This window comes from Lepisosteus platostomus, chromosome 19 (assembly GCF_059453375.1).
Source record: "Lepisosteus platostomus isolate fLepPlt1 chromosome 19, fLepPlt1.hap1, whole genome shotgun sequence".
NCBI lineage: Eukaryota > Metazoa > Chordata > Actinopteri > Semionotiformes > Lepisosteidae > Lepisosteus > Lepisosteus platostomus.
This window is the reverse complement of record NC_142629.1, coordinates 7,388,108-7,460,196: the sequence shown is the minus strand read 5'-3', so window position 1 is coordinate 7,460,196 and position 72,089 is coordinate 7,388,108. Positions and strand designations below refer to the sequence as shown.

The 72,089-nt window shown below is 39.3% G+C and overlaps 1 protein-coding gene across 3 annotated transcripts; it reads left to right on the top strand.

Annotated features, from left to right (window-relative positions):
* Positions 1-27,512: 27,512 nt before the first annotated feature.
* rnf216 (ring finger protein 216) lies at positions 27,513-69,599 on the top strand. Of its 3 annotated transcripts, none has more exons than XM_088612788.1 (17): positions 27,513-27,602; positions 30,317-30,441; positions 30,899-31,044; positions 31,309-32,061; positions 32,458-32,534; positions 32,869-32,974; positions 33,673-33,834; positions 34,182-34,296; positions 34,629-34,768; positions 35,115-35,165; positions 35,570-35,707; positions 36,609-36,757; positions 37,346-37,424; positions 61,462-61,559; positions 62,624-62,846; positions 66,727-66,796; positions 67,150-69,599. In XM_088612788.1, exons 2-17 carry the CDS (start codon positions 30,375-30,377, stop codon positions 67,461-67,463), a joined length of 2,688 nt encoding a protein of 895 aa, XP_088468914.1. In that variant the 5' UTR covers positions 27,513-27,602; positions 30,317-30,374; the 3' UTR covers positions 67,464-69,599. The 3 variants fall into 3 exon arrangements, with proteins under 3 accessions (XP_088468914.1, XP_088468913.1, XP_088468915.1); XM_088612787.1 differs by having other exon boundaries at positions 27,519-27,602; positions 30,313-30,441; XM_088612789.1 differs by lacking the exon at positions 27,513-27,602 and adding an exon at positions 27,633-27,839.
* Positions 69,600-72,089: the final 2,490 nt, after the last annotated feature.

Here is a 72,089-nt window from a genome sequence, read left to right as displayed (position 1 = left end):
AACCCCTCAAAAGTGTTAAGTAAACTAGAGTCTTGTTTATTATTTCAAAAGCACTTTCTTAAATATTCATTTTTTTTGTTTTAATCTTCCAACGCATCTCAAAAATCATAGAATTAGTAAATGTTTTAGTTATTTAAGAAAATAATGATTTTCAGTTTCAATAAACAAAGGTACAGTATTATGGAAAAAAAGTGTGATTCCCAGAAACATATTGGGAACTTTACAAACAGAAAAGATGGGACAGAGCAAACTTAGAGCCACATCCCATTTACTTGTATATATTTGGATTTATTTCTGCTGGACAGTTACTTTCTAGGAGCACAGTGATTAGACCTGCTATAGAAGGCAGCAGCTGTTATTTTGGTTCTGGTGCAATTGAGAACATTTTTAGTAAAGAGTTGAATTTAAGAACCCAAGTTAATTTATTTTTACTCAGAGCTGCATATTAACCAGAAGGTAAAATACTGTAGTAAGCTGCTTTCAGTTCATGACAATTGATGCTTCATGTTTACACATCAGCGTGTCAGTTTCATATACGAAGGAACAAGTAAAAGTTTGTTCCATGCTGAAAAGAGAAGAAAAGAAACACGTTTCGGTTGTGGAGCCTTCTTCGGGTGTGGATTTCATCTGAAATTTGACACCTTTTCCTTTGACTCTGATATCACCCAGACTAACAATCAGAGACTTCTACAATAATTTTCAAGGACACCTGAAGAAGGCTCCACAGCCAAAACGTTGTGTTTCCTTTCTTCTCTTTTCAGCACGGAACAAACTTTTACTTGTTCCTTTGAAGCCTAGACATGCTGACGCAGCTACCTACTTGAAGTACTTCATATACAGTATGAGGGTCCAATCAGTGATCCTACCTTAGGGTTATTCTACAACAGGAATGCAGGACTTTTTGAACAGTCCATCCATTTTCTAACCGCTTCATCCAATTCAGGGTCTCCTGGGAGCTGGAGCCTGTCCCAGCAAGCAGCGGGTACAAGGCAGGGTCACAGGGCAACAGACACAGACACAGTGTCTACAAAAAAACACACACACACACTCACACCAGGGTCAATTATCCCAGAAGCAGGCAAGCCTACCAGTACGTCTTCATACTGTGAGAGGAAACCAGAGCACGTAGAGGAAACCCATGTGAACACAGGACGAACATACAAACTCCATACAATAGCACCCAAGGTTCAGAACTGAACCCAGGGCACCAGCCCTGCAGGGCAATGCTAACCACTGCACCACCAGTACAATGTTATAGAACTTCTATAATCCTTTCTGATATCCAGGTTTGCCTTTTTATTGGATAGTCTAAAAGGTTTTTTAGGATTTTTTTATCAAGTAGGATTATTTAAATGGGATAATTAAAGTAGGCTGTTTACTAAATTTTATTAAAATCATGCAAGGGTTACATTGTAGCATTTTTTAGTTGATCTAATATTTGTATAACAATACTATATTCAGGTTTACCTTTTTAATTGGCTTCTAGTAAGATTTTCTCAGAATAGGGTCTGTTTTTTCTCCGGTTCTTATTAGGTCATGACTATTGGATGGGACAGGCGTGTTTATATAAGTAATTGCCAGCCGGTAGTTGAGTTGGTAGACAGGAAGAGTTTACTGCTGATTTGAGTTTTGGAGGTGGAAGTGTAATTTGGATTATAATCTCCACCTGGTGACAAGCCAGACATTTCAATGTGGGTCATTCAGACCTACTTAGAAAACACCTCAAATATAATTTAATGGTCCATTTTAGGAAAATATATTTTCTACCCTATAGAAATACCCTATTTGTCTCTCAGCTGTCGATATATTATCCCAGTACAACTTCCAAGCATGTGTATCGTTGTCATGCAGATGACAAGTTCCAGACGTTCTGCTGGTGAGCAAGTTATTTCATCTTGGAATTTCTGGAACTGGGCCATGACAGTCTGAAAATGATTCTGGAGACAGGTTAGGAAATTTGAAGGTTCTAGGCTGGAATGGTGACTCTTTGTGTTCCAGTCTCTGTTGGTTTCCCAATTTCTCTGGACTAGTCTGACTGTTGAAGCAGGATGTCTAATTCTCTGGATCATTTCATTGAGAGACAGGCAGGCTTCAATCATGCTGATAGCAACTAGGCAACCTTCATTGCTTGGCATGGCTATTTATACAGCTTCTTAAATCGTTTTGTTCATTTTAACTTGACTCAGATTCCAATTCAAACATCACCTGGTGTTGTTCTGCTCACTAAATTAAATGTATACAGTATGTAGTGTACAGATAATTATTGCTTTGTAACTACTGCATTTTCATTGAACATCAGTCTTGTGGGAAAAGATGCTGAGTTTATTAAAGAAATACCTATGAACATACCATTGGTATGTTCTTTTAACTTTTTAAGAGCTATTTTATTCAGTGAACCTTGGCTTATTATAGGAAGCATAAAACAGACTGGAGTTGTCATTTTACAATACAGTGGAAGTTTAGCATTAACCTTAACCAACCATACAGTATCCACGAAACAGAACTATACATACTAAATTTTTACTTCCAAAAGTAATTACTATTTCATAAGTATGAACTCTTTGGCATTTGACATACCCAGTTACATATTGTTATTGTTGAAATTAAAAGTAGTCAATAAAATAAGAAATATACAGCATATTTTAACCCTTTTTTAGACTAATACTCAAAAGCAAACTACAGACTGCAGAAATACTGATACAGTATACAGTACACGTGAACTGATCCATTTATATTTTTAACATTTAATTCAAAGTTTAATTCTCAATGTGGCAATCCAATCCTAGACTGATGTACAGTAGGAATCGTAGTCCATGGAGTAGCTCAAAGTCCAAAACAAACAGAGATGCAATCAGTTCGTCAACACCAATGTCACGTTCCAAAAGACAGGGTCGGGAAGGCAATCCAGAAGTCCGAAAAAAACAGGAAGCAGATAAGATAAGAGAACTTTATTGGCCATATACAATTTCTTGTATAAGGAATTTGTCTTTTCACATACCCCAACTTGCTCTCCGTGAGACACACAGACAGGGAGAGAAGCTTGGGGTCAGTGTGCAGGGTCAGCCATTTATACGGCGCCCCTGGAGTAGTTGGGGTTAAGGGGCTTGCTCAACGGCCCAACGGAGTAGGATTCCTCTGCCAGCCACGGGATACGAACTGGCAACCTTCCAGCCAATGATGCAGATCCTTAACCACAGAGCCACCGCTCCGCCCCCAAAAAACTCATGCCATGAGCTGGATTCGAACCCCGACCTCCAGCATGCGAGTCATACACCAAAGCCATTATACGAACGCGCAGTTCCAAGGTGTTTCCCAATAGGTATAACCTAATACTGAGCAAAGGTAGATGTAGACAGCTAGGTTTAAATGGAGTGAAGGGGAGGCGTGGTCATGAATTAACAAGGCCTGGTTAACCCACGCCTGCCCAGAGTAGGTGAAACAAGCCGTGAGAGTGTAGGTGCCCTCCGGTGGCTGGATGTCGGTACTGTAACAACAATCACATTGTAGCCTGGTCTCATCAGCTATAACAAACTAAGCAAGGCTACCTCTAAGGAAAACCAGGCTGCTGAGTTGGTGGACCAGTAGGTGGCGCTCTGCCCTCTGGAATGGAATGTCCATGACCAGCCCTCCAGTACTCTGCTGAGGCATCATACTTGGGATGAGTTATTAAATTGAGGTCTTGTCTAATTGCTCATTAGAAATCCCAAGGTACTGTTTATGGCTAAGTTCCACTCTGTATTTGTACAATCTGGCCAATGCTAAAGTTCTCCCATAATTAAACTGGTGAGGCAGTTTCTAAATTCTCGGCCTAATCTACTGGGTATGAGAGATGTTAACATATCCAAAGTGGCACATGAAAAGGGGTCCCCTTCCTATATGTAAAGTGGCTTGAAATCCTTTTGCATAAAAAGTGCTGTAGAATATCAACTAATTCCTGTATGTATTATTAAATGTATTATTTGTTTAAAGAGTAGATTTTATGCATGTGAAGGAAAAAAAACAGGCACATTGGATATTTTCCAGGTTTGGCAATTACATACACAGCAGAGTTCTTTTTTGACCTTCAGTATAAAAACAAAAACAATTTTTAATTTGTCATGTTTGCTCTCTCCACAATGCGATACCAACATGACAAGCAGGCACCTGCTTGATAAATAGCATAAGAGGATATCAGGCATGTGCTGCAATATTCAAATAGAACACCACTGGGTCTGGGTGGACGGGAACAAAGCAACAGAAATGCCAATATGTTGCTCTTCTTTTCAGATGTTTTTTTGTTTTATTCCCATAATACTGTACAGACAACATAAATAAAACGTCAGTTTACCTACTGGGAAGTCTTTTTTCACATATACTGGAGAAAGGAGGCAGTAAAAGGCATTATCTGTACATTTTCATTACATTCTGTACAATATGAAGAACTGTATCTCCCTTATAATAGAGCAAAACCCATGAACATGAACAGGTTTTTAATATACAGTATAAATGCTGTTGTATCTATGATAGCCTCCAACATTATTAAAGTAATAATTGCATTCTGGGCGATTTGTTTTCCCCAGGTGTTTGAAGATTCATGTAATTTTGCAAATTAAATCATATTGACAAATATTTCGCCTTGAGTGCGCAATCTTATAATTGTCGTTTATTAAATGTGGTACTGGGATGTAGTGGTTCATTGACCCATCAGTAGAAGGTTCAGCCAGCATGGCTGAACCCAATATTCTGAGAACTCAGCAGGAAAGAGTAGGCGAGTCCAGATTCTCAAGTTGTGCTATTCAGATATTGCTTTTGGACATCTATTATACAATTCTTCACTAATGCTTTTACAATGCAATTAAGTGCCAGTAAATGAACACAGATATCTTGGCGTCCTTTGTGCTAAATAAAACTGCCTGGCTGGCCTCACAGCAACTTTGATTACATTGTTTTATGTCTCACTGTTTTGTTTTCCTATGAGAAGTATATATTGCCAGCGATGTTTATTTAAAATGAGTATGAAAAGTAGCAACTTACTTACAGTTCTTTAACGCTTACAGATTGTATTTCTTCAGTGTGATGTCTCTGTTATTGCTGCTAGATGTCCAGCTACACAGGAGGTTTAAAAATGTATGCATATGGAGAAGCCTGGGGCTGCTGTTTTACCCAAGACCCTCAGATAAAATGCTGATTGGGAGGTAATGACTGTGAGCAGGATTTTGAGGATACCGCTAATATTTACTGATGCTCTGTACTTTCCTAAATCACAGCATACCTCCCAAGCTGCCTCTTTGATGTACAAATCTTGTCTGAGGCCCGGAGGATCCCCGTATTTGGCTGATTAAAGCAGACGAGAGAGAGAGAGAAGCAGAATTGAATCCACATATTCTCATCATGGCACATGGGGAATTTCACTAGCCAAAGAAGGTGCTGGCTTTGTGATTAGGTGTGATTGCTTTCAGATATGGTTCATTCCAGTTAATATATGGAACTGGATAGCAGCCTTAAGCCTCACTCCCAGACCTACAGACTTCCATTACAGCAAATGCGGATTTTCTGGTTTTATTCTGTAATACTTTCGATATTTTTCATCTGTTAAATATAGGACTGTAGTCCATTAAAGTTTGACTTTAGTAACTAAAGCTAAAGGAAAATGCACAACTATACTACACTCTCAGCTGAGACTGACAATTTACACTACAACCTTGTCTTGGAAGTCCATTTGACCTGGACAAATGTCTTTGTATAGCATCAGGAGTAGGCCTGTCTGGCCCTTGAGTGCTGGGCTTCTGTAGGATGTAGAGACACTTGTGTAAATTGATTTTTCACCTATAACTGGTGATAATGAGAGAGACTTTAATTCCCAAAAGCTTTAAATACTATAAGTAAGCCTTTCTTCCTCTCACTTGTCTTTTGCCTCCTTGGGTAACTCCTCAGTCTCCAGGGGAGTCCCATCCCCTGTGTCCTGTGGCCAAGTAGGTTGTGTTCCTAGCCAAGAGGGTTAAGTCTCACCATGTCTCAGCACTCAGTAAACATTTCCAATGCATGTCATACTTGGATACTTTAATACCTGGATGTTCTTATTCCTTGTGATGTTCAATTAAGTCATTGACATCTGGGATGTTATGAAAACCCTGGCTCTTAAGTATCATACTCTGGTCATCTACTCATACATTACAAGCTGGAAACTGAGAAAACATTCTCAAGTTTCAATAGCAGAGATTCTATTCATAATAATTGCTCTTCTAAATCACATCTCTGTGTTATATATGTCCAGAGCAGTACACAGATAAAAGGTAGATAGAAAATTGTATTTATTTGAGACCATTAATGCAGTGTTATCCACAGTTAGGGTACATTTACTTCTTTCTCAAGAGGCCTTCAAAAGGGCTGCAGCTACATATCACAGCATCCTGTAAAATTGCTATCAGATTCTCACCATGGTGAGAGGAATACATATCGGATGCAGAAATTAGGATGACGCAAGTTTCAAGTCCACTGTTTGCTTTTGAAAATTACCACAAAAATTACTTTTCAAAGTAATAACTCACAACCAAAGAAATACAATATAAGTGCAAGTGATCATTGGCAAAACAGAGTTAGAGCAGCAGCTACATTTCAACAAATGAGAATCTCTGATGAGAAATGAGAAATGTAGACTGTAGCTCTTTAATTGTTTTTGTTTAAGTAATATATATGGCTGTCACACTAGTTTACTGATCAACACTGTTGTAGGCTAATATCAAATCTTCTATTAAATGTATCTTTTGCTGATACACTTAATATTTTTTGCAGGAAGTGTTTTGATGGAAAGTGACTTTGCTGAAAGAATTTTCAGTGAAAGGTTTTTGCTGCTCCCTTTTTCAGCAAGAAAATAGGGCTGACATTCTTGCCAAAAAGCTGTAAATCAGAACTTTCGATGAGCAATGCAAGTTAACTGACAGCATAAAGAATACTTTAAATAATGGTATGACCAGAATTATAGGATGGAACTCAACTACAAAATGACGGTCTTAGCTAGCACACCTGTTGGACCTCTGACACATTACAAAACTGTATACAATAACCTACAATTTTAGTTCTCTGCTTGAGTTGTATATTAGCTCTTAGTCACTGTTTTGTGTGTTTTATTGCCAGATTTGAATTACTTACTGATGAAATAGTCCATCTTTCAAATTAACCTTAGGGACTAATTATGCTCAATGGGTGTGCTAGCGTGAGAGCAAAGTGAGCTAAAAGTTTCATTAGCCTACTTTATGTGCACAGAAGACTTTTCGCCAGAAACCTGTGCAATTACTTTAACAATGGCAGCATTTGGTAATAATCATTTTGTGAGAGAAATGTTATATACTTGGCAGAACTACCCTCAAGAAGGAAAAGAGAGTGGGTAAAGAGATTGAAAATATACTGTGATAATCATACTGTAGCACTATCTCACCCAATTTGACAGTCAAGGATGTTCAGAGTTAATCGGGAAGCAATGACATATTTCTATAGAACTTTCATCGACAGCGTGGTCACCTTCTCAATAAGAGTGTGGTATGGCAATACTGCACAAAAGAGGAAAGAGTCATACAAGCAGCATCCAAAATCATCGGATGCAATATTCCATCTAGTGCCACTATTTACGATGGAGAGCAAAGAAGTTGTCTGCAGACACCTTTCATCCCGCCAGCACCCTTTTAAACTTCATCCTTCAAGGAAGAGGTTTCAAAGCATCAAATGTAGTACTGCCTGGTTCCGAAATGGCACCTACAGTATTTGGCGGCCATTAGGCACCTCAGCATGTAGATCTTGGATGTCACAAGTACAGTTCTTTTGGGGAATGAATATAAATACAGTATATAGTAAGTGGAATGGACTTTTGATTGATTGAATATGTACTGTGTAAGTGTAATGTGTGTTTTCTTGTTTTTATCTGGGCTGTACTGGGGCAAATTCCAATCAGCTTTGTTGACATCGCAATAAAGTATGGAACAGTGAGTAGCAGGTTTAAAACACTTGACACTTTGCAGTCTGTCACACTTTGAACTGCAATGGCAACCCAAAATCCTTTAAAACTCTCTGCTGGATTTTTCTCATCAATTTTTCTTAATGTACTTCTTTTGCATGCTTTCACCTTAAGAAAAGCTCAAGTTAGTGTCTCGCCACTTTGCTTCAGAGCCTGAGCTGTCATTGCTTGTATTGAATGTCTTTCATCCGTGAACTTTTTGAGCATTCAAGCTCTAAATGTAAAGTATTCACTTTAGAAAATTTTGTATTGCAAGAAAGTGGGACATCGCTTTGCAAGTGCTGTACAGTGGGTACACCCCCCTTTCAAAATTTGTTAAAACATTAAAACATTAAAACATTCTGAAAATTAATTAATATTACAACAGTAAAATACCTTGTTTGGTTAAGTGAAAACCCCCTTACAATTAAGTATCCCATGGAGCACAGTCAAGACCATCATTCATCATTTAGAAGTGGAAAGCATATGGCACCACCCAGACCTTGCCTAGATCAGGCCATCCCTCCAAACTGGATGACCGAGCAAGAAGAAGACTGATCAGTGAGGCTACTAAGAGGCCAGTGGCAACTTTGAAGGACCTACAGGCCTTTATGGCAAAGACTGGTCATTGTCTGTTGTGACAACAATATCACAAGTGCTTCACAAAACCTGTATGACCTGTATGGGAGGGTAGCAAGAAAAAAGCCACTCCTTAAAAATACCAAAGTCTCAAGTCTCCTTTATGTTTTGCTAAAAAGCACCTTAAAGGTGCTGTGGTCAGATGAGACCAAAATCGAACTTTTTGGCCAGAATGCAAAATGGTTAGTCTGGCGAAAACCCAATACATCTTACCATCCAAAGAACACCATTCCTACAGTAAAGCACGGTGGTGGTAGCATCCTGTTGTGGGGTGTTTCTCTTCAACAAGGACTGGGGCACTTGTGATGATAAGGGAAGATGGATGGTGCAAAATACAGGTAAATTCATGAAGAAAACCTGCAACCCTCAGCCAGGATGTTGAAAATGGGAAGATGGTTCACCTTTCAACATGACAATGACCCAAAGCACCCCGCTAAAGCAACTGTACAGTGGCTAAAGGACAAGAAGGTGAATGTCCTTGAGTGGCCTAGTCAGAGGCCCGACCATCGATTCTCATCGAAAATCTTTGGAATGACTTGAAGAGGGCTGCCCATCAACGGTCACCACTCAGTTTGACTGAGCTTGAACAATTCTGTAAGGAGAATTGGGCAAATATTCCTTCCTCTAGGTGTGAAACGTTGGTAGAGATGTATCCAAACAGACTCAAGGCTGTAATTCAAGCTAAAGGTTTTTCCACCAACTATTAACTCTTATCTTGTTCTCTTATCCAACCCAGTTATTCTACTGTTTTTAGAAATTTTTCTTTCTTTTTTCACTTGGATGTTGCAAGGTACAATTTGTAAATACAAGTGAAAAAAGTCTGATTTTTATTTGTCCTCTTTTTGGGGTTTAGGGCAACAAAAGGTGTACATTTTTAAAGACGACATTCTGTTGCTGTAATGTTTACCTATCTGGCCTTCTTCATCTATAAATTTATAAAAGGGGAGCTAATATTTCTCTATCTTTTCACGTCCAAATATGAACCTTCTCCTCTGTGGCAAAAAGCAGACATTGCTCAGCCACACTACTGCCTCTGACTGCCCGTTCTATCCTGTTGCATAATTACACTCCACAATGGCTACCACTCTCTTTTTATTGACGTTAACAGTACAAGCTCTTTTCTTATTGGCTTTCTTTGGTTCCCTCTGATCTTCAGAATTCATAGTCTCAAACTGCTTTTTTTAAACCATCTTCTCTGTGCATGCACTCCCATGATGCAATCACCATTCATCATTAAAGAGCCAAAATCAGCAAAGTGCAAAGCCTATAGTACATTCACAGTCATCCATCATCCTCATCTTGGTCATGTGAAATGGTGCATAAATATGATACATCAAACATTAAATAAGGACTCATCCCCATCTGCCAGTTCAGATACTCTAAGATCTCTGTACATTACTCTATGTGCTAAAAAGCCCTGAGAAAGTTATGAAACTTTCCAAACTCCTTAGATACACAGCCTAGAACTGCTTAGAACCAGCAGAAACAACAGGAAAGAAATCCCTGTAATTGTGGATTGAGTGATCTGGATTTCTATAAAGAAACGTGAAGAAACCCCTGTCATTGATCATTCAGGGTTTGTTAGGGGAATAGTGCTTTTATTAAAATTGAAGGCACAAGCAACAAAGACATTTCACATATTAATTTTGCATTGATTTTAGTTCATATCAGTCCACCCTTTAAAAGAGTTAAAATCAATTGCAATACATACTGTTACGGAAAATAGAGAATACCAAATATGACTGAGCGGGTAATTGAACAATTAAAATAAATAATTATAACCCCCCAACTTGTAAAGATTTTGCCAAAAATATATCCAGCTGGTGGATATAATTAAAAGTGCCTGAGTTTTTTGTTCGCTGGTAAAAAGGGTAATAAGTCAGGCACACTGGGCTTAACAAATATTTATTAATAATGGCAATACACACCCTAAACAACATGCGACATAGGAGATATGCTCTTTACAAACAAGGCATTCACGGAGGCCTAACACCAGACTGCTACCAACAAGACCACTGCCTCCTCCACCTAACAGAATATGACAAAGAGTTAAATCTCTCTATACTGTCACGATTGTAGTCCCTCCTCCTTAAGGGCGCTCCGGCTCTTTTCACTTTGGACTTAATTCTGTGCACCTGCCCCTTGTTCCAGCCTCCTTCCCGTCCCCCTTAAAAGCCAGACACTCGGTCAGTTCCGGGCTCTGCATCTGATTTCCATATCGTGCGAGCCCGGGTCCTGATGCGTCTGGCTCCGTCACGTTTCTAAGTCTCAGTTCCTGTTTCTGTTCCCCCTGCCGGTTCCGACCCGGTTCCTGGTTTTAATCCTTCGTCGTGGATGGATCACCTGGCCATGGACTTTTGCCCGTTTCTTGGATTCCCCGTCTGGATTACCTTTGGATAGTTTGCCTCGGCCACACCTCCCCCGTGCACCAGCGCACTTTGGACACGCCCCCCTGTTTTCATCCCTGTATTCCTGCATTACCTTTTTCTCCAGTGTTTCCTCCCTACTTCGGATTGTGTCGTCCGCATAGGGTCCGGAAAGAACTGTTCGTTACATATACTGTACAGTATATAAATCTGGATGCTACAAAATGAATGGAAAACCTATTTCCCTATTCCAAATATGCATCTACTATCTACAAGAGTGCAGTTTTCAACCCAGGAATTCTTTTTAAATGGCAAGCTCTCTTAACAAGGTTAAAATACTTAACTAGAATCTGGTCTTTACAGATGATCTGGACAAGGAGCTCTCATCTGACAGGCTTTCGTCCCTTTCCTGTTCTTCTTTCCTCTCTTCTCCTTCTCTCCTCTTATCTCCTTTCTCTCTGTGTTCTCCTTCTTGTTTGTCTACCTGCCTTTTTTGTGATGTGTTCTTGGAATGTTGATGACACTTCATCATTTTCCCCTAACCTAATTAACCAAGGCAAGCCAGAGATTCCTTTGATCAGTGTGTCTCAGACCCCACTCAGTAAACACCCCAGTTCCTTTCATGCTTTGACGTTCCCAAGATCTATAAATGATGACACTATCCAGGTGTTTAATTATTGTCTCTAGATCCCTAAGACTTCATAGTCACTTCCAATAACACAACCAAAAACAATATATACACCTGTACACGTTCAAACATACACATTTAGTAACATAACAATTCCCGACTGTCAGGTCAATCAAGTATTCATAAATATTGTCAACTGTTGTACAGTTCTGTAAATCATTCTGTGGCAAAGTGTTGCAAAGGGGGCCATAACAAACAAAATGTCAAAGCTTTATTATCATCTCTTAAGGGAAAACTTGTTTTTGCAGCAGAGTCCAACACTCTGCTCAAGAAGGTCAGGACAAACAATTTTTCAGGAACATATCCTGTGTCAATAATTTCCATTATATATTACCCTTGCACCCTGGGGCACAGAGTCATCTCCCAGATGGGAGTAGTGTAAATGCACAGAGGAGGAGACGTGCCACATCCCCTTGAAGAGGGCGTTTAGATCGATCTGATTTACGTCCAGTGATTATGCTACTTCTGTTCCCTGTTTTCACAAGCCTATTACAAATTGCAGTGCTGCTGTTGCAAAACTGAAGATAATACAATGCTTCAATAAAAGATTTTCACCACTTTTCTATAATTCCTCTGTCCAGCTGAAAGAAGCTAAGATTTCATGCAAAACGACTTTGTCGGCCTTTTTTAGAAATGGTCTCACAAAATGTGTCCAATCTTTTATCTAAAACCAGTCCCAAATACTTGTTATCATTGACAACCTGACAACCAACAGTCTGGCTGTTTATTAGAGCGCACTAGAGAAGGTCTGCAAAGCATTTAACTCAACAGAACATGAAGTTTACAAATGAGAGGAGGCCATGTGACCTACCTAGCTTGTGTACTTGTTAGTAGTTAAGTGATCCAAGGGTCTCATGCAGCTGTTTTGTTTTATTAATTCAATGTATTATCTTCAATAAGTCCTCTGGTTTGTCAATGGCATTTTTAAATTTTGAGAGGAATTTGAATATTTTGAATACTTGCATCAGATCACCTCTTAGTCCACAATACGTTTATCACCTCATTATCTGTAGCTTTTGGAAAAGGGATCGCTTTCTTCCAGAGAGAAGGAATGATGTGAAAAATTTAAAGGCATCTGAAAAAAATATCACTCTGCCACATACATTATCTAGTCCTGCACTTTTTCTGACATAGATCCTCCTAAACTGCCTGCACTCTTATAATGTGTCAGTCTTAATAAACTCCTCAGATTCAGCAAAGTCAGCATTGTTATCTGTGATGGTTTAAGCAGTAATTCAAAATGAGTATAGGACACATTGAGGTAATTTACCAAGTGCTGCCCTTTAATACTGGTAAAATATTAGTGTTAGTAGTTCAGGTGGGTAGCTGCGTCAGCATGCGTAGGCTGCAAAGGAACAAGTAATAGGTTTATTCCATGCTGAAAAGAGAAGAAAGAAATATTAGTGTTGCCCTTTTGAATCACATCAGAAATGATTAAAGCTATGCATCCCTAGTGTCATCTTTATCCTTTATAGGTTTTGTTTCTCCTTGTACTGATCTTTAGCTTTCCTGATCTCCCTTTTTGCCTCTTCCTGCACTGCACTCCTGACCTCTGCATCCCCCTGAGGAAAAAAAAGATGCTTTTAAATAAGGCTCAAGATTTCCCACGGCTTGTTAGGAAGAAAAGCCTTTTAAATGTTTTGTAGGAATAAGAGTCCACACAGAAAGAAATACAATCAGACAGTACATTAACAAATTCATGAATATCCTCTGTCATTTCTTTAAACACATCCCATTGTGTGCAGTCAAAACAACTCTGTAACAGTTCAGTAGCTACACATTAGCTTTAGGGTGAATGGAAACCTGAAGAAGCTCCTGAGGGAGATAAAGGGGATGCAGAGAAATACTGAATAGTTCAGTGTCAGACATATACACACTCTGACTAACAATAATGTTTTGGCACTGAAGGCTGTTTACCAGTAGACAGACCCCTCCTCCATGGCGGTTGCCTCTGACTTCCTTGTCTCTATCCAGCTGGTGTAATGAAAACCCAGCATGGCTTTAACATATCTTCTTTGTATCATTTTGTCCTCCTTCTTGTCAGAGCATTAAACAAACCTAAACTTATAAACTTGTCGCCCGGGCAAAACAAACATTGACAAAGAGATGCCACAGGTCTCTACAGACCAGGACCAGAATATTGATTGATTAATTGTATGATTGATCGAAGATAGTCTATATTAGTGAGATAAGTCAGATAAGTCACACTCTGTATGCTTTTGATTAAGCTCAGAAATAATGGAACATTATATTTCTTTAAAATGCATATTATCTAATAACTGTTTCCTTTCCTTTTGGACCTATGAGTTACATCACATATTGTATATGATAGGCAATGTTTGAAAATGAAAATCTACTTATCTATCTCCTAAGCACTTAATACAAGGATGTAGGGCCTATCTTGGCATGCAACAGGCATGAGGCAGCCATATCGCCCTGCATCTCACAACTGGCAACCCACTGAAGCTAAGCAGGTGTGAGTCTGGTTGGTACCTGGCTGGGAGACCTCCTGGGGAAAAACTAAGGTTGCTGCTGGAAGAGGTGTTAGTGGGACCAGCAGGGGGTGCTCACCCTGCAGTCCATGTGGGTCCTAATGCCCCAGTATAGTGACGGAGACACTATACTGTAAACAGGTGCCATCCTTCGATGACTCTCTGTGGTCATTAAAACTCCCAGGGTGTTTCTTGAAAAGAGTAAAGGTATTAACCCTGGCGCCCTGGCCAAATTTCCCATAGGCCTTTACCAATCATGGCCTCCTACTAATCCCCATTTATGAACTGGCCTCGTTACTCTGTTCTCCTCCCCACTGAGAGCTGATGTGTGGGGAGCGTTCTTGTGCACTATGGCTGCCGTCGCATCATCCAGGTGGGGCTGCACATTGGTGGTGGTGGAGGGGATCTTTACATTACCTGTAAAGTGCTTTGAGTGGAGTGTCCAGAAAAGTGCTATATAAGTGTAAGCAATTATTATTATTACACTGTGGAAGGGATTCCAGTCCATCACAGGACAGACTCAAACACAGAGAAGAAGCACCTGGAGGAAATCCACATGAACACAGGAAGAACATACTGTACAAATTGGCCAACTTCATACAGACAGCACCCCAGGAACTGAACCCAGGCCGCCAATATTATAAGACAGTATTGCAATGCTAATCACTGCGCCTCCGCGCCTCCCTTGTTTGAATTCTTAAAATGTTAGAACTTGGTAAATGCAAATAAAAATGCTAGGCGGATCTTGGACGTGAGCTTTTTTCCCTTAATGTTAATACCATTTATTTTCCCATAAGTCCCTTTTCCTTTGATCTGTCATTGGCGCAACCACGAATTAATCATACCCTGGTAAAATATTCAGCAGATCCCTGAAAGCTGCCAGTGTTCCAATAATTTGACCCCTGAGGTACAGATACGGTAAGCCTGAGTGAAAATTGAGGTTTAATTATTCAGTGGCGAGGAAAAGAAATAACTAAGTAACTAAAATACATACTGTACTATAGTCTAGAAAACAATATACAGTCTTTTTTGGGCAGTTGTATGTGTTCAATGTTTCCAATTAATAAAGGTTTGGGTTGCTTTAATGAAAAATGCAGTCTTATTGTATTGTTACAATGAGAATAATTACAGCATTAGAGAAATAAGTTTTAAAATTTTTACAAGCTTTCGGATTTATTTCTTCAGGGATGTATGAAGTGTTTTGTCCCTATTCCTAAACATACAATTCAGGCTAAGGTTTGTTATACCAAAGATGAACAGCTTCTGACTCATTTCCATTATTTTTGTTTTAATACTTTTAAGTCTTTGGGGATAAAATTATGTGTCTGACTTGTAAATCTGAGAAATGTCACTTGTTGATTGTAGGCCCAGGGTTTTTAAAAATGCTCTCAGGTGCATTCATTATATTCCAAACAGGCAGTGTTATTTAAATCTCTCTATAATTTTCACATTATCTGCCAAAAGCTTATTCCACTCCATAAATTAATGAACAGCCTACATAGTGCCAATGTTAGATTGCCTGTGTACAGTGTACAATTTTTTTAGTGTGTGTGTGGACATATGTTTGTAGAAAGGTCACGGGGCAATTCGTTCAGGCTGTGTCCTGCTGGTGTGGTGGCTCTGTGGCTAAGGATCTGTGCTTGTGGCTTGGAGGTTGCCAGTCCGTATCCTACGGCCAGCAGAGGAGTTTTATTTCATTAGGCCCATGCGCAAGGCCCTTAACCCCAACTGTTCCAGGGGTGCTGTATAAATGGCTGACCCTGTGCTCTGACCTCAAGCGTCTCTCCTTGTTTGTGTGTCTCATGGAGAGCAAGTTGGGGTATGTGAAAAGACAAATTCCTTATACAAGAAATTGTATGTGGCCAATAAAGTGATCCTTTATGCCTGTTGTCTGCCAGGTTAGGCGCCTGCTCATTCTGTTCCTGTATTGGATTAACCAGTTATTGAAATTACAATTTAAATTACATGTATTATACATATTATTTAATTTGGAAAAAAAACAGTATTTACCAAAAAGGTCTTGACTTGATTATTGAAAGGACACTTATAGTTACGTGCATGAGCCTTCCAAGATAAATAAAATTAATTTTATTACTGTTTACAAGGACTATATTTTTTAACTTGGTTCACACAGTTAAAGAGAAATGTGAAATCACTTCAGTTAGGTAGGGATGCATGAAAGGCAAAATAATTTAGTTTTATGTTTGTGGAACATTAATCTTTTTTGTGTGTAGATGATAATAACTCCAAAGGTCTTAAACACTATTGGTGGTTTTTCACTTCAGCAGTGTAGCATAAAATAGAATATTCAGATGGTATACTTGAGAGGGCAGGCAGTTCTTTTGTTACTCCAGAATTCCATTAATGATATTTTCCATTTCAGAGATTTGAATGCTTTTTGTTATTAAAGGTTTCGGGTGCCATGTTCCAAGGAAGAGGGAAAATAAGGACTAAAATCTAATCTAACAAAATGGCGTCGGAGTCCTGTGGCCGAGATGAGTATTTTTAACACAAGGCTTGAAAATATTTCCCTGCTTTCAGGCTGAAGGATTAACAAATGAGCTAGGCAACACATTTGCTTCAAAACATCTTTGTGACAACAACAGTGATGGAAACTTTATGAATTTCACTGAAATGGAGTCAAGGCTAAAAGGCTTTAGTGTAACTTTAGACCAGTCTTCACAAAGGCCATTACCTAGTTACTGCCACACCCTCTAGTCACCGCATTCTCACACGGAAGCGCACTCGCACTAATTACGCCCCAGCCCTGAGCACTTCTGCCAAACGACACCGCCCCTGCAAATCAGCCAACCACGACACTCCATCAATCAGCGCACCTTCTTCTTCACACAGTACTTAAACCCCTCTGAATCCCTTGCTCTTTGCCTGGTATTGGTTGTACTTTAGTTCACCTGCCTTCCCTTTGTTCGCCCTCGCCCTCGCCCTCGCCCTCGCCCTCGCCCTCGCCCTCGCCCTCGCCCTCGCCCTCGCCCTCCGGATTTGGAAACCCACTCGTGGTTCTCCTCCTTCTGACCTCTAGATTTGCCTACTCGACTTTGACCCCAGCCTTGCCCTTCTCTGGTTTGGATACCTTCTCTCTTGCCTTTTCCCCTACAGACCTCGGAACCCTACTCGGACTCCGCCTCTCTTTTTACTCCTTAGGTACTGCATTGGGACCATCCTCCCGTCACGGGTCTCCGTTGACAGTTACAGCACACACTTATACTATATAGAAAGAAAGGATTGCTGTTATGGCCCTCATCCAACCCCTAGAGGGCACTCCACTACAGTCCTCTTCCTAGTTCCACATGTTTATTCATGTCTTTCTGGTGTGTCTTGTTGTGGTTGCCTATTTACTTCCTGTGTCTCCTCGGTTCCTGGGTCAGCATTCGGGATATGAATGTCGTGAGACCCGCCTAGTACCAGGTCGCCCCACATCCGTGGCCTGAGGGCATAGGTTTCTGCCCCAACATTGCCTGCCCCCCTTAGCTGGGGCTAACCTCTGTCTTTGTCCCCTTTTGCCTCTACGCATAGGGTCTTTACTGCTCTCCTGGTCATTCCACGGCTAGCCTTTCCAACATCCATGACAATTGCTAGGAAGAAAAAGTTCCCCCTGGGGTTGGGCTTTTCACTGACCCATACCTCAAGAGCATTCTGGGAATCTTTCATGAACAGCACCCTGTATGCTCTTATTAAGTCAAGGTTTCTTGTTTTAGGATTTATAGAGTAAGCAATCACCAGATTGTTGTGAATAATAATAATAACAACCTTTATTTAAAAAGCGCCATTCCAAACCCAAGGACGCTTTACATCCTGAAATAAAGAAAAACGCAAGAAAAGTAAATGAAAAAAAACACAAAAGCATATAGGTTAATACAAATTGACTGTAGGCAATCAGACATAGACCCTGGTAAAAAGGTAAGTTTTAAGGTTAGATTTGAAGAGAGTTAAAGAAGGTGCCTCTCGTAGAGTCTGAGGAAGGTCATTCCACTGGAGCAGCAACAGAAAAAGCACGGTCACCAAAAGTCTGTGCTTTAATAATAATGTTTCTTTATTAGCCCTATACAATTTCTTGCATTAGGAATTCGTCTTTCCGCATACCCCAGCTTTTCTCCATGGAGACACAGACAGGGAGAGAAGCTTGGGGTCAGAGCGCAGGGTCTGCCATTGTACAGCACCCCTGGAGCAGTTGGGGTTAAGGGCCTTGCTCAGGGGCCCAACGGAGCAGGATTCCTCTGCCGGCCGCGGGATTTGAACCGGCAACCTTCCAGTCACAGGCGCAGATCCTTAGCCACAGAACCAACTATAAAGAAGTCATTGTTCCAGTGGGATTCGATCACAGACCGTGTGACATGGGAGTCAGGAACCTAACCCACTTTAGTCCTGGGGACAGTGAGAAGAGGACCGGCCTCAACTGAACAGAGCCTACAGGGGGTGGTGGAGTGTAAACATGGAGGAGCTCAGAGATGTGTGATGAAGCCAAGTTGTTTAGAGCCTTGAAAGTCAGCAGCAAGACCTTGTATTGAATACATGGCTATATAGGCCAGCAATGCAGAGACTTTAGTATAGGAGTGATATTCTGCCAGGGTCTGGTGTGAGTTAGTACTCTAGCTGCAGAGATTAAAACATATTACAACTTGCTGAGAAGAGAGTTCGGGAGGCCATACAGTAAAGAATTTGAGAAATCAGGTACTCAGCATCAGACATCGACACAAATTGATATATAAAATCAGTGTTTAAAAAATGGGGTATGAGGTAAATATGATGTAAAGGTTTTACAAATCTGTCCCTTTGTGTTTAATAAGAGAAAGCTGGGCAGAAAGCTTTCAGGCATGTGTACCTCTGTGTAAAGACAATGACTGATAACATGGTATATCTATTCAGCAGAAGCTAAGATTGATTATCTGCCTTCAGGTATAGTTTAAACCCCAGCTGAGCAAGGGACCCCCACTTTGGCACCCCACTTACAACTTAAATCACCCCCAGATTAACGTATCCGTAGTGTGATATATCACATAAGATCAATACAGCTCCTTAATAATCAATGCTAAAGAAGAAAATGGTTGTACAGTATAGCTCAGATCAGAGCTTCCACTAAACAGGGAGAATAACAGAGCCCCCTGCTGGTATTACAGAGGTATTATAAAAGGTATTATGTAAAGCAACTGACAGTCTCTGCCTTGGGTTTGTGGGCTATGTGAATGACATATATAAGATATTTTTCAAAAATTAACATATTTTACATCCCTTCCTGAATGGAATTTTATCAGTCAGAAGCAACTCTTAAAAATCAAAAACAGCGTAGTGGGACACGTGGAATGTTGGTTCAAGTCCCTGTTGCAGACTCTGCAGTTGTGAATTGAGTGAGGGACTTTATCCCTGTAGCTCCAGTCCACCCAGCTATTTAATTGGGAACCAGCACTGCTGGGGGAGATTCTGTGATGGACTGGTATCCCATCAAGCAGGAGAGGCTCTGTTTGCTTCATGCCTAGAAACCATGTCAAGCTCTGACTTTATAAGCCATTGTGTGCAGCTCTAATGGATTTGCATACCTTATCCAGGTAGTTTTATGTCTGTGTTTTTAAGTTCATGCTCAGACGATGCTTACCCATTGTCGTGGCTTCAGGCTAATTATACTTAGCCCTTCTGCCAGCATTTCTGAGTAAAAAAAAATAAGCTGCACTAGACCATGAAAATTGTAGAGGAAGAGTGTTCAAGTTAGTTGTTTACTGAGGGGATTCTGATTTTTCTTTTATTTCTCATAAATAATACTTGGAGAACTGACAGACATTAGCAGGAGGAAAAACAAAAATAAATGTGTCATAAAATGAAACACAGCTTTCCCTAAATATAAAGAGTGAGCAGAATTTCAGATATTTTAACATTCAACATCTTTAGAACACACTTTGAATTTAATTTCATTGTAGGATGTTATACCTGTCATTTTATCAGAATTCATTAGCAAAAATGTGCACCTTATCAGTAAATAAATGTGTTACCTGTTATTATTGGTCTTCCATTTACTTTTATATGTAATTAGTTTATTTTTATAGTAATTATTCTTGGAAATATGAAGGCAGCAGCAAGGTGGTACAGTCATTAGCATTACTGTCTGGGGCCCTGAGTTCACTTCCTGGGGTGCTGTCTGGGTGGAGTTTGTATGTACTCCCCATGATCACATGGGGATATACTTGATGCTTCGGTTTCCTCCCACAGTCAAAAGAGATACTGGTAGATTAATTGGCTTCTGGGAAAATTGGCCCTGGTGTGAGCGTGTGCATGTTTGTGACTGTGTGTGCCCTTTGATAGACTGGTGTCCTGTCCAGGATGTATCTGCGCCTGTTGCTTGCTGGGATACCCTCTTCTCCCCTGCAATGCTGAATTAATTCATTTGTTAGAAAATCGATGAATAATTGTAATACACAGGATTAAAATAGGTAGATTATTTTTTTTTCCAATTGCACGATATGCAGTGGGAAATTAATATCAATAAAATATCAAAATATGTTAGAGGTTTACATTGCGGTATCAGGAATTTCCAGCCTGTATTTTGTGCAGTTTTTTTTCTTTTTCAAAAAAGATTCATATCTTCATGAAGATTGTAAAATTTGAATGCCAAGACAGAATCCACAAATTCTTCTCTTTTTTACTGAACAGTGACATTTTTCAAGCTATGCGAAGAGTTTTTAATGGCTTGAGAGTAATAATGTTGCTCATCTTCAAAGAAAATCAAAATCAGGAAGAATGCTGCACAATGTTCCAGACAGATTAGACTGTCTCCATGTCACAAAAATGAAGTTCTAAGATGTAAGATCAGGACTTTGTGCTTTAGCATTAGGCAAGTGTTTTGTGAGAGTCTGCAGACATCTTATCACTTTTTATATGTCTAGGCAAATTCCAGTGCAGTTCACACTCAATGATCCAGTTCTCATCTTTAAACATTTCCTAAGACTACCAACTTTTACAATATCCTTTTTCAGACATCCCATATCCTACCCAATGTGGCTGTGTCATATAGTTCTATAATGTAAGCAATCCCAGCAAATCTAGTTCTTAATTACTAAAGTCTGTGTAATGTCTTTGGCTGTGCTTGAGCTGTTTTCCATCTTTGGACAAGTACCAGTTCGAGTTATCCCTTTGTATAACCACAGCAAAAGAACACAAGAAAGGTTCAAAACAAGAGGCCACCCGGCCTTTCTGGTCCACTTGTTGTTAGTGGCTTCTTGATCCAATGGCCTCATTCAGCCATGTCTTGAAGTACTTCAAGGTATTAACTTCAAGCACATGGCTCGGTAGCTCGTTCCATACTCCCACAACCCTTTGTGCAAAGAAACGCCTCCTATTCTTTAAATGCTCTTACACTTAGTTTCCACTTGGGTCCTCTGCTTTATGTTTCACTGTCCACTCCATGGACTCGATACTTTTGGTGATTGTGAGTATTTTTATGTACATGAGTATATCTAGGCTTCTCATAGTTTTCTCTATTCAAGATTTAAAAAGTTCAGTTAAATTCAGCCAGTCATTGTAATACATTTGTTACAGCAAATGTCCCGGTTCTGTTCTTTAAGTCCCAGATTACATCTAATTGTTTTAATTTTTAATGATTGATTTTATAGATTGTTTTTAACATCCAGCAAGCAAATTCTTGCATTTGTCTACATTAAAAGTTATCTGCCAGGTGTTTGCCCAGTCTTGATTGTTATCTAAATCTAAATCTTTTCTATATCTAAATGTTGTGTAAATCTTTTGGAAGTCTACATTATCTGCTTGTTCTACAGTGTTAGCTAATCCCCCTAATTTGGTATGATTTGCAAACATAATTGTTTACTAACTATATGAGAATATAGATCATTAATATAAATTGAGAAGAACCATGGTCCTAGTACAGATCCCTCTGGCACTCCATTAATTACATCACCCCCAATTTTAACATTTATTCCTTATCTGTACTCTTTCCTTTCTACTTATTAACCAATTCTCAATCCAAATGCACACATTTCCCTTAATGTCAAGTGCCCTAAATTTGAGCATTAATCTTTTATGGGTAAACATTATCAAAAGCCTTCAGAAAATCTAAATACTCCAAATCATATCCTTTGTGTGTGTCCATTACTGTTGCAGTTGTTTCAAAGACATATCACAAGTTGGTTAGATAAGTACCGTTTCCAAATCCATGTCGACTGTTTCCTAGGATGTTATGTCCATGGGTGATCATCTGGGTTAGTTCTAATAGATGTTCCTATAAACTTACATGTAAGAGAAATCAGACTTATTGGTCTATAATTACTTGGGTCAGTTTTGTTGTCTTTCCTGTGGATGACAGTACAACAGCTATTTTCTAGCCCAAGGGTACTATCCTTGTCTTGGGTCACTGTTGAAAGCATAGCATCAATGGCTTCTGAATAACATTTCTTGTTATTCAGAATAACATCTCTAAAAACTTTTTAAACTGCTTGAATGAAACTTATTTCATTCAAAAAATATGGTCTGAAATTTGCATGGTAGTGTGATGGGTAGCACTGCTGCCATACAGTTGCTGAACCCGTAGGAGGAAAAAGATTCAGTAATTTGACACTTATGTCCAATAGACACTTGAGTAAATCATTCATGTACTTTGAATTTGATCATTTCCTCTTGCAAGCGACAATAATAGTTTACAATAAAGTCAACTAACCACCTCCTTAATGATTTTGAACACAGAGTGTCAATCTCCATATCTGAACCTCATTGTGCTTGTTCTGTGATAAACAAGCACATTACTCCCTCTATTGGATGGGACACACGAGTCCATCACAGGGATAAATAAACTGGGATAAAGTACCTCACTCAAGGTACAACATCAGGGTCTTCAGTGGTGACTTAGACTCACAACCCACCAGTTATAAGTCTAGATACCTACCCACTACACTACACCACCCCCACAAAATCATTAGAAGATCCATAAAATGTTAATGAGCAAGTTACTAACCCTTATGATGCAAGTTATATAAAAGAGTGATTTGCTCATCACTTACACTCATTGCTTAGCTGATTTGTGATGACCCAGATCAGCCTACCTCATGTAATATAGATTGATCTCCAGACATTAATTGCTTTACTGATGCACAGCAATGTGGATTTCATAAAGAAACTATATCTGTGCCACAACTTCAAAATAAGATACAAATTGAATTGTTTAGAAAAAATAGGTTATTTTAATAAGAGCTACGATATGTGTCACATCTCCCTTAATTTTATTCTGGTTGTTTGAACATTTTTATTCTGGTTGCCTAGTGCCTTTAAAAACAACAGTTAACTAGTAACTATTTCCACTGTATCAAATCTGGATTGTATAACAGCCATCACACCTCAATTGATGAATAGAATACTTTATCCCTTATCTATTAATCATGTCTGTGGGACTACTAAAGAGTTTATTAGTGAACCCTTTTTCACTAATAATTAAAATAAAAGTTTGCCGGTGATGCCATTGTTGCCATTGGTGATGTCATTGTCATGTTATGGCATGCTACAGAAGTGATACTGTAAGAAAAGTCACAACCAAGAAGAAGCCCTTTGCCCCATATAACTAATTCAGTGGTAAGTAGCTAATTGATCTGATTTTCTCATAGAGCCGCTTCTGGAAGGAAGCCAGAGTTTTAGCTTTATGTTTAAAGAACAGGTGGAAATAGCTTGTTCCACACTCCCACTGCCCTTCGCGTATGGATGTGCCTCCTGTTCTCAATGGAGATGAACTGTCCACTTGTGACCCTTGTGTTTCACTGTTGATATTCAGGTCGCTGGTATTTCTTCTCCTTTTTCTCGTTGTTATTGAAAGTATGATTCCTGAAGTTCATTTATATTACAGTAAATGCTCATTGGAATGCAAGCAAAATTATTTTGTTACTGGTAAAGCTCTAATTGGAGATGAAAATTGGCATAGTTATGTGCTAAATATACTTTGTAGGATATAGTGCAAATTGTACTGAAGAATATATTGCTTTCTTCGTAAAGTAATGCTCAACAAGGTAACATGCATTAAATCTGTGCATGGCATTGTTTCTACATACTCGTGCAACTAAAAACCTGCAGTTGCTAAAACAAACAAAGGGACTGTCTTCTATACCCACTAGTGGCAGATTACTTGATTTCATTTCTTTATGATTGACTTAAAAAAACAATGGATAGAAGATAACATTCATGGCAGAAACAAAACAGATAACTGAATCTCATAAATCAAACAGAAATCTTGGAATTGGAACTGGAATCTTGAAACCCTTTTAGGCATAGCTGATTCAATTTTAGTTTTTTGATCGATGTCCTTAATTTTATACTTTCTCATTTCATGTTCCTTTTATACTTTCTCAGTACAGTAAATTACAGCTCAATTATTCACAAAGAATAAGCATTATATAAATTATCTTACAATCTCACATTATGAAATAATCATACACAACATAACATCCAATAAGCATTTCCGAATTATCCTATTTAGAATTATTTGAAGATATAAAACAGTAGATTGAAGTGACAAACAGCTATGAAAGCTTTTCCTCTTCATGCCTTAAAAATGGTTCTCAAAGAAACTCTGGTCAGTCATGGGTAAAATGAGGTCGGAGTGCTCTATCTAAAAATAAAGACAGTGAGAATTTTTTATCCAGAGATCAAAATGTCCTTAATGGATTTTTAGTATATGGCACTGTGAAGTACTCTGAGGATGATGTTTTTGATGTAGCGGAAATTATAATACTTTGTTGCAGTGCACATTTTGTAAAGTGCACTTTATGTTTGCTGATAATATGATATTCAAATTACCTTCAGCAGTGTCATGTGAATACAGAGTTATGGTTGTTACAGAAAAGAGCTGAATAATAATTTTAACCTCTGTATTATATGTGCATCTCCTGTGCATAAATATCTCACCCGCTATGCATCCACTTTGAGTTTCTTCCTCTCACCCCATCTTCACCCTTTTAGCAGCTCCCTAGCTCATTCCTCTGGAATAGAGATGGCTGTCCTGTTATGCTTGTCCTCATAGGTAGGCTGTTATCAAAAGAAACTTTCAATACATTTCTCCTCTAAGTCACATTAATTTGGATTTGGCCAATCTATTGAACAAAGCATTTGCAAGACAGATTTATTATATTCCTAATTGCAAAACACTGCCAACACATTTGCTTGAGAGTGTTAACTCCCCTTTGTATCATTTATGAGGAACAGAACTGATATTCTCTTGTTCAAAGATGTTTCTTGATGTTGGTCTTTGCAATAATCCTTCAAAAGATGGAGGCCAAAGCAGTATTCCAATCAGCGCTTTTCTTGCCTATTGTTGACACAATCTGTTCTGGCCACCTTGTCGCCATGGATACCAGACCTCGTCACATTTACGGAGTTGTGCTTTCTTGTTCAATGTGTCTTATTGTCTTGTTGAGACAGTCATGACGTTGGTTGTTTTCAGTCGGTTTCTAAACCTTGTCTGCATCTTAAAAGAAAGGACGTAGTGAGGTGTTATGACTCCACGAGGAGCTTCATTATTCCCTTGAGCAAACTGCACTTCACCATGCATGTACTCTCTGGACTACGTGATGGATGAGGAGCATAGAACTAAGAGCACATGAAAGACTAGGCCTCAAATTGTCAAAGCCTGATAAAGTCCTTGAAGTTGATAACCAATCCTCAAGGACATTGACAAGGACAACCCAGCAGACGACATCAGAGCAAACATGGAAACATGACAAGACACAGATGGAAACTAGGTGGAAGGGCATTTAAAACAGAGAAATGAAGGCAGAGGAATGTGGAACAAGCTGTCCAGCCATGTTGTTTAAGCCGATACCCTGGCTTCCGTCAAGAAATGGCTTGTTGAGTTCTTCAGATCAACTGGCTACTAACTACATCTTGAAACCTTAGAAAAATAAAATAAAAGGGGGCTTTTCTAGCAATTAAAAGAAAAGTGAAACACCATGATGGAGAAATCTCAGGATGACTTCCATCAGAGACAGAGATAAAACTGGACCCCTGGCAGAGACTGTTAATGTTGATGATTTGGGTAACCAGGGAATTGGGCTAACAGGCTGAGGAAACAGTCCTCTTTGCTCATTTTATCATAAGTGTATTTTTTTTTGTTAAAATTGTCTTTAACCTGAGATGGACTGGCATCCCATCCATCCCACTGTACCTTGCAGAGCCCATTGCTTGCTGGGATTAGCTATTAGAACTATTAGAAAATGGATAGATGGATGATTTAAAGCCCTTCAGCTTAAACTGCCCAAGTGAAACTATGAGAACAGTGTCATACTTTAATTTCCATTTTCTTTACCGTGATATTTATAAAAAATATTAGGGTAAAGGTGGCTGAGTATGAGCTTGCTGTTTTTAAATAGTGTGTTTTGTTTTCAAGCTTTAAAATTGGGAATTAATTCAATTAATTGGGAAGATTGACTGATCATAACATAGATTAAACAAAGTGATGGCAAAGCATAGAAGAAAACTAACTTCAGACCTAAAACTGGGATAGACACTCAATTTTCAGCAGAACAAAGACGCATAATATAAGGACACTTGAGTAGCTTAAGATTTAAGAAATCGAAAGTCCTTCAGTAGCTCAGCCAAAGTCCTGACTTGAATCCTCTTCCGAATCTGTGGAAATACTTGAAAGCTGCTGTCAGTAGGCGATCACCAAGCTACCTGAGACAGCCTCAGCAAATAAATCTGCCAAGTAGAATGGGCAAAGATTTTACCAAGCCACTGTGCAAACTTGGTAGATATTTACCAAAAAAAAAAAAACCTTCTGCTGTGGTTGGTGCAAAAGTTACTTCTACGAAATATTTGGTTCACAGGTCTGAATATGTCAGGCGTAAAGTAACATTTTAGTTTATTGTCTTTGTATTTCACTGACATTTATAGCAACTGATCTTACACTAGGAAGTATTGAGCTTGAGCATTCAGGTTTTAAAATAAAATATTAAGTTAAAAAACACGTTTGACTCATTTTATGATTTTATCAAATTTGACTCCATAGACATGGTATGAATACTTTATGGTATGGTGTGAATACTAGGGCGCTGGATATCTGTTATCAGATAATTTTCCACAAAGTTAAAAAATTACAACACGAGAGACATCTACTGGTACAAATAGGTAGTATCACAGTGGCAAGTCAAATGATTATTTAGAGATATATCTAAATACATGTAAAGATTATTTTAAACAATGAATGGCATATCTCTCATGAGATATCTCTAAATGATCAATTGGCTAGCCATATATCGCTTCTATCTAGTGTGTCTACCAGTGGAGTGATCCCTCACATATCGCAATCGGCGTAGTTTGTAGTTGAGTGAAGACTACATCTCCCAGTATCCCATGTGCGTGAGAAATGTGTGTCTGACGTTACGTTCCTCTGCGTTCCAATTTCCGGTCGGTAAAGACTGGCTGTGTGTGTTGTGTTTGTGTTGTGCAGGAAGCGAGAGGTATGTAGGCATACTTTTTATTTTAAAAAAAATAAAAAGTGTAGACTCAGTTATGCGGAATTGCTTTGCTAAATAGCTGTTCTTCGCAACAAAACTCCACGATCATTAACTACTCGCTTGTAGTGTCACTGTGACAAATGTTTGGTAGCTAAAGTTGTCTGACTGAAGACAGTGTTATGAGTTTACCGTCAAAAGAGAGAACAGCAGAAGTGGAAATGAAAGCAATAGTTAAAACAAGTGGGTGGTTTAAGTTCATGTTCACCGCGCTTCTTTAAGGAAAGATTGAATAGAAAGTGTTGCACATGTTAGTTTGCGATAATTGCTGGAATGGAAAAAAAAAGGTGTTATTTCTGTTAAAATTACTAATGACGCAGAATCGATTAATGTTTATACTGCTCTGTGGCTGTTTACTTTCGTTAAGTAAACTCGAAGAGGCTTCATATCCAAGTAACACTTTGGAACATCGCCTTAGCTGATGATCCAGGGAGGTCGTCCTGTGGTTGTTTGTCTTACTAAACTTGTTTAAATGCTTTTTGTTTTATTGCCATCTTGAAAAACTGAAGCCTCTGTATGGAAGCACAGAAAGTGTAACGTGGCAATAATGAAATAAATGAGCAAGGTGGTGGAAAACACCTAATATTTGTGCGTTACAACTGGGTCGACAGATTCGAAAAAAGGCTTAGATACTGCTGATTCATTTCTAGTTTTCAGGGATGTTACCGCTGTAGTTCAACAAAACGCAGTTTTGCCCAAGTTTTATTAAATTAACTGCGTTCGCTGCATTTGCATTTCAGTGCCGAGGATAGACTAATTTCCAAGCGTATACAGGTGTTTAGTGAAAACACCTTATTCATCTTGAACCTTTGAGCTACAGTGCAGTTTTCACATGCAGAGGAGGGTTCAAAATTCAGAAGCAGTTTTCAAGAAATGTGTGACTCACATACGAGACCCCCATTCCTCTGGGTCCCTCTATTTCAGAGCTCCTGGCAAGATCTATAGATGTGTTTCGGTCTTAATCTTTCTAGACAGCTACTTGACAAGACGCTTTTAATGTCTGTAAAATGCTTTGAAAAGGTGACCTCTCAAACCCTTTGCCTCACCGCTGTTTTTTTCCAGCGTGATTTGATGAGGCATTCAAATGTTTTTCGAGATTGCAAAAAAGTTTCGGAAATGCTGGGAAACTTGAATGAATATTTAAGTGTTAGTTCCTTTCTCCGCACTGAAAGTAGACTGATCTTTGCGGGGGGGGGGGTTCTTGTATTTAACCTCGTATGCCACCAGGGGTATTCCCATTGCACAGTGCAGTGTGTCCTTTCAGCAAATCACGCCTGGCTCAAAGAAACAAGTTTTAAAGATGGGTTAAGCATTGTGAATGTGAACTGCATCACATGTTATACATTCTGATTGACGAATGTAACTCTAGACTGGGGAGCTGGTGGGCTGGGGTGAAATGACAGCTGGGTTTTAGTGTTACAGTACAAGGAAAGTAGAGGGACAGCTCTCGTTAAAACCGAGTTTGATCGTTCGGAAGGTGATCGGTTTTGGAAATGTAGCTGCAAGGCTGCACAGCAGGGTCATTATCAAAATTCCAGTTTTCCTCATCACTCTGTGTTGTATATTGTGCCTTGGAGCTTGTCAGCCAGGGGCATTGATGCTGAGCACACTAACGTGACGTTTTGCTTTTCTGAAGTGTTCCTGTTTGTTTTACGTATTTGCACTTGTGCCACATTAAATCTGTCTGCTACATTTTTCAAATACAAATAAGATGTGAGAGCTCATCTTAGCAGCTTTGGGGTTTCACTGCACGTTTAGCCCGAGTATAGCCTGGGGCAATAGGTGTTCACTTGAGTTCTGACTTTACTCGTGCTTTGACTAGATTTGGTTCCCCAGTTGCTATTGTTCAGATTTAGTGGCAAAGTATTTGTAAATCATTTGAAGTACCCAGTACAACCAAATGTACCTAAACCTCCTTTAACAAACTGTCAAAAAAATTAACTGCTCCGGGTTTCCACTTATTTTCTACTTGTGTCTTTTGGTTTTCAATATATGCTAAAAACATCATAATAATAATAAACTTTATTTTATATAGCGCCTTTAAAGGTGGCTTCTCAAAGCGTTTTACAGGATGACAATAACAATAAATAAGAAGAATACAACAATAAATAAGGAGAATACACAAGATAAAACACAATTACAATACAAAGAGGAGACCGTGGATGGTGGTACTAAGAAAAGCAGAAGGGTGAAGAATGGAACCAGTTCAGTAAAGGCTTTTCTGAAGAAGAGGGTTTTGAGTCTGGATTTGAAGGAGTTTAGAGAAGGTGACTCTCTGATATCCTTGGGGAGAGAGTTCCAGAGCTTGGGGGCATAACAGGAGAAGGCCCTGTCACCCATACAATGTAGATGGGCTTGGGGGACAGTAAGGAGGGCAGACATACAATTCCTCATAATATAATATTCCTTTGCTACATGGTTGTATTTTTGCTATCGGCAGTCTGTTTATTTCAGGCTTTTGTACGTAGGCAGGCAGCCACTTGTTGAAATGAGTTAAAATTGGAAGTGAATAGAAACTTTAAAATGTGTTTACCAGGAGCTTTACATCCGTTTAAGTTTCGAGATTATCGCCTTCAGCTGCTTTTCAGGTCTTTCTGTTTTCGCGCACCTTTTTTTCTTCTGTGCTGTATGACACCTCTGGCCTCTGCGTGTTGAGGCAGGAGCATGCCGAGGTGGTGACTCTGGGCCTGTGTGTGAGCCGGGGGGGAGCCTGCGATCATGGCTGATGGAGAAGGCGACGAGGAAGTGATTCACCTGGCCAGTTTCCACAGACATCGCGGAGAAGGTGGGTCTTCTCCCACACACTCCTCAGTGCAGAAACTCCACTTCAGTCTGACGTTTTATTGGGAGCACCCACAGTAGCATCGGAAATTGTAACATCAGTCTTTTCTGCTAAATAGTATAGAGGTGTGAGTAATGTCGGTCTACTTTAAAATTTAGCTGCTGAAGAATTTCTACAAAAAACACTTCTTCTTTGGTATAGCATTGTTGTTCTATAGGTCCATAGGTATAGTACATTTTGTAAATTCAGTTATTTTTCCAGTACGTTTAAATTGTAAATTCTACCAAATGATATCGTGCTGCCCAACACATTTTTAGGATGGCATACCATTAATTGGAAAGGCGGTTACCTATAAAAAAATCTGTTCTTAAAGGTGGCAATCCACAAAAAAGCAAATGTCTTTTAGCCACTGGTGTTCCTCCACGAGGGGGTGAATTGTGCCCACTTTGGTCTTAAACAGATGACCGGATTCGAAATGACCTGCTCATTACCATATCGGACGACTCGGATGATGAGCTGCCTACACTGATGCCAAATAACCCAGCCCAGATCAAAGCTGAACTGGAGGACGAGGATGACGAAGAGGAAGATGTTGTGATTTTAGAGGTAGGTGGAAGAATGTTATTGGAATAGAAGGCGCCATCTTTCTGATCACTCTGAGCACCAGAAGTTAAGGTGACGGTTTCGCAAGACGCGCATGTTGGAATAGTTTAGAAAAACAAGGTAGTCACTTTATACAAAGAAAAACGTTTCTTCTATTTTCTTGATAGCTGTGAAGACAAATTTGCTTCTTTATTTTCATCAGAGTGTAATTGAGGTTGTCCTGGCGGACACTTAGAAGCTCCAATGACTTTTCTTATTGCCCTGCAGCCACTAAGACCGCAGCAGCCTCTGCGCCCAAACGTTATCCGCCCTGCTGCTCTGTGGGGGGGTACCCCACATCAGGAAACCCCTGAAAGACAAGGGGAAGCTCCCATGGAAGCACCTCATCCCGCTGCCGAGAGGCGGATTCTGCTTGCGCGCCGCAGGTTGCCACTCGGCAATGTGGACCTTGAATCAGGGAATAATGCCCTTAATGTCTTAAGCGGAAACCAGAAAGCCACACCTTCCAGTTCTCATGCCCCTCCTGTGCCCAGGCCTCACCCGCCTGCAGGGACTGAAACCACACTTGAGCAAGGACCTGCAGGGCGTGCTGCCGTTTGTAACGGCGAAGGTTTCATTGCAGCGATGCCTGAGCCGTTGGCTCATCGGGATGTCAGGCATGGTATTCCACTGGGGAGCGATCGCAGCGAGCTCAGGCCCCTGAATGATCAGCCCCACACAGACCAAGACAGGCAGGCTGGTGTGGTACCTAAAAGAACTGAACCACTCCATGTTCCTCTCCCAGCTCTGCCTGAACAGCAGCAACCACATGAGTCTCTTAGGTTTCCTCCAGCTCTTGGTGTTCAGGAAAACCAGCACCAGGCACCCCCAGGGCCTGTCCTGCACATCCCACTTGCTGTCAATCAAAATGAGCCAGGGGCACTGATCGATGATGAGAGACCTGGACCATCCATCCCAAATCCAGAATTGATAGCTGCTCGGTATGACAGAGATCAGATAAAGTCACTAGTGCATAGAGTGGTAAGTGCCAGTTTTGTTTTTCCATGTGCATCAAAATTAGATCTGCGTTATGAATTCCCTAGTAAATTATGACAGGCCAGTCAATGTTGCCATTTGATTTTCACGGTAGAATTGAATTCATTAGTGTAAGGATGTATGTTATTAAAAATAGGAATTTGTACAAAAAAAGCATTGGAATTCTGTTTTTGTTTAATTGTACTGCTTGTGCAGGTAAATGAAATATACTCAGTATATTGAGTGCCTCAGTGACAATTACGTATGTAAGCAAAGAGCATGTATAAAATGAAAATTTCACAAAAAATTAGCTTGTTATATTTCAGTTGTTGTTGCTCTACAGGCAGATTTCTTTTAAGTCTAAGAATAACAACACCATATTTTCTTCTTTCATCCGTCTAGGCTGAGTTTTTTCCTGATATAGAAGAAGCATACGTAGAAGAATTAATTAAGAGTCATGATTTAAACGATCTAAATTTGTAAGTATACCCATGCATTTTTTGCTTGTTTGCAATGAAGCACAATAGTGTTATATATTGAAGTCATAAGACACTTGATTAATGCTTCTGTTTTTTTTGCAAATGGATTCATTTACAAATATTTTTCCTTTGTTGGAGAAACAAAAATAGTTGGTGTGCTTCCAGATAAAATTGCACTTTTATATCTCAAGACCTGTAGTAGATATTTGTATGTAGTCCCCCAGTAATTAAATTGGACAATGTAAATTGAAAGAAGAATTTAGAAAAATGAGCATTATCATCATTTTTGGTAAATTATAGCTGTTTGGAAGAACATGTTTTGTTTTTTTTGCAGAATTTGCAACTTTTTGTTAGAAAACCCCAATTATCCAAAGAAGGAAGGGACCTCGGTTTTGAATCAGTCAAGTATTCTTCTCGAAACAAACGAGGATGAAAACCAGGTGAATGAGAGCAGTTTGCTATGTTGATTATCTATCTGTATTCCATTTCTTAATCTTCTGTGTGATTCCTTTGCTGCTAACTCTAGCTATCCAACAAATCTCTGCGGGGTAGTTCTAGCAGTGATGTAAGCACCAACCTTGACATCTGTGTCCTAAATTGCACAGACAGATGTTTGAAGCTTATATTTTTTTTAAATTGCTTTTTTGCTTAATCAGAAAAGTAAACGTCAATTTTTCCATGTTTGTAACAAATGATATCCCTTTTATCTGTAATATTGTCACATTAAATATTGTTCTGTAGCCAAAAAGCTTAGCTTGCAATAGAGATTTTTCCATGTCAGTGAGGCCAAAAGCATGCAAGCCTAAAATGCACAAAGTTTTCAGTGACAATTTGACAATTATTGAGTAATCAGTAACTGCCATATTTCTGCATATTCACATTGAGAAAACATGCTTAATGATCTGTAAGGTTCGTTACCAATTCATGTTAAAAATTAATAAATGATTGATTTCTGCAATATTTTCATCAACCAAAAATGTTCTTAATTATCTGTAAGATTATTTCTGCTATCTTTTCCTTACAAACTCATATTTGTTTTGTCTTGGGTGCTTTTGCAAGGTTACAGGAATTGATGTATTTATTTTTCTTTATCTATTATCTGTAATCTAGTTCTTTGCCTTCCCCCCACCCCTTTTAGAATAAAGAGAATTATTTTGATTTCTCCAAACTGGAAGCCGTAGACCAACGCACAGCCGTTCAGGCTGCAGACCTCCTGATGGCTGATTTCAAGATGTTAAGCAGTATGGATATCAAATGGGCTCTGCATTCTCTTAGAGGACACTATGCAATTACGCGCAAGGTAACCAACAAGTTTCCCATTCTATAAATGATTCATATGTACTTGCAGTGAAAAGACATTAAAGTAAATGTTTTTATTTTCCGTATCACAATGCTAAAATTTGATTTTGGAGAAATTGGAGGTGTAGTTCAATTTTTGCTGCCTAGGGAGCAGCTTTCACAGAAGACGGTGTACTTGCTTGCTATGTGAAAGGTCCATGTCCTCTCAGACAAACAGCACAGTGCGGGGAATGATGTAAGAGATGTTGGAGTGACCCAGCAGTTAGCAATGTCTCCCTGGCCTTAATTCGTGTAATTTTGACCTCGCAGTTAGAGGACTGAAAAGAAAATGACTTGTCTGTTTTCCAGGCCTTATCCGATGCCATCAAGAAATGGCGGGAACGCTCTCCTGAATCCTCAGGGAAGAAGAAAAAACGAAAAGAAATGAACCAGTTTTCATACATAGATTTCAAATTCGAAGAGGGTAATTCTGGCTTGTGTTTTCCTGGCTTGCCTCACTGTGTGTTGTAAGTCTGCTCTGGATTTGTTTTAAGAGCAGTAGTGAGATAAGATCTCATCATCCCTGCAGATGCAGTTGTCATTTCAAACTTTGCTGTTTTCTGGCATTGGTGATCATTTACGTTGAAGCTTTTGAGAGTTCATATACTGTGTTCAGATGCAGTTGGAATAAATTTTAAATACCTTGTTTTCAAATTGGCTATCAAACACTGCATGGAAAATGTAACATTGCACTATGTGTAAATTGGTAATAATGTGTTGGCTGTTTCCTGTGATAAAATCATGTGTTTGTCTTAGGTATGACTAAATTTGAGAGGCGGATGTTCTTTCTGGAAAACAAGAGGCGACATTGGAAGTCATATGACAAGCGTTCTCTTCACCCATCCTTGCAGAAAGAAATTACATTCTACGAGCAGAAAGCTAAAGAAATGGCTGAGGTTTGGAGTGCACTTTGAACATTTTTCTGGCAACCTTATCATACACTATAATGTGAAATATTCTATGATTCTGATCGACATTTAAAATACTTGATAATGCAATATTTGATTTCTCATCTTCTTTATGTAGATAGAACTAGTTGTTTTAGTTCTGCTTTCTTCATAAGAGAGTTTTAGAATTACAATGCAATATTAAAATGTGCAAAGAGATGCTTCTAGTTCTCAAAGTGTAATTGAGCTGTACAAATATGACTCCTAATGTTTTTTAAAATGCACTCGTATTAAGTTGCATTGTTCTTATTATGCGTTTCGTGCTGGTCACTGCTTTTTTTTCTCCTCTCCTTAGCATGAAGACTTCTTGTTAGCTCTACAAATGAATGAGGAGCAATATCAAAAGGTATATTTCAAAATACGTGCAAGATGTGGGATTGATATTGAATATGCCTTTAACACTTTTCTGTATAATCTCCGCATAAATGACTGATCTGTATGAAAAATTGCAACATTCAGTGCTCAGAAACATTTTTGCTACTAAGACATAATTCAGATAGTCCTGTATTCATAAGGGAGTTCTCCCAATTATGATTATACATACTTTCAGAAGGTGATGCTATACTAATTGTGTTACAGTTTTCAGGCTTGCAGGCTCTTACAATCACAAGGATTCTGTTGACATTGAAAAAAACGTAATGGTATTTGGCTATGATCACTGTATCGCACTGCAGAAAAGTGATTTTGTGCAAGGGAATAACTCCTCCGCGATCCTGTGAATCCTAAAAGGCCATTCCTGTTTAATGACAGGATGGTCAGCTGATTGAATGCCGTTGCTGCTATGGTGAGTTTGCCTTTGAGGACCTGACTCAGTGTGCAGATGGTCACCTGTTCTGCAAAGAGTGCTTGGTGAAATACGCTCAGGAGGCTGTCTTCGGTTCGGGAAGGGTAAGTGCCCAAGAAAAATCAGTTATTTCCGCCCAGATAAAAATGAGCCAATCAAATACAAACAGTTGTAATTCATTGGCTATATAACCGATATCTTACGACTTCTTAAAAAGAGGAAAAAAGTGTAGTTTTCACTGGATTTGAAATACCTTTATTATTTGTTTTAATTATTTGTGGATCATTTTTTAAAATCTTGAATTTATCTTTGTACATATAACTAGAATATTGTAATTTCATAGGGAGGACTATACTAATTTTTGCTACTTTCATATAACAATTGTGTAATTAAACATGGCCATGGCTGATCGTCGCTACGGACCTTAGCTATCTCAGCGTCATGATGATGAATAAAACAGTAAGGACAGTTTTTAGACAACTTGTTACATTTAGCAGCGTTATAGTTTCCATTTTTTTGTAATATACCTTCTTAAATCAAGAGATTGTGCGCTCTTTATCATCTGCGGTCATGACTTTGAACCTCCTGCAAGGTAGAATAAATAAGTGCTCGCAGACTGACCCGCCCACTTTCAAGCTTCAAGCCCCTCCCCTTTTAACACATCTCAGGCTGCATGGCCACATACCAGAGGCACAGTGCTGACCTGGAGAAGAGGCACGTCCTTCACTAACAGTACTGCAAGCCTGCCAGCACCCGGGAGGCTGCTGGGGTCTCTATATTTGCACATTCCAGAAAGTCCTGGCTGACTGATCCCACAAAACCCCGAGTGGCACTCAGCCAATTGTGCGCCGCTGCCTCTTGGCGAGTCACAGTCACAGTTGGCTAGTAACCTGATCCAGGCTCCAACCTGAAACGCCTGGGTCATTGCGGCCCAGCTCAACCAGAGAGCAGCCAAGAGTCTGTCCTAACTGTTGAATCAACAGATGCATCTTCTTTGCCCTGCAGTCGGAGCTGAGTTGCATGGACGGAAACTGTACGTGTGCGTTCCCAACCAGCGAGCTGGAAAAGGTGCTCCCAGAGAACATCCTGTGCAAATACTACGAGCGACAGGCGGAGGAGGCCGTGGCGGCAACCTGTGCTGATGAGCTTGTCAGGTCAGTTCACAGTTCTGATCTCTGAAGTAATACTGTTATTTGACAGGCATCAGTTTACTTGTCAAGATGATTGCATGATTATTAGGTTATCTCATAGAAATCTGTATGTGAATATTAAACAGCTTTTGTTTGAGGTTTGAAATTGTAGAGTGCAAAAGGTCTGTGCATCCAATTCATTTATACTGCAGATTTTATATACTGTAATCACATGTATGGTGGGATGTTAAACAGAGACGCGTTATGGATTAGTAGTTTTAATCCCTGTCCTGATATGCCCCTGTGTCTGCTTGCTATCCTACCAACTGATCTCCATACCTACCTAACTGGCATCTTTCCTGAAATAACTGTGCCTGAACACACATCTTGCTTGTGTGTAGTCAAAAAAAATTCTCTAGTTTAGAACATTATAGGTTTTAAGTAAGTATCTGAGAATTGGAGCAAAAACCAGGAGGTGAACTGTCCTTTCACTGTAGTGTGGTTAGGACCAGGGCTGACAGTACTTAGGTACTTAGGAGAGTACTTGTCAGAAGATCGAGAAAATGGTCGTTCTCATGGTTTTTGTAAATACGGTTTCTGTCTTTCCTGTAGGTGTCCGTTCTGTAACTTCCCAGCACTGCTTGATAAAGAAGTATTCCTCTTCAGCTGCCCTAACCCTCGCTGCCGAAAGGTAAGGCTCAGGTGTCTGGCAGTATTGTACAATGGCTGACCCGGCACTCTGACCCATGTCTCATGGAGAGCAAGCTGGGGTATGTGAAAAGACAAATTCCTAATGCAAGAAATTGTATAGGGCTAATTAAGTGATCTTATCTTATACAAGAGCTTCTGTGGAGCAATCAGAGCTTTGAGATCAAGGAAACGTCAGACAGTAAATAGGCTTTATGGTGTTAAATCTAAGTACCCAAGCATTTTGCATACATAGACTTTAGGGTGCTTTTAAATTTTTGTATGATCACCTAATGTAACCCTTTCATTCAGAAAGAATGCAATACCCAGCATCTCCACTTGATGGAGCTGTGGGACTGTGGAGAGAGCTGTGTGTTAAATCTTCGCTTTAAAAAAGTCCTTCCGATTAGGTTAGGATTGAAGAACATATGGTTTTTGTTTGTGTATTGCAAATGTATGAGCACTGGTTTTTGTCATCAGTCCTGTTAATAGATTTTCGACATTTCTAAAAAAATTGAATCGGAACCGCTTCCCGAGTTTTCCAAATTAAGGGAATCTTCTTGATTCCTTAGCTAAGTAGAATTTTGTGATATGTGCCTATTTCTAAATGTCAGGTAAATTCTGGAGTTGAGGGTTGTCAGTTTGTAATTTGTTAGCTCGCAAGCTTATGTGACTGAATTATATCCAAAGATTCAGTAACAAACCTCCAGTAGTTTATATAGATGGTACCAAAGTGTCACCTCTGTTGTTAGTAGAAGTACTGTACTAGAAACATGAAATATTGGGAGAAGGTCTTTCTGGATGGCATCTTAGGCCAATGTCATCTCTAGGGAATTGAGTATTATGTGATACTAGCATTTTAATTATTTTTCTGCTGTATGCCATAAAAATGGACTATGGAGAAGAATGTTGTATTAATCACTGCGGGTTCAGGCCCAGAAATCTGTACAGCTGCTTTGTGACAATGTCCATTGTAAACAGCGCTATACAAATAAAACTGAATTGCAAATTGATTTAATCCATTGCTTTCTTTAGAGTAATTGCATCTCCAAGGATTGAGAATGTTAATGCAGTTGTTATATTCCAACAGCTGTATCGAAGTCTATTTTTTCATTTGATCAAAAGAACTTAAGATATCTTTTGTTTCTAAAAGCTTCACAATATCTGCTTCAATGTTTATTAACTTCCACAATCATAGTCAAGTAATACTTCTGTTTTTGTTTCGTTGTGTATGGATGCATAGATGTTTTTTTCTGTAATCTACACGTTTGGATATTGACTTACCGTCAGTAAAGATTATTGCGGTTTTTACTCAGTTATCATTGTAAGGAATAGATTGTGGAAAGACCTGTCCGTGGTGTTTTGTGTAGAGTTGGCTCAGAGGTTGGGGTTCATCACTTGTCAGCAGCTGTTCTTGACAAGTTTTACATTATTTGATCCAGCTGCAACCCTGATGCTTTGCATTCAGCTCTTAGCTGTTTTGAAAACAAGCGATGTCGGATAAACCTGGATCAATACAGGAAATAACTTAAAAGACTGGGTCACCCATCTATGTTTCCCTTTTGTACTGAATTAAACTTTAGAACAGCTTGGCCGTTTAGTAGTTAATGCCCATCTGCGTTCTTTCATGGTGCTCGACACGCAGAGCTTTGTCATCTCCACGTGGAGGCTGCTGTGCTCTCGGTCCGCCCTGCAGTAAGGTGCTGTGTGCAGCTGTGTGCACTTAGCACAGCTGTAATTCTGATTGTGGACATGCTCAGAATTTCAAGTTGGAACTGGGGTAAAATTACTTTATATGTTATTAATTGAAAGTGGAGGGTAGGTTACTGTACAGAAGGCTACAATAGGGCCATACAAGTACTAACGTAGTTGTCAGATTTGGTGTGCAGTTAGCCATATGTGGCAATTATGACTTAGTGCAAAAAAGCTAAGGTTAAGTCATGTATCGGGAGTGCTGTTTTTTTTTTCATGTGGTTATCTTTCCTAAACTAATGCTGTTTCTGGATATATGTTCCACTTACTCTCTCTGGTTGTACTCTGCTCTCTTGTTCTTGGCCTTGCTGTAGCTTAGTTCTCAGTGACAGATAGTCAGATGCAGGTACTTTGACTTGATAAGGTTTAGATTCCTTAAACACCTAATTGCTCTTGTCAAAGGGTGTTTTCTTTTGATTTCAAGCACCCTATTGCAGAGAGCTGGCAGATGGCCTCAGTGGGCTAGAGCAGACGTTATATGTGCTGAAAGCAGGATATGTGGTTAAGATTCAGAACAAAAGTTAAGTTGTTTTTTTTTTTACATTTATTGCTGGTGGGGGAGGGTTTTGTGAAATATGTTTAACATAAAATGCATTCTAATACAGTGGAACTGAAAAAGAGTGGGGAAGTATACAAAACTGGAACAGAGATGTACTGCTTCATTCGCCAAGCTGAACTGTTCCCTGTTCCTCTTTTTTACACAAAGACACATTAATGTTTTATGAGATATTAAAAGAGTATTTCTTTAAATCCAAATTAATCTGTTAAAATTACTTTAACACTTTTGATTCATTAAGATAGGTGGTGCACCTGTTTAGAAAAGCCATCTTGTCCCTACGTGTACAGATGACAATAATGTGGCCCTAAAGGATGTGAAGCCTAACCCTGACCTCACTTTTGTCACTGTGAATGAGGTTTCATGCATGGATGGGTTTGCATTTAGTGTATTCAAATGCTTTGCTGCTGTAACAAGATATGGTTTTACTTTTCTAGGAACATAAATAGGGAGGTGGTTTGGCACAGAATCCGCTTTTCAAATCCTTCCTTCCTTTGTTCTCTGTGTTTTCTCCTGCATTTAGAGAAATGATGAACTCACGTTAAGCAGATGGTATTTACAATGCTTTGCAAAATAATTCATACCCTTCCAATGATGTGCAATTGTGTTGAATTAAAAATATCTACACTTTTGAAAGTGCATGTTTTTAATGAGGACTTGAATAATAAACTTGAAGGCATACGTTTTCAGCCCTCTGAGTCAAGACGTGGCAGAGCCACCTTTTGACAGCAATTACAGCTGCCCGTCTTTAGGATAACTGTCTACCAACTTTCCATACCAGGGTGGTGCAGATTTAGCGGATTAATTTTGTTCCAACTCTGTCAAGTTGTTGGGAGATCATGGATGGACAGGAATTTGCAATTTGCAATCAAGCCTTGCAACATTTTCTAACAGGTTCAAGTCGGGACTTTGACTGGGTAACTCAAGGACATTTGCTCCTTGTTATGGCACTCCAGTGTAACTTTGGGTCGTTTGTCCAGCTGAAAAGTAGATTTGACTCCTAACTTTAGATCTTTACCAGACAGAAGTAGATTTTTCTCTCTGATTTACCTGTACTTTGCTCCATTCATTTTCCCTTCAGTTTTGACAAGCTTCCCAATCCCTGCTGATGAGAAGCAGCCCCATAACCCAATTCTGCCAAAACTGTGCTTGACAGTAGGGATGGTGTTGACTGGGTGATGCTCATTGTTGGGTTTGGGCTAGATGTAACACTTTGCACTGAGTCCAAAAAGTTTGGTTTGACCACAAAGTCATTTGCAACATGTGTACAGTGTCACTTAAATGCTTTGTTGCGTTCGAGTTTTGAGAAGGTTTTGTGCAGTAATACTTCATACTCGTATCTCTTCCATAAAGGCCAGCTTTGACCCATAGATATTTTCTCCCATCTCAGCCTTTGAACTCTGTAGCTCTTTCACAATCACTATTGGCTTCATGTTGACATCCCTCACCAGTTTCCTCCTTGCTCGGCTGTTCAGTTTGGAGGGACAACCTCCATGTGACGTACACTTTCCACTTAATAATCTGCTTAACTGTGCTTAAAGGAGTATTTATTCTATCCCTTTCTTCCACCTTATGCTTGCGTTATGAAAGCTCCTTTGGTCTTTGCATTGAAATTCATTACCTGACTGAGAAACCTTTGTATAGACTGGTGTTATTCTGGAAGTTTGTGAAAGATCATGGCACAGGAAGACCGTTGAGCTGATTGTGAGACGTGTCAAAGTAATGTGCACTTTAACTCATTTCGATTTGCCATTTGCTATCATTTATACAGCAAAGGGGGTGAATACTTATGCAATCGGTAATGAAGCTTTTCCTGGCTTTTTTGCTAATCGTTTGTTTTGCTCAAAAATGGGCATGTGACATTACTGCAAAGATGTTAATACTTTTGCAAGGCACTGGATATAATGGGAGTTACTTTCTCCCATTATTTCTTTCAGCAGTTTTTTGTATCTTTGTACTGTCATTCAGGATGAGTTCATAGGATATCCTGTCTTTGTCAGGCCTTTAGTTTAACTGTGATGCCAACAAGGAAGCTAAGTGGGTTGTTTTCTTATGGAATAATTTAATGGGAAAGAATACATTTGACTTAGTCATCAGGAGAATCTTAGCTTAACACTACATTTTACTTCCAAGAGCAAAAGAAAGTTTTCCCATCATGAGCAATGACAGTATGTCTGAGTGCCTTTACGACGATGTAAAGAAAACATAAGATTTTTCACTTGATTTAAAAAGCAACATGTGAAGTGACAGAATTGTATTAAAAGTATACTATGCTTTGTTTTGAATTAAGCTATGTGAATTTAAATGATAATTGGAAAATAGATTTTCGTTCAACATTATATTTCCAATTGATTAAAGGAGCCTGTCAGGGGAATCTTTTACATTTATTCTTCCTTGTTCCGCTAGGAATCGGTAAAATCCATCTGCCTGATTCACATAAATCAAACAAAACAGCACCAGCATATTTGATTTGGTAATCTGTCTCTCCCTTATTAACAACATTTAAAGGGAATTCATATTTTTATACTGTATGCTGTAGCTGTAAATAGCTGCTTGGTTCTGTCTAAGTGTTTTGCTGTTTTCATATGATTGAAATCTTGTTTTTGCCTGTTACTTGTTCATTGTTTTTCTAGAATAGATGTCGTCTGCAGGCCGCACTGCCGATGTGGATGCATGCTAGAGCTAACACTGCATGACCCAGAGTGGGTGTCTCTCGCTTCCTCAAGCCAGTTTCTACCATAAAAGGAGAAGGGAAGCTGTGTAAAGAGTCTGTGCTCTGTGCTCAGACTCAGACAGAGAGAGATGCTATCAACAGTCATTGAAGACTTTGTGGTTAGGTATTATATGGTTAACATGTCAAGTCCAGTTAGAGAGTTGTAGCTTTTTTATGTAACAGTTGCTGCTACTGGTAATATCATCAAGCTGTTTTAAATGTTTTTAGTCCTGTTTTTTGCCGCTTGTGTTTTTTAAGATTAACATTTACAAGAATAATTATTTGAAGTTTATTTTTCTTACATTATTATTATTATTTTATTATTTTGCTTACATTAATAAGTGAAATGCTTAGTATTTTCCCCTGAGGACTATGGAGCCAGAGCACTCCCATTTTATTATATGAACACTAGAGTCTAAAGATGGTTTTACACTGTTGTTCCGATCACAGCAGCCACTGGAATTTCCTATTAAGCTTGTTCACTAAGAATTGACCGCATTTTAAGGTAGAAAAACAGACTAGTGAGTATGTTTGCAACAGCCCTTGTAAAAAAAGAAGGTACCTAAAAATTCAGATACATGTTCAGCTCCTTTACAGGGAGTCTAATGTTTTGTGAAAATGATTGGTCAATCCATCTCTGAAAGTTACCTCTGTTAAAGGAAATGGTGACCACTCTTATCTGGGGGAAAGCAGCCTTTTTTACACTTCCTGTGCCAAGAGGAAGTGACACATTCTGTTTCAGTTGCAAACACCTTCCTTTAAAGCTCTGAAACAAATTTCCTTTTAAAGAATCAATCATTCCTCCAGTTGTATCTGAGTTATCAGTTTCTCATAGCTTTGCAATACAGCAGGCTGCAGATGCAGATTAAAAATAGGGATGTTAATAGTTCTTAGTATGTTTAAGTCTGTTTAACCTTTACAATTATAGGTTCTAAATCTGTTAGGATTTTTATTATAAGTCATTGGAAAGTCTATAGCGTTATGTGACAGTTTGTTCTTTGAAAATATTTTTAAATCTCGTTGTTCTGATTGTGTAAGTTGACTCAAGTTGACTTCATGTTTGAAAAATTTACCATCTTTTAAAAGTCATCCATCAAGTGTTCTTTAACAGCAATATCCTTTTTGTATTTCAATCTTTTATCCTTTTAATTATAAATTGATTATTGAGGAAATCAGCAAGACTCAGTTAGTGCTTGTTTTATAGTGTAAGTGGTATGATGTCATATTCAAAATTGTAACGTGTTTTCCACACAGCATTTACTTCAATAAACTTACAATTAGGCAACATTGGCAAAATTAAGGGATTTTAAATACAAACCAAAATACAAAGCAGTGCTCTGTGAATTTCTGGTTAACATTTTATATTGTAGAAGTCATTTTTAACTTCTATGTTTAACATAGTGGATATGTGCTATTCTCTGGATGGTGCACTAAGGAGTGATTTCTATTGACATATTCTTTGTGCATGCAATGTTTTGGGAATAAGCATATGAAATATTTATATTGCGTAAAATGTGCTGGTACTTCACAGGGTTTTTTTTTGTGTGCTTTTCTTCCTGGGATGTGTGCAAGGTTTCTTGATGTTGTATGTCATTTTAACCATCAACATTTGCATGATACAGGCAGTCTTGGGAATTACTGAGAATACCTGAATCAGCAAGAGCATTACATTCAATGCTGTAGTTCAAGGACAGAAAGGTTTTTTCTGTGTTTTTTTTTCTAGTCTCCAGTTATTTAAAGAACACTAAGCCTTAATAAAGTGTACAGGCTCTACAGTTCAGTTTTAGTAAGATTTTGCCTTAAAAACACAATAGTTGGACAGATTTGTTCCCACTGTTGGGATATTTAGGGCCGTAACAAATCATGTAGCCTATCTTCCAATTTTTTGGTTGGCTCTCCTGGATTTTTTATTTATATATATAATTCTCCTCTTCTTGCCCTACAAATATTTTTGTTCATATAGGTATGCAATATTATTACTCTTCATTTTCTATCTGTTAAAAAGTTTGTGTGCCATGAATCTATCAGTAAAGAATTATCAGCTCAGAAGTTATGATAAAAAAAGCATTTCTCATGTATCATCTTTAATAGGGCCCTGGAACCAGTACCTGAATGTTAAGTTTTATTTTTTCTTGTTGGTTTGGTATAGTAGGAAAAATAATAAGGTTCCACATAATCTGACTATCCTGCTAACACACAAATTCTAACTGAAAAGCTATCGGCACTGATCATCTGCTCTTGGTGACAAATTACTGTTCAAGAACATGTCAATTTGTCCATCCCTAGGGAAATTTACAGTCACAAGTTTTTGTTTTATATTTTTCAATTTTACATACTTCCTTGAAAATAGAATAAACATGTCCTCAATCAGTCATAAGTTGTAAATTACTACAATACTGCATATAGCTTTGTTGTTAATTGGTGTTTATTATTTTTTTCTATTTTTGGGAAACATCTTAAGGATATTTGCTAACCCAGGTTTTCATTGTTAGATAATGGAAGAGCTTTTGTTTATAGTGCAACTATGTAAGCGTTCTAGCTAATTCTGATTTCCTCTTTTTGTATTAGTCAGGTTCTGTAGCAAAGCTAATGACAGCTTGTACATGGTTAAATACTGAACGTTAGGCTCTTATATCAGCATTGGTCCCCGAAACCTTAATTTGTGTATCTTTTTTCCTGAAAACATGAAGCAAATATTGAAATGTTTGCCTCAATTTAGGATTAATAAGGCTTGTTTTCTGTCAGATACTTCAAAATATTTTTTCCCTCTCAGCGCCCAGTATTAAGAGACAGACAGATTTCCAGAACAATCAATTTTTGATCCACTGATGATGTCTGGAAGCCTGTATGTGGGTGTTGTTGTTGGTTTTTTAAATCTAGAAACATCTGTTAAAATGTCATAAGAAAAACATAGTATGTTGGAGGAGGGGTTCTGTTCAAGTATGCGAAGACGACAACAATTGAATTTCATACAGCATATGTTTCTCTGATAAACTTTTAACATAATCCTGGTTCCCATCTGCATTAATACTGTTCAGATTGCCTCCTCTTTATGAAGACAGTAGTGTATAAAAGAGTGTGTAATATCAAAATTATTTAATAAAGACAAGCTTCTCATGGGTCAATACCATGCAGCACTAGGGAATAAGCTTAATACTGTGATAGAGGGAGATGAAATTTGACTGCCTCTCATTCAGTCATTCCAGAAGCTTTAATATTTGATGGAGTGTTTAATGCAGGGTGTAGCCCAGTGGCATTATAGTCATGGCACTCTGTATTGAGGTTTTTAATGTAATGTTGTTCTGTCGGGGTAATGTTTCCCTGACACAAAAATAATGGAGAAGAGAGGCACTGTACTTGAATCCATTTTAAGACTGGCTTCTGAATTATTAGATTAGTTTTGAATTAGCCACTTTTGAAGGGAGGCCAAGGATCCGTTGTTGCGCATCTCTTATGTTTTGGGTCTTCTAATATTTTGGGTCTTATGGACAGGATGGTTCGGCCCGAAGTGGACAGGAAATGGAAACTATCCCACTTGGTCTGTGTTTAAACATCAAGGACTGGTTAATGAAAGGGTTTGTGATTCAATAGGGAAAAGACCTGGAAAACATATGTCCTTTTTGCTTAGTTCTTGGTAAATGTAAGGGAATACTTTCACAAATAATTTTAGCAAATAACGGGATTGTGCCTATATAGGCCCACAACATTTAATTTGAATACTCTTAATCAATTTAGAAATTGCTGTTGCAGTGAGGATTTTAATGGACATTATGAAGTCTCTCTAAGTTAGGAGCATAAGGATGCAGTCAGATTCTTTCGGACGTTTATTATCCTCTAGTGTCGTGCTTCCAGTGGAGAAGGGAGTTGTTTGTTCTCGGCAGTTTTCTGTCGAATGTTTCCTGTGCACGGGCTCTCGGTGGTGTGGGGTTCAGCCATTGGAAGCAGCGGAGCTTCTGGGGGGCTGGGAGAGGAGACCGCAGTGTGTCAGTGGGTCGTTGTGCTGGCCTGCGCGGCTGTTTCTCAGAGCACCTCCCCGGCGCTCGGCGGCGGCAGCGGGGGATCCGGAGGCCCGAGCACGTGTCTCGAATCCTTCCTCCCCCGGGACTCGGCGGGAGACTGCCTGCCTCGTCATTGACTCGGACGCGCTGCTGTGCGGAGAGGGCACGACGGCAGCAGGACGTAAAGGTGGCAAGCTTCAAAAGGGGACAGCGCTGACTTGATCCTCTATAAATGTTGTCTTTGGAGGAACACGGAATTTCAATTTGGAGATCTGGAGAAACAAGGAAATACTGTAACTGGCTTTAAAAAATACCAGTTACTCAGCGGTGATGTCATTTTAAATGTAACCGATATATTTTCAAGCCCATAACAGTATAGTTTTGCTTTCCTCCATTTTAGTTCTATGAAACTCTAACTCTGTTTATTACGCCTTTTGGGTACAGTTGTTGTTTGTGTTATTTGGTAAATAGCCGCCTCAAAAGCAAGTATCCTAATAGATTTGCACGTTTTCCTTTCAAGCCTTCTGTGCAGTGTTACAGCAGCCACTAGGTGGCAGTAGCGGTCCAGGATCAGCTTGCGTCTGAGCAGGACTGACTGCAGCTGTCATTGATTACAGATCTCCTTCCTCCTGCTGCACGTCAAGCAAGGAGGAAATGAAGAATAAATCTCTGAAAAAAATCTTTGGGAGCGCTTTCTTTGGCTCTTGCATCAAGAAATTGGGAGAATAAACTTTCCAACTGAGGGAATTCCTGCCTGGCCTATTTTTTTTAGGCTGGAACAGGCATGTAAAACAGAGGGGTGTGGCATGATTTCATAATGTGACCTACTTTCAGATGCTTGTTTTTGCTTTGGGATTCATAGTGCATCCTAGTCGCTGGTCCTATGTGTTTGAATGTAGGCCAGCATTTAGGCACCACACCCACCACGTGCACTGACCACATTGCTCATTTTTGAACGGGAAGACAATGTGATTTGTTTTGTTGTGAAAAAAAAGACGTCTAATGATGTATTATTATGTCTAGGAAATAAGCAAAAAAAGATATAACTAGAAAGAGGTTTCAAGTGGCTAAATAAGTAAAGGCACTCCTTCTGAGTGCAAGTTTAGTTGTGTGCCCAAGGCGGTAGTTTAAGACCAAGGCTGTGCCATTCAAAAATTATACCAGTATAGGTTCAGGTGGGTAGCTGTGTCAGCATGCGTAGGCTGCAAAGGAACAAGTAATATGTTTATTCCATGCTGAAAAAGAGAGAAAAAACACAACGTTTCGGCCGTGGAGCCTTCTTCAGGTCACACACCTGAAGAAGGCTCCACGGCCGAAACGTTGTGTTTTTTCTCTCTTCTTTTTTTCAGCATGGAATAAACCTATTACTTGTTCCTTTATACCAGTATATACCAGTAGCTGTTATGTGTCAAAGCTGGTTCTTTGTAAAGCTTTGTAATTAACTGAGGACTGGTAGGCTTGGGTGTGTAGCAACTGGCCAGCACATTCTTAGCATAATGTGCAACAGGGACTCCATTATTGTCTCACTGGGTGCCAGTAAGGTTTCAGTGCTGTCAGTGAGAGCTGTATCCCTCCTCCAGCTGGTGATCACTCTGGCAATGGGGGCTGAGGCATACGAAAACGCGTGTTCAGAAGGAATCTGGCTTTGCACAGTGCCTGTCTCGCCTTTGCTTTCGTGAGTGTTCTAGTGAGAGCATCGAGTTGATTCCAGTTCTAAACTTTAAACATAAAATTGTCTGTCAGCACTAAATCACAAATATTCTGGTCTTAAAAGCAGAGCGAAACCTACTGTTCCTGATGTCTGTTGAATTCCTAAGAGCAGGAGACCAAAATGGCTGCAGGAGCAACATTCCAAGGTTTTATTGAGAATGTCACTCAGTAAGGTCACTGGGGCCATCATTCCGAACTCATGTATGTTTCTTAATTTGAAAGAATTTTGCAGGCGGAACACCCAGGTTCTGATGCGCACTGCCTGGATCATACAGCTCATTCCGAGATCGTTTTCAACTGCTGAGCCACTCAAGAGCCCTCTTCTCTGTTTTGAAGACAAAGGGAGGTTGTTTAGTAAATTAAGAACGCGCACTATATCGATCCCATGATGTGCTCATGGTGTAACAAGGCATAATAAAAAAAAAAACTGCTGCAGGAAATATTGCATCTTTTCTTTCAACAGAGCAAATGATGAACGAAATACTGATTTCTCAATAATGGTCATATATAATTTATGGACATGGAATGTGAGTTTGGTAGGTTTGCTCTACCTCTCTACCATGTGCCACACATGACTGGGTTACAGCTGAATATCAAGCTGTATTCTCAGGACAACCAGGGGCTAGGAAGTTGGTGCACCAGGAGTTCTTTAATCCAGAGCCCGTGAAATTGGAGCACCCCTTTTTTCTGCTGAAAGGTTTTTACCACATGAAAATCTTGAGTCACATCTGCCTTTTTATCTCTGCATACTGCTGACTGCAGAAATTAAAACCAAAGTCAGTCTCCACTCTGTTAAGACACTTCACGCTTCACAATGCTCCATTTTTTTATTTTTCCTTGAGGCAATCCATTCGGCCTACTGATCACCCTTAAGTAGATTATATCTTCCAGCAATAATGCAGACAGCTAACATCTGTCTGGTTGAGGAATAGTGATTTGGTGAAGTCATTGTCCTGGTGATCATTAATCGCATGGCTGTGCTTCCCTGCCCAGTTCCCGTTGTAAGTGACATCGAAGAAGGCCTGCAGTGGTACATTTGTCCCTAAATCCAGATGCTTTTTTCCTTTTGAGAAGCTTTCCCTTGTTTTAATCACAGTGTTCCACATACTGGCTACATGAGATAATTCTCTTATCGTTAAGGTTGTGTCCTCCTGAGTTTTCTCATTCTTAAGGCTCTTTTACTTACGGAGTTATTTTTTAAGGAAGGGGCTTGTCACACAGAACCATATTTTTCCTCTCTTCCCTTCCTCTAGATATATACGGTCACACTGGCCAGTTCTCAGAAATGTTTTTGAGGATTGTTTCAAAGCCTTGCTGTAAAATCCTATGAAATAAGTGGTACACAAACTTAAAAAGGGGAAAAATAAACAAATCCTGTAAAAAACATTTGTAATGCTCGCATATTTTTATGCACTAGGAAGGTTGCTTTGGTTATTTCACAGCTGCAAGATTTGCTAGTCAAAAGAGCTTTGGATTTTTTTTCCTCACATCTTCTTTTGAGCTCTGGGTGTGTTTTGCATACTATGTCAGTTAATGCTAGTGGTACTGTTATCAAATAGAACACACATCCACAAATATTTTCTGCTTTTTTATTTTACAAAGCCAGAGTGGAAAAATAAGAGATCTGCAGTCAATTGGCTGAAAATGTTCCTAGCAAGTTGTTTGCAGAAAAACTGCAGCTGCATTACTAAATCTGAATCGGCAGATCTTCATATTTTGTGCGAAACAAGACAATCATTAGATTCCAGTCTAGGTCATATTATTTGCTCCCGTCATTTCAGCATTCAGTAAGCAAAGATTTCCTGAACCCGGTATGTAAAAGAAAAAAGAAATAGAGTTTGTTTCATTTTAAGCATGTTAATATTCTTTACTTGTTCTGTCAGATTCTAGAGAGGTAAAAGAATTTAGTCAGGCTGTAACCGAAGTGCTATCTCTAATAGCAAACCTTGATGACGTTTTTCATACCTTGGTCTTTATAAACCAAGCCAAATCACATCTTGGGCACCTTGCAGTGGATTTTCTATTTAAAAGAATTCAGATGCAATTACTGCACTATATATGTGTTATAAAATCTAGTCATTATTTTTTTTTGCTTTTTACTTAATATTAAATTTGATTGTGTAGTCTCTCTGTAATTACTTAAGCGTATGTTTTAATAAATAAAGGAATAAGACCCATAACAATTAAACCTGCAAAAGGGCTTTCTGCGAGTGGGGTAAGATTGACACAGTTTTATTGAGTGCACATGGCTCCCACACCACAAGCAAGCTAGTATGTGACTGTGTTTAGAATAGTAATGCCGTGAGGTCATTGTTTTTCCCATAAAATATTCCCTGCACAGCTCTCAAGTCACTGCCTGTGAGCATAGCTTTCAGATTCTTAGTTCTGTATATCACTCAAGCACAAGGGATCTGTGAAAGCCAGACAAAATATTACCCTGTGTAGACTTGCGTAGTCTCGCCCAGTACCAGGCTCAGTGTGGCTAATGGATAACTGGCAGATGACACCCAAGTAGCCAGTCATAGTGGTAATTCCAGAGTATAAATCCTAGTCTCATCTAAAATTCCTTCTTTGGGGCTTTACAGCCAGGACAAAAATCCGCTTAGGAGGAGCAGCTGTCCACGCCAGCAATGTCTGTATCCATTACGCCAGTCCAGCTGGCTAAAGAATTAGTTTTGGCCCAAAGGTAATGTTTCTGTTAGTTTATTTTGGAGGATTTGGAACATATTTACCACAGGTTCCTTGTGCAAGTGACAGAGGGCAAACCATATTACATCTAAAAAATGCTAAAAGTCTATAACATTGGAAAAATATCTTCTTTATATTGTGCACAGCACACAACTACAATATTCATACCACTTTAGTTTCAGTTGTTACAAACCACAGTATTAATGCAAAATCAATCAGAGTTTTACAACTAGGAAAGGTGCTGTTACTCTTACTTACGCTGACTTTGTTGAAATTCTGTTTTGAAGAATACCTTTGCCAAAGCCTTAAAATGTTGGCTTTTTGTTTCCAGATTCTGAATCCATCCCTTAGTTTAAATGTTGATTCCTGGATGACTTCATAACAGTGTCTTTGCCACACATTTGTTGCCAAAAAAATCTTTGAGAGCTAGGTATGGATATTACAGTAATGTTATGTTATGGACTGCATGTCATGCGGCTCCATTAATCAAACCAGGAATGTGGAAAGCTCCTGATCCCAGGGAAACAGCAGTCTACTCCCAACAGCTTTATCACCACTGGATTGCTGGGAGGCAAAGTTAGAAAAACTAGGTCTGTTCTTTGCTGTATGTTTCCTGCTGTTGGAAGGTGTGCTTAACATAAGACCATAAATTACAAACAAAAGATTATTTGGCCCATCTAGCATGTTGGGTTGCTAGCGGCTCAGTGATCCCAAGATTTCGTCCAGCTGCTTCTTGAAAGAACCAAGGGTGTTGGCTTTGGTAACAGGAGACCTATTTGTCTCGGTAGACGTTAATGTCTTATATCTACAATTACCAGTCAAGTTCGTCATAAAGTGTGGCAGCCAGCTGCCATTCATTTACATAAAGTAAAATGTTAAATTCTATGTGATTGAATCATGTATTTCTGTCACTCTGAATTTACACAGTGTTAATTACACACTGCATAAAAATAAACTGATGTATTAAAAATTTGTTTTAAAAGATAACCAATTTGTATAACTGTTAAAGACAATATCCAAATGCTGTTTCTTCATTCTTATTAAAACAAAAACAGGTCAGTTAAAAGGCTCTTGCTAGGCTTCTCTTTTCATTTCTTGCCTTGCTGGTGAGCTTGGTAGTAGCGGTGTTACCGTGTTCTCACTGGTAATACAACATGGGCCCAGGCCTGGCTGTGCGTTAACCCACATGTTAGTCCGGCCCCTGGTCCTGAGATTGCTGGCCCTGGGCCCCATCATTTATTTAGGTCGGCCCAGGGTGGCAGTTTTGTTTTGGGAGCATTCACAGAGGAGAAAGACCCGAAACACAACTGTGAAGGGCATCTTTGTTGAGAATAAGCCCGCAGCGGGCTCCTATTTTAACTGTTCTTTTTGGTCCAGGAGACTTTTTCTGTCTGATGAGCTGTTTAAAAGCATTTGGCTTTGATCAAGCCACAGGGCTTTTAAGAGCGGGGTTCTCAAACCTTTTAAGAAGCAGCTTTAGAACGTTTTCAGAGCTGAAAAATGTACTCCCTTCTTCAAAGCGTGTGTCTGTTTCTGAGCAGGTTTTGTAACCCCTCGCTAGGTTTTGCCCACTTTCCCCGTGAATGAGGCATGGCGCTGTCGGATCTGTGGGGGTAATCAGTCCAGCTGCAGTTGATCAAGGGCTTGCATTCCTTCATTTATGAGGAAGCGACAGAGGGAGCAGTAAAGAGGCCTCTGAAATTTCACAGCACCAGCCCACCTCCCTCAAGCAGAACTGCTGCAATTGGCTTTTTCTGCCATATAAGGCTAAACTGCGGCCTTTGTGCTGGGGCTGCAAGACAAGGGCTGGGGGATTGGGGAGGGGGGACAGAGAGGATGTTGTGTCATTTTCATGAGATAGTATCAAAACTCACAGATATTTTATACATTCACAAATTATCTCGGGTAAAAAAAAAAATGTTTGTACTCTCCAATCCTTTGCAGGGTCCAGGTCAGGCATCTTGGTTTGAGAAACTAAACCCAGATTAACAATCACCCTCTCTTGAGCTACAGGAAGCTTCGGCAAAGACAGATCCGCCCAGAATTGTAATATTCTAACCTGCTTCACCGAAGCGCATCTAAGAGGTGGTGAGAATATTTTGGTACGCGTGTGGTGATTATTTTTAAGCAGTGTCGGTGCTGCTGTCTCAGCCTCTGTTTTTATTTATATCGGAGTTAAACTACTGAAAAGCTGTTCATCTGACATCTGCCCGGCTCCTGTCACGTGGTTGATTTAATGGATGTTTGACCAATCGGAAGAGCCCAGTTGTCAGTGGGACATTTTACTGTATGCAGTGTGCTGTGGCTTGCTCTGCATTCAGTGCTCTGAATTGTGTGTAGTAGGTTATAATCGGAAATAGTGGCGGCTTGGGAGAGCTGGTGTGAGTGTTGGTTAGTAAAGTGGGAGAGTTCTACAATAAATGTTGAATTAACCCTGTGCTTGTAAGTGGTGTTACCACTTAGTGAAAGATATAAAGCCCTTTATACTCTAGGTTCTTTTGAAAATCACTTCTTTTGAAGCTTAACTTTCGGGTCAGACAAGCTGCTGAAAAGTGTGTTATTTGTCTTGAGTAGAGTTGTTAAATGCTAATCTTAGTCACTTGGCTCCGGTTATTTTCACAGCCCTTTTTTATTTCAGTGAAAGCTGTAAGTGTGGTATGTAGGCCATTTCTGATTGGGTTCATTCATACTGTGTGTTCCCACCACCTTAGTTATGAAGGTTTTGTCCTTGGCTATTAAGAGCCATAGGTGTCTAGTGGAATTTACCAGAAAAAACATTTGAATTTTTGTTTAGTAATGTAATGGTAGACAACAATACAACCTGCTCTGTCCCAATCTGTCCCTGACTGTCCCAGTACCAACCTGCTTATGAACTGGTCTGGACTGTGGGCAGTGTTTTTCTTTATCTGGACATCAAGTTGGACAACAGTGGAAAGCAAGAAATTACCTTCTAAGTTACCGTTTCCATCCCTGAAGAAAAATGTTTTCCATACTGAATTACAATGTTAGTGGTTACAGTTTAAGGGCATTGACATAGTTTAAAAGCCTGTTTTATGTGTCAACAGAATACAAGTTCATATTGAAATCATTGGCTTCAGTAATTTTCCACTTGCTGTAACACATTCTCATCGGTTTCAAATTTACATATATTTAAACAAGTATACCCTGCTACACTTTAATACTGTTTTTTATCACAGTGTGTGTGGGGGGAGACTTTTTTAGTTTTTTTCCTGATGATGCCTGCATAAATAATACAGTTCTTAACGTCTTTATTTTTGTATTTTTTATTAGTTAATTTGCTTCACAAAGGTCTCTTAATTATGCCCTTTCCATAAACTTACATTTGTGGTCGGGCACTAAACCTGGTTTTGCAAGAGAAAAGATTTGGTCATTACAAGTTCTGTTTCCTCTTTGGGATTTTAAAGAGGGCTGTAATTGCTTAATGCTCAGGTTTCTTTGCTTGCTCGTGCGCTGTTTCGGGTTCAGGAAGTGCAACCGATTCCTGTTAGGTGTTGACAGACCCAGGGTAAAGAGGCAGTCTCCAGAAGAGGGCTGGTCACGTGATTTCACCAGTGTTGCATCACAGTGATGTCACAGTATTATTTTTAGCCCATGTATATAAGTTGCGAGGTGTTGCTCCGTGTTTCCTGCATCAGTCCGTCCTCGCACACAGCTTCCTTCTCTTCTGTTATAGCAGAGCCTTTCATGTTAAAGTTGTAAACAGCTACTTAACAGTTGTAAAGTAGGATTCTTACATTTTACTATCAGTTACAAATGTAGGTTTCACTTCCTAAAATAAAATGAAAGTTTGCAAACATAATTAGTATTCTCAACTGTTAAATTGTACAGAAAACTCACTTTTAGGAACAAAAATGTTAAATTTGGCTGCATAACTTAACATCACGTATTAGCATTTCTGTTTGTCACTTACACTTTCAGTGTACAATTATAGTTTGGGGACACAAGACTGGTGTCAATATTTCGTATTAGACCGCAGTGCTTTCATATTCCATAACTTAAATCCCTTTTAAAAAAAACCTTCAATTTTCAACCTTTTCAAATTTAGAAAGCACATCACAATTCCTCTTTTTGGACCTTTACATTAACGAGCTTTACACATTAATGCTTCCCAGAAAAATTAAAAGATGTATCATTCAGTTAAGTGGGGTAAAGAAATGGTAGCTTGAGAAAACACACGCCTGTTTTAAGTGTTAGGCCGCCTGCACAAATCAAATACCTTTGTTGGGTGGAAATGTGAATGCTTTGTTTCAAATTACAGTTCAAATCCCGCAATTATCCTTGCATAAAATCCCAGCCACATTTTTCTGTGGCTTAACATAGGTTGTGTACTTTGTGATTTCAGAAGCTGAGATACCAGTACAGTGGGTTGCTGCCAACGCCATTACAATGTACCTTTTTTTTTGTAGACTGCTTTCTAAAATACTCCCACTGCCTCTTGCAAAATGAGTCCACCAACACCAAACTGTCATGTTACGCTCGCTGCTAAAATGGATTCTTTTTATCCCCATTGAGATGATCTGTCAGAGATTCAGTGCAGTCTATTGCTCCTCTGTAGAAATGTAATGCCTAAATTTGAACCTGACTCAGTTTTATAAAGCACAGAAATACTCTCTGGTTGCCAAGGGTCCTGTGGTAGGTGTTATTCCTTTCTGAGTGGCTCAGGAGTGTAACCTGAAGCTTTCCTTCTTCTGAAGGAAGAGCCAATGGAGAACAAGAGGAAGCTTCTCTCAGACTAGTCACAGTGTCATAGGTGACAAATATGGCTGTTTTACTGAAGAGTTTGAACAGCATTCATACATTTACTGTAAAATTAGCAGCAGTTCCTGGAATGGTTCTATCCTGGTGTGAGGTTTTTGACAGATTTTTTCCATTTTAGTTCTTCTAATTAAAGAAAGTCACATTTTTACACCTGTTAATCCAGTTCTAAATGCAGCTGCCTGGGTGTTAGGTTTGCGGAGGTGTAAATGGCCCTTCCATCCTTCGTGTAGACTTTGAAGTGAGTAATTGAGGTAGAAGTCAGGTGGAGCTATTGCAGAGTGCTCTGGTCCAGTGCATTTTAACACTTTAGAAAGCTGCTTTACTTGCATACCAGCCTAAAGCCAAAAAAATAAAAGCATTATAAAGGCACAGCCTTAAAATTTGACTTTCTTCCTATATAAATAAAGGGGGACACAGGGGTTATTGCTGCTTAGCAGGGCTATGGCTCCAAGCTCAGTTCTGGACATGGGGTACTGTCTGCAGGGAGTTTGTATGTCCTCCCCATTTTCATGTGGGTATCCTCTGGGTGCTCCAGTTTCCTCCCACAGTCTGAAGGCATGCTGGTAGCTTAAATTGGTTTCTGGGAAAACTGGCACTGGTGTCGCATGTCTGGGCCTGTGCGATTCCACTGGCATCCCATCCCATGTGTACCCAACCTTGTGCCCATTGCTTGTTGGGATAGGCCCTGGCTCCCCCTGTGACGCTGAACTGGATAAAGCAGTTTCGAAAATGGATGAGTAGAACGATTTACAAGAACACGTTGGTGGCTTTGCTAGCCTATTTTAGTGTGTCATTTGCATTTTTTATTTTGTTTTGATGCATCTATACTAACTGGTTTAAGCCATGGTTTGTTTGCATTTTATGTTCATTTTTTGTTTTAATTTTCTTAGGCTTAGAGTAGTCCTATTTTTTAGGTTGTCTTGAATCGAATTTAACAACAGATCTGATGGCTTATCAATCCAAACTAGCTGAAGTCTGAAATTCTCATTAATGCCACCTAGGCTTGTGAGCCAATTGTTAGATGTACAGAAATAAGATATTTGAAAGTTGTCAAGTTCATTTAAAAGTTTCCAGATTCCCTTTTTTGTTTAAATTTGTAGATACAAGGTATTGGTTACGAGTAAGCAGAAATGCTGGACCAATCCGAACACTGGGTACATTCTGGTAAGTTCAGTATGTAGGTGCTGGTTGCCCAGCACTAATGTTTTATTACTCACTAGAGAGAGACAGCTGACAACATTCTCTATGTTAAAGGTGCTTGGACATTCCTTTATTTAAACCTACTACGTAACTTATATGCGGTCTGAAACAATCAGTTCAGATTGTGAAACAGCTAGTTTAAATATAACACAATATTGAATATAAAAATTGGCAGCAATGCACTTTACAATAAAAAGCTCAAAGGTTTCTTTTATTTCACTAAAGTATCTGCCTCACCTTGTAATTTATTTACAGTCAAGAGATGTTACAGTCCTTGAAGTGTACTCTGTACAAGTGTGGTGAACCCAATCTGGGAGACCTTTTCATATGTAACTACTGTCAAGGTCACCTGCAGAAATGAATAGATATGAAATTGCAACCAGTTTCCCACAAGCAACAATTTTCATTTCTGGGAATGACATTGTGAGCGTCTGGGATGTTGGTAGTGACATCATATCACGTGACTGTATGACATGACTCACCAGTATATCTCACAAATGGCTTTCAGATGTCATATTGCAGTGGTATTTCATTGGATTTGGAAAAAGGACAGCTTTTGTTTTGGCAAGCATGTATATCTTAAAAATTGTCCTTTGAATAAGTTTTTTTAATTAAATTGTTCCACCTAAGCATGTCTTGTAAATCCTGCCATGGTTTAATGCGGTTCATTTATTTATACAAATGCTCTGCAGGATGCCTTTTCTGTTAAATCTTTTATCACCACTAGGGTGCGCTCTGTCACTGCTTTCCTCTCTTGGTTCCTAACTGAACAGTGTGCACAGTAATCTCCAAAAGTATTCATGCTCTTGGTTGAACTCTTAGTTTCATTTGTCATGAAAATCAATTTTTCTAAATGCAAATAACTGTCTAAATAAAAAAATATACATAAAATGCTGGCTTAATTAATCTCAAGAAGATCCTCCCTGTAGTCTGTTAATAGACTCTTTATGGTCTTTAAAAGGAGAGGGTCATTCAACCACTCCTCCATGCAGAATCTCTCCAGTTCCTCCAGGTTGTGTGGCCTCTGCTTGTGGTCTTCAGCGTTCTTCAGCTCAGACCATGAATGTCCCACTAGAGACCAGTCCATGATCTCATTGGGTCAATGACTGCAATGCATGTTTTGTATTGTTATTTTATTATAATGTCCTTTTGCATCAAAACTCAAGCTTCTTGACAGGAGGTGCAGGATTTTAGCTTAGATATCCTGGTAAACTATGACATTTGGCTTCCCCTCAGTTCTGACTGGGACACCAAGATCTGACGAACATGATCACCCCTGAAGCATAACAGATGGATTTATACGTACAAAAAGAAGGAATTACATTCTTCTCAGTATGAGCTTCTCCTTGCTCCGCTTATCAACTTTCTGGCGAGACTAAAAACTAAATCTAAAAGTCTAAAACTCAATCTAAAAACTCAGTTTTTGCCAGATTGAGGAACAGCATGTGGTCCCATTTGATTTGAGAGTCAATGCGTTGCTATTTGACAGACTCATGTCTCATGCCGTGGACCTGTGCTGCAGATGCCCGATCCATCAGGTCAGACCTCAAATGGTAAATTTGTGCTGCCCAAGACGAGCCCTCGCTGTGCAATTCAGTTCACGCTGGCCTTCTGAGAAGGAACTAAGCCAGGAGACATTAGCCTCACCAGCTGTATGGTACTGGCTAAGCAGGGCCTGGGGGCCTAGTCTGTCATAAGATACCTGATGAGGAGCCACAGTTGCTCTTCTTGTGTTGCTAGTACAAAGTGTAGGAAATATCTACAAAAAAGATTATTCTGCAAGGTACAGTATGTGTGCTAATGTTAGCGATTGATCTATCACCCAAACAGTTAGGTTACCAAAACAAAATGGTGAAGCTACAAGTTCAAGACTTTTTAATTTGCTTGTTCCATTAGACACTGGAGCAGCAGCTGGGACTCAGCATTTTATTTATTTCTTTTATCTTTATTGAACATTATTTCTGTGCATTAATCACCACTGTGATTGGAATCGACCTTTAGTTTTATGGTCGTGTCAGTCATAGGCATTTGCTGTTAGTCTACATGAATGGGTTGTATTGACAAACAGGTATGCCAATTGAATCAAGAAAGAGCTGACTTCACTCTGCCACTTTTGGGCATTCATGCATACTTTTATAAAATAGAAAACACACCAATAATGAGGAAACTTTTAATAATCATAGAACCTTAGCATAAGTGTTTTGAGTATATCAATTTTTTTAGTATGAAAATGTTAAAATGCAAAATAATCATTGGAAAACCTCTTATATACTTCCACACCTCCTCATTACTGTACTACAAATTCCAGGATTTATCTAACATGTACTGCTTTGTGCTTAACCTTGTTAAGAATTCCCCACATCATGTGAATCATGCCTCAAGTATAAAATGCTTAATGTGGGAGGTAGTGCTAACTTAGGTATTTACTTTTCCAAGTGTCTGCTCTTCATCTGTATCTTGGCACACGTGCCTTGGTGAGTACTTTAGGATATCCCAGTTTCTTCTTTTTTCATATTCTGGATGTGGACAAAAAACGAAAATAGGACAAAGTCTGTCCTCAAGTCTATACACATCCACTCGATGCCTCCATGTGCCTGTCTCTATTGACCTCGCCTGCATGGCCACTGACCATGCTGAGGGAGTTTGGCAGGGTTCTCCTCGGGCGTGCCAGTATGAAAATCCTGCTCAAGACATTGTATCCTAATGGTTTCAGGTTTTTAGAGCTTTCCTGTCCTTGCCCTAGGGTGTGACACATCCTCACAAACCGCTTTCCTGACAGTTCGTTTGGGTAAAACCTCGCTACTGCTGTCCCCTTAACCTTCAACCTCTTGATGATGGAAATCAACAGCCAGGATTGGGATATCATATGGAGGTCAACAGTCTTTAGCTTTTGATATTTTAGCAGTTCTCACTTTCCCCCATTGACATGGTATTGAGAGCGTTGCCTCAGTGTTCGGCCTTCTCTGATTCCTAGAGGTGACCAAAGTGAGTTTGTAGTAGCTTCTGGAACCTTCTGTGGCTCTGTGAAATTACCAGGAGACTAAAAAGTGCACCTTCTGAGACTGAATTTTCAGTGTGTTAGGCAGGTGCTAATGGTGTTTTGTTTTAAACCATCAGAAGATACTCTTTGCGTAGTTTGACTGTTTGCTGTAATTGTTTTTTGAGAATTCAAACATGTCAAAGGGTTTATTCCAAACAGGTATAAATATCCTTTCAAAATAACCTGAATTTAATTTTCACTTTGACAGCGTGTCACATTTCATTTGTGAAAATTAATCATGAGCGCTTGATCAATTTTTTGCTCAGGATAATTTAAACTATTTGAACAGATCCAATCCAATTGTTACATGTCTTTTGTGTCAGTGTATGCACATACTGTAGCTGTAACAGCTGAAAAAAAAATGATGAAAAAAAGGCCTTTAAAATCAAACATTTCAGTACCACGTATTTCATCGCTTGACATTTCCATAATAGACATACACTTGTCTCCTGGCTAAGTTCAGTGCTATGAATATTCATAGAAGTCATTTAAAATACAGGACTTATCCACTCACCTTTTGTGGGAGATTGCTAGGCAACAAAAATTTATTGAATTAACACAGCACTCTCTCTCATTAGGTTAGTTCTTACAAAGGAAAACGTGTGAGCAGGCTTGTTATTTTTATTGTTGTTGTGTGCACATGTTTTGTTGAAATGATGCTAATGATTCAGAGCTCACATTTTCCTTGTTAGCCAAGGAGCAGTAGTCCCTGTGTAGTGGACACCCATGTCTGTGACAGCCTCATGAAAGAGCAAAGAAAATCACAGGCTGACAGGACCAAGAATACAAATGGAGAACAGTGTCTCTAAGCAACAAGCCTACATTATACTTGCAGGCTAGAAAAGACTGAAATTTTTGGATTATTTTTCTTTTCATAATTTATCTTTGATAGATTTAATACCCTGTAAAAGATTCCCATTTTAAACATTTTGTTTCTGCTTGTCTTAAAATTTTAAATGCTGGACAAAAATATGGATTGCAATAATTTAAAAAAAAAACATCAGTACAATAGATGTCGCTTTAAAAAACAAAACCGACCTAAAACGCTGGAAGTTGTGACCTCTTTCTTTCTCTATGGTTTTGTTTTTTGCAGGACTGCTGCATATGCCGATCACTGTTTTGCCACTACTCTTTCTTCTGTTCAGATTTGTGACAGCTTGATAATGAGTCGCTCGCAGTCTGTCCTGTACCTCACCTCTAAGTGCACAAGAAGAATTCCATTAGCAATTTGCCTGTGGGCTCACATGTGTTCACCCAGGCCTGTGATGGCAGATGTACCATGGGGGGTTGTGTTAATTATATTTCTGAAGAAGTTACCTCCTTTTAATTTTTTTTTTTGCATGAAATGGGTTTAACCGGAACCGCATGGAAAGCAGTTGGCTGCCAATGACTTTCTACCTGAGGGTTTATTACAATAAAACTGTGATGCAGCATCAGAGCCACTCAGAAGTGCCCAAATCAGTCAACAGTCATTGGGGCATCTTTATTACAGCCAGCTGCACTAGCCTTTAGAGCAGGGCAGTTGAATATATTAGTGTACCTGATAGAAAAGAACTACGTGTTTTAGACTGTTTAAACCCCCCACTTTTCTCTTCCCATCATCAGGAGACCTGTCGGAAGTGCCAGATCCTCTGGAAGGATCATATGGACCTGACATGTGAACAAGTCGCAGAGAAAGACGAGATTCGCCTCAGGGTGGCTTTGTAAGTGTGTGTGCCATGTGTGTTTTTGTTTTTAAAGCCATTATTTGACTAGGAAACCATTTCAATCGTATGCTCATATATTATTTAGGCTTCTGTAGTTGACTTGCAGATCATAAATATTAAGGGCTGCATTACCCTTTATATGGCCTTGGGGCAGGTGTTCCAATTTTTTTTTCACACCAGTTTGGACCAGAATCTGCATCAGCAGTGTTAGTCCAGACACCCTGCCCCCACCCCCTTCAAACATAAATGCAGTCTTTTCTTTCCTGTAGCTGTTTAAACCCCCTCAGTTCAATTGGTAGTCATTCAGAATGTGCCAGAGGATGGCAGTAGTTGTGTTGTGTTTTAAGCCATTTGAGGAGAGTATTGTATTTGCAGTTTCTGTTCAACTCGTTGTTGAATGCTGTCAACCAGAAATATGTTGATCAGGGAGAAACGCTGAAAAAGCCTTAAGCAAACGCATTTCAGAAAAGGGATAGTTTTAGTGGCTCCAAAGTCTGCCATGTCCACGTTTTTCCTTTGAATTTTTGTGTGTTTTCACAGCTCTCATGCAGTTTGAATAGGAAATAGGTCTATGCAGAGGGCTTCCTGCAGCTTTCACGGTACTGTGGGAGGATGCAGCTGGGTTGCAGACCAAATTTCCTGTTTCCACCATGTCCTGCAACTTAAATACATCCTTAACCATCTGACAGGAAAACACTCTATTGTACTTAATATAACTTTGAAGGAGAGAGACATTTATCCCAGACTTTTATGTTAAATCCTTTTTGTATGATATATACAGTAGATATTAAATGCAGTGTTAGTGACATCAATTTGATAATGACTACATTATTCATACATAAATCAAGTTCATACTATTCTGTGTGGGTTCAGTTTTGAAAGTCAGTTCAGTTTAGTTCCCATGAGTTATTTTGCAAGTCCTAAGACAAAATAAAATGCCCCCCATGCAGTCAGGGAAAACACATTTGACGTGTTGGATAAGAGATGTCAGACGATGAAATCCCCATGTAGGTTGTTTAAACACTTGAACTGCTTTTTAATGTCTTGAATTCTTTGACCAGTGAGGAGAAGATGACAGCTGCTCGGGTCAGGAAGTGTCACAAATGCGGAACGGGCCTGGTGAAGTCCGAGGGCTGCAACAGGATGTCCTGTCGCTGTGGTGCCTACATGTGCTACCTCTGCAGAGAGCCCATCAACGGCTACAACCACTTCTGCCAACACGCCCGCTCCCCTGGAGCCCAGTGCCGCCACTGCAAGAAGTGCTCTCTGTGGACAGACCCCACAGTAAGTCCTCAGAGAGAAGGAGACAAATCCTCTGTTTCAACTCGGTGTCAGTGCAAGTGGCCTTTTCCAGTCCAGGCTTTGCAGCTGCAGAAGTGGTTCTCAAACTTTTTCTGTAAGGCGTCGCCCAAAAGCCGAGTCCCGAGAGGCGTCATCTGGCTATTTCCAGGTGTAATTTAAAGGTGTTTGAGGGCCAAACAACCATGATCCAGGTTGTAGCACAGATATCCAGTGTGCTGCTTATCTTCTGAAACAGTTCTTCCCAGAATTCATGTAGCGTTGTGTTCACAGCACATGCTAAAACTGCAAGTGGACCATTCAGTCACTACATATAAACTTTTTAAGACAATATCCATAAATACAGACGCTTAGATTTAAACTTAGAATGGTGATTAATATATAACAATCTCTCAGACTATTAAAATGTTTTACTGCCTATAATTAAATCCAGTTATCATGGGCGGAAATGCCCTAACAAAACCCATTTGTGGGCAGCATACTATACAAAGATCTGACACTTTTCTTTTTCTTGTCAATGCTGTCTAGTTAACTGGATGCATATTAGCATAGTTGGTTTAGCAGATGCTGTAGGAGTTTCAAAAGAGTTACAGAAAGACTACCAAGCTTGTGTAGTCAGACTTGGGTGTTTATATTGATGCTCCATTGTCATCTTCTGAACTCTGTGGGGGAGCAACAGAAATCAAATAAGATTGTTGAAAGCACAGAATTCAGGTGAAGGGATATTATGTTAAAATTGGACAATGTGCTAATAATAACCTCATTTTCAGGTATATTGTGTGCATTATTGAGTGCCATAATGCAAGAAAGTTTGGCTGCTTTGGAATCTATCCAGGAAAGGGCAGAACTGATGCATTCCTTAAAGGAGTGTCCTGTCCTGACTAAAAATTAGACAGACTAAAAGCTGTGAACTTCTATAATCTTGAATAGAGAATGCAGTGGACTCCGTCAGAATCAACAGTGAAACACCAACCAGGGGACACAAGTGGAAACTGCAGAAAAGTGTATTTAAAACTTAAAAGAGGAGGTTGATGGCAACAAGTTACCCAGCTATGTTGTTGATGCTGATACCCAGGCTTCTTTCAAGTAACACATGGATGAGATCCTTGGATCAGTTAAATACTTCAAAACATAAGAGTTAGATGAGCTAAATTTGATCTACTTGTAATCATTCTTATGTACTACAGCTGAAGTCCTTTTTCTGAGGAAGTTAAGAATGCCTTTAATTTAACTGTTGCATCTTTTTTTTTAAAGCAATATGTATCTTGGTATTAATCATCATAAATAATTTGGACCATTGATTTCAATGTTTTCATTCTCTCCTTAGTAAACGTTTCCAAGTAAACGTACCAAAAAAACCTACATGATTTCTATGAAACTGCTTTTGTAGGTTTAAAAACACAGCACTAGTAGGATGTGCTATTATATTATTTGTTGTTTTTGTTACACTAGCACTATACAAACCAAACGTTTGTCCCCTTAAGCTTTGAGATAGGTCCTGTAGTTTGACAACCACTCCTGTAGTGAATAAGTAAAAACAATACGTTTTTGCAAATCTGGTTCCTCCTAAAGAGTTTCCATGTATATATATATACAGTATGCAGTATAGCCTGAAACTTTATCAGATGTTCTGATGATGACTTATTTCAACTCCTGAGAGAGGTAGGCAATGAATAGTTTTAGCTTGTAGTGATTTCTTAGACTGGAAGACCCACAGTCATGCTGGACTTGTTTGAATTGAAAGATGTAGAGCTTTAGTTACAAGTATCTGATCCTGTTAGTTTAAAGCCATAATGTTTTAAACTGAATTTAAGACACTTTGTAAAGTAAACCCAGTTAACAGTTGTATATTGCTATTTAATTACTTTAGTATAGGCTTTCCCTACAGTCAAATTGATTTACCAAGCCTTAGGGAACTGTTACCTTTTATTATCAAGGCTTATTCTACAAAACACCTTCTATATCCAGCATTTGCACTTTGCTGTGAAATGATTTTGGGAAACTATTGCTAATTTCTGAATGTTTCTTGCAGAACAAATGGCTAAACGTTAGAGTGTGAAACTTAATCTGTCCATGCTCAGTTCGTGAGAAAGGGCATGTCTGAGATTACTTACATCAGTATCACAGTTTAGTGTGTCATGCTGTGTCTAAGTGCAATTAAATTTAATCAGGAAGTAAATTGTAACTTTTTTGGAGAAGAAAAGAACATTCTTACTTGAGTCTTATAAAGCATTTTAGAATTTAAATATTTATTGCCATAGACTAGGATTTTTTCCCTTTATTTCATTAGTCTTACATCATTAAACAAGTCTTTGTGATTTAAATCTTTCATTTTTGCCAAATTAAAATGAACTAAATCATATCTTGCATCACCCTTGTCTCACATTTAAGGCCCATGTCTCTCAGAAGTGCAATCCCACTTCCTACTGCTACTACTTTGTGATCTTTACAAATTATTAGATTTGTTGAAGTTTTAAAAAGGTTCCCATTGGATACATTTAAAGTGATATAGTACTCACGGCAACAGCCGTGAAAGACATGATTGGCAGGACTACTGTCTACTGCAGAACATAATTACTGTATCATCCTTTCAAACCTACTGCATCAACAGGCAAAATATTTGGCTTTTTTTCAGCTTGTAAAAGATTGCACTAATATGATGCATTTGAAAGGTACTATACCAGGAACTTTGATTAACTGCTATAGAATAATGTAAAACCATCTTTGTGGGAGTACTTAATTGTGTGTGGTTTTGTTTACAAGATTTGCTTTACTGCACATTAATGTTGGTTCTCAAACCAGCGATGATCCCAACATTTAAAATGAATTTAAATCCAATAATTAAGTGATAGATCTGTCTCATTCGTGTTTTGTTTGGAGGAATTACACTTGTGGTAGATTTGTGGGCCACATTTAGTTCAAGATAGCAGCCGAACTGCAATTCTTTGAAGCCTTAGAAATGTACTAGCTGTAGCGATTTAAGTATTTCTATTCTGATGGATTAACAGTTCAGCAGCCACATCCCAGGAGTGTCTGCAGACATCAGCAGTGTGACATGTATGGTTTTCAACTGCTGATCGCTTTTGCAAAGACTGTCTCATCAAGGAATATTAAGTCTGGTGTGCTATTTTTAGCTAATATTTATAATACAAATAGGTCATTTGTTTTACAAGCCTTAAATCTGCTTAGTTTTCAGAATAAGACTGGCACAAAATATTTCTTGTATCATATTCTGTGAGATTCTTTTGTTTTATTACTTGTATTAAATATTGTAAAATGAAAGTACATGATATTCCAATCCATGCTTTTTTCCCCATTTACCCTATTATAAGTTTCCCTGTTAAAGTCACAGCTTGTAGGGTGATTTTTCAGTGTTGTCTGAAGACCTAGACCTGTCCTAAATCACAAGACGTAGCACACCAGTGACTGAGCCTGCTGTGCCTTACTGGCCTTCTATATTGTTTGCTTGTTAGTGCTGGCTGCTGTCCCATTGTCTTCCATATGCTCTGTAATCTGCACCAGGAGGATCAAACTGGCTTGTCAGTTAGATAGGCAGCAATTAGCAGTTGAGCAGACAGCCATTAGGAAAATTGCAAAGTTTTAAAAATTGTTATAAAATATTTGGAAAAAATAATAAAGCAGTGGCGCTTTTTCTTTCTAAAATCAACTATGAAAACCCCTGGTCTTTTCTCGTTCCTTGTTTGTCATTTGCTTTTTTCTGATTATGCACTTGCCTGTCATTTCACATGTGCAATGTGGCATTTCTTTTGTAAAAGTGGTGTACTTGGCTGGAACTACATGAAGTCTTGCACGTTTCGAATTTGAGCCTGCATAAAATATTTCAAACGCGCCTCTTGTTTCACAGCAAGACGATGAAAGAATAATTCAGGAGATTCAGAGGGAAGCCGAAGAGGAGCTGCGAAAGAAGAATTCAGGTGAGTCCCAGTCGCTCGGTTTAAGCACCACATATGGCCAAACCCTGTGTTCAAAGAATAGAAGCCTTAAGATCCAAAAAGTGGATCTTAATTTAAATCCACTTAATGAAGCCATACTGAATCCTCAATGCTACACTGAATTGGAGTAGAATCCTCTGCTTGGAAAAAATACTGTAAAGCTCACATTGGAGATTTATAATTATAGCTCCTTAGACAAGTCTGTAACTCTTTGCAAATTTCTTAAACTGGCAATCAGTAATGTTCTTCACACCTAACTTTCATGAGTGTTGACCAACTGCAGCAGATCGTCCTTCTCTGCCCCGTTCTTACCCTCTCTGTTCCCCTCCCTCCAGAGAACACCCTCAAGCGAGTGGGCCCGCCCCCGGAGGCTCTCCCGCCCAAGCTGCCCCGCGCTGCAGACCCCGGCGCTCGGATTCCTCTGGATCCGCCGCCGGCCCCCCAGCACCTGCTGCAGGGGCCGCCACTGCTGCCCCCCCACATGATGCTGCCCCGCCTACCCCCCCAGCCCATGAACATGCCCATCCCTGCCCCCTACGTCCCCCCACTGCCAAACCTCCCGGTCAATTACGTGCTCCCGAACCTAAACTTGGACTTAAATTTGCCTATGCACTATGGACCCCACCACCCCTTCTTCCGGCCCTTGTAGAGTTTCTCGCTCTGGTTCCACACTGGACAGTCACTGGGCCCCCGTGGGTGCTGGTTCCTCTCTCTTCTGTGGTGGTGGCTGCAGCACAGGGATCAGTGGACAAAGAAGCTGGATGCCCAGTCTCTCGTTGCAGTTCGGGATGGGAGTGCTGGGTGAATTCGTTTTTTTTTTTCCCAGACTGTGGGCAAATAAAAATATTAATGGAAGTTTAGCTCTGTGGATTCAAGTCTCTGTGATCTCTTTTACCTGCCGAGAGCAGGCTGAGGCCACACTGCTGAAAAGGAACAGCTTCATCAGGTGTGTTTGTTTCCCTGGGGGAGTGCTTGTGCTTGTGTCTTCTGTTCGACATGGGCAATGGTTTTAGAGGGCAGTTCTTTCTGAGTTAAACACTACTGCAGCAGTTAGACCTGCAAACACAGCGGGCCAGCCTGAATTCTGCCCACATTCTGAGGAGCAAATGGATTACTGCTGGATAACATGAGATGTGCTTCCAGGGTTTTAAAACGTCATCTAACTAATCATTTGTTTAAAAGATTGCAAAGATACCTTTTATTAATCATCTTGAATTTAAAATCTAGAAGTATGCTTGATGTGTATGTCTTTCTTTTCCTTTATTTTGCTTACACTGTTTCTTTTTAGCAGGATGGATACTTCTGTCCTCAAATTAATGCTGTAGCTGACATTTTCACCCCTGTTATAGTGCATATATCTCAAAGAGCTTGCTTGCCAAAACCCACATCATTTTATCACCTTTAACTACAGTCTTTTTACGTGAAAAAAAAAACGTGAACATCAAGTCCTTTTAATTACACCCTTCATTTTGTACTTGATCGCTTTGTATTTTTGAGCCATGTAAACAATAGTTGTAATTAGTGTAGTACCCTTGAACAAGAGAAGATGTGATATGTGCGACTGATCTTATGTCAAATGCCAGTCTGCATAGTAGAATACCTCAGGCGAGAAAACTTACAAATTTACAGATAGAAACACTGTGCGGTTTATGGATTTTTAAAGGACTTTTGTATAACTGTAGCATTAAATCAGTTATTTTTCCCCACTCATCTCATTATTTCCAGGTGTTTTATCTTGCGTCTTTGTGTCTGACATTGACGAGGTCAGTTTTGCTTCCTTAAAGTCTCCGCTGCTTTTATAATTAATCTTGGATTTCATCTTATTTGCAAGTGTGACCTCGCTAAGGTGGGGCCAGCGATGTGGAGGAACAAGCACAAAATGTATTTTGCTGAGTGGTGGTACTCACGATCGAAGTATAGTACCTCGTAAGTTCAAGTCATTGTGTGAAGGCAAAGCAGCAGTGCAAGAAGAGATAAATTCAGTTATTCTGAGCAGTGGAAAACAGGATTGTACCTTTAAATACAATAGAAATGTGAGAAAGATGGCTTCCTAGAAATTAAAATGTGGGTATTTTCTTCCAGTGACCAGACAGCAAAAGGCGTTTGAGGTATTGGCTTCTCTTTAAGGTCAAGCTGAGTGTCTGTAATCACCCCTGTTCTGTTGAAGATGACAGTGTACTGTGTAGACATTTGACAGAACAGTGACCAGTCTAAAGCTCCAGAATCAGTTAATAGCATAACCACAACCCATCATATGTGGGTGTTGGTAAGAAGACTGTTTAATACAAACCATATCAAAAATGCTAATTTTACATTAATTGTAGTGCTTCTTGGAGTTTGAGTTAGGCTAAAATAAGTTAAATATAATAATTTCTCTCAATAGCGTGGCACACTGATTCTTTCTCATCTCCAGTTCAGGCAGTGTTTAAGTGGTATTAATTTGAAATTCAGGGAATACTGGCATTCAGAAAGTTGTCACAACAAAATGTCCCAGTATCTTAAAGGGAGAAGGTCAGGATTATGTCCTCCAAAGGGTGTTTAGAACATACTTCCTTGCTCTGCTCAACTAGTGTCTGAGTACGTCTTGTACACACGAAGGACTCTCTGAAGCGTGCTTTAGTACTTGCCTTAAAATTAGATCATTTGCACACTGAAAATGGAAACCTGCATTAAATCAGAATTTGAAGTTGGCTTATTACTGTTTCACTGTTAGAGTATAACTTGTCCTGTTTTAAAAAAAAAAGATTCCCTGTTTTGTAAATAAAGTGTTTTGTTTTTTCGAGGACACTGAAGTATTTGTTTTCTTTGAGTCAGTTTTTTTAATAAAAAATGTTCGTCTTGTTTTTGAAAATCATCTAAGGTTAGCTTGACAAGATTGACAAGGATTGAGGGGAGCCAAGGTGTAAAATAGACATTTCCCATGATTTAAATGATTGTTCAGAATAATTATTACAATAATTAGTTGACAAGAATCTAATTAACTACTCTTTCTTGTACCTTCAACATGTACCTTCTAGGCTTTGCTTGCTAATTCTTACATTAAAACTTAAACTTGGGGAATTTTCTCTGGGATCGGAGCCTGTCTGCTGCTGACAGATGCATTTTACTGCAAGAAATCATTCACCATCTCTCACCATCTGTGGTCTCACATCACAGCCTGATTAAAAAAGGCAGCTTATTGGAGACCATTTGAGACAAAAGTAACATGATCACTCCTCTTCAAAATGTGCAGAACATTTCAGATCACTTTAATATATACCATGACTGTGGGACTTGTAATCTTCCGATAAGAGAGGGGAAGCATGAACTCCAGAATGAAAATCTGTCTATAATTATGCTGTGACTTCAGTCTGTCATTTGTTGATGAATATGTGAAGAAGAAAATACACAACCTGAAGGAAATTAAAGCTCACTGTGCAAATACTTTTAATTTAGTATTAATTATATTGTATCTCACAGTTATTCCCTGCAGGGGGGTGTCGTTTGAAGAAGCCAAAGTCCTTAGAGCTTCCTGTTGAAGGATCAGCGAACTCTGCATATTATGCGAGTCATAATTAATTGAAAATAAATATGGCGCCATGCAAACCTAGTATGATTAGACCTGCAACATTTTAAGGGTGATTTATTAAGTTAAAGTGTTCAATAATCAATATCTGCAGTAAACTGTTTACCAGACAATCGGCTCACTGATGTGTGTGTGTGTCTTTATCTGTGCTTCCCTTGATCTGTCTGGCTGTGACGTCAGAGACAAGGCAGTGCTGGCCTGTTCAGAATGCTAATGTGAAGGAGGGGGTGAGGGAGGGGGGCGCTGTACACCAGACAACTGGGAGAAGGAGCTCCTGACTTCAGTGTTTGCAGAGAGCTCACTGCAGTGCTCTGAAAACAAAAAAGGCACACCCTGCTGTCTCATACAAACCCCTAGGCTTCATATTAGTCTAGTTGTAATAGAACAGATCAGTGCAATATCAGAGACCTGTGATATTCAGTGCACATTCATATGACTAATACGGTATTTTTGTGTACTAAAAGTTGTAAATTGAGACGGCACTGAATCACACATTTTAACCAGTGTTTTAATGGGTTGTTTTTTCTAGCAAAAGGTTTGATCTGATAACAGTAAGAAGTGTTCCTGTGTCACAATGTGTGCACCTCATGCTTTCTTCTCATACTGCTATTTGAAAACCACTTCCATGTTTTTATCCGCAGGCCACACTGCACCCTGGTTGTCTCCAGACAGGCAGCAGCCCTCTCTCTTCAGCCACAGAACAAAGGCCAGGCACAGTAGCCTGCTGACAGACGTGATGCATGCCAGCACTCAGAGGGCCTTGCTACTGCAGATAATTCAGCAGGCCTGGGTGGCAAATCACCAGGGAACAACCCGTAATCACTGATAATGTGTGAAAGGTGCATAAATGCTAGAAAACCCAAATCCCTTAATGTTTGCAGGCCACAGACGTTGACACTTCATTACCAGGTAGTTACTAACAAATGGTCTCATTTTACTTGGAAGCAGAATCAGTCTTGAAGAGAATATAATTAGGAGCATAAAACAAGTGGTTCAGAGCTCCTTCTTCATTGTCAAATATGAAGATTCCACCTTTTCTCAGCAAAAAAAACACAAGCTTGCATGACCTTGTTTTAAACTAAAAATATATATATATTGGCTTCCTATCGATTGTTTAAAAGCTTTGAAATAAAGTTTAGGGTCTAAATGTGAGGACCAGTTTCTCAGGTAATCTCTTTGTGGGAAGGCCCTATATTTATAGTGGTAAGAGGTGAATATTCGCTGGTACCCACATTATTTGTTATAAAGCTGGTTTCAAAAATTGCTACTGATGCAAGTTTCAGGAATGCAGTTTTCCGAACAGCGGCTTGTAAATATTCAGCATTATGAATGAAAGTTTGGACATTTCAATTTTTTTCATAAGAGTTCCTTGAAGGTAAGAACCATTTGGCTAGGGACTGCTGTTACTTTGCTGCTTTAAACTGTAAAGGGTTTTGAGTTGCCAAGCAACATGCAGTTCAAGAGGTGTCCCTTGTGTGGCTAGCTCAGAGCCCCAGAATTCAGGGCTGCTGGGAAGAGACGTATTTCTTTTCCAAGCAAGCCTCCAAGGCCTGTTGACTGACAGGGTCATGGTAGACCATGAGCAGTCCTAGCTTGTGGTCATGCTTGGAGATCTTTATTGTTTCATGGCTAGGACTGGGAAGGAAATAAAGGCTTTGAAATCATATACCTCTGGGTCCTTTGGCTTAGCTGACTGTTGGTTAAGTTATT

What these genes read in the sequence shown, in the direction of transcription:
- rnf216 (XM_088612788.1), top strand. Translation starts at nt 30,375, where the DNA reads ATGGCTGATGGAGAAGGCGACGAGGAAGTGATTCACCTGGCCAGTTTC. An exon ending in GATTTAAACGATCTAAATTT is followed by an intron (nt 32,535 to 32,868) that starts GTAAGTATACCC and finishes TTTTTTTTGCAG; the next exon opens with AATTTGCAACTTTTTGTTAG. An exon ending in TGTGCTGATGAGCTTGTCAG is followed by an intron (nt 36,758 to 37,345) that starts GTCAGTTCACAG and finishes TCTTTCCTGTAG; the next exon opens with GTGTCCGTTCTGTAACTTCC.